The sequence below is a fragment of the Diadema antillarum genome, unplaced genomic scaffold (genome assembly GCF_040938485.1).
Source record: "Diadema antillarum isolate AM-2024a unplaced genomic scaffold, OU_Dant_1.0 seq00000654_RagTag, whole genome shotgun sequence".
Lineage (NCBI taxonomy): Eukaryota > Metazoa > Echinodermata > Echinoidea > Diadematoida > Diadematidae > Diadema > Diadema antillarum.
In genome coordinates this window covers 3,368-75,456 of record NW_027271567.1, presented here as the reverse complement: position 1 = coordinate 75,456, position 72,089 = coordinate 3,368, and the positions used below count along the sequence as shown (strand labels likewise).

At 38.5% G+C, this 72,089-nt stretch overlaps 1 protein-coding gene across 1 annotated transcript; it reads left to right on the top strand.

The window, feature by feature from the left end:
- The first annotated feature begins 31,525 nt into the window (after positions 1-31,525).
- LOC139736568 (uncharacterized) lies at positions 31,526-65,304 on the top strand. Its single transcript, XM_071647315.1, has 20 exons — positions 31,526-31,641; positions 32,589-32,747; positions 34,786-34,939; positions 35,827-36,012; positions 36,512-36,669; positions 37,400-37,479; positions 41,271-41,483; positions 44,978-45,224; positions 45,565-45,752; positions 46,531-46,649; positions 48,209-48,518; positions 49,755-49,835; positions 50,415-50,504; positions 53,089-53,196; positions 53,699-53,851; positions 54,917-55,042; positions 55,426-55,606; positions 56,031-56,159; positions 62,384-62,492; positions 65,157-65,304. Exons 1-20 carry the CDS (start codon positions 31,593-31,595, stop codon positions 65,302-65,304), a joined length of 2,988 nt encoding a protein of 995 aa, XP_071503416.1. The 5' UTR covers positions 31,526-31,592.
- Positions 65,305-72,089: the final 6,785 nt, after the last annotated feature.

The following is a 72,089-nucleotide window of genomic DNA, read 5'->3' as shown; positions in this document are numbered from 1 at the left end:
AATTTTCATGACAGCGGATCATACTTCATTCGCGGCTCAACCTAATGAGGTATATGGCGTTGCACTTCCTATAGGCTGCTTGCGTGGCGGTGCCCCTTGGCTTTGCTTTGTATAAATATTGCTTCTCCGATATACGCATGTTTCAGAGTATTATTCAGGCGGCGAACGAGAATGGTTTGATAACAACAAAAGTGCTCGAATTTCGAATCTCGCCGGTTTCGTTGATGACAGTCTGTGCCTTTGCCAGAGGCAAAGACGCAACAAAAACAAACACAAAATCCGATAATTTCGAGCATGACGCCCTTGACTTTCCTTGTTCTATTTCGATCGTTGTAATAAAGCTGTGACACATCTGAGTTATCACTCAGTCACTTACAAAAATCCCATATGCTCTGTCGACATGCCGGAAAGATGACTTTTGTGACGTCAGCACATCGCAGGCGCAAAAAGGAAGACAAAATTTCAGACATGATACGGAAAAAAAAACCAAGACAGAACTGGGTGACGAGTACGAATTTACGAAATGTCACGATTCCCGGCAGTCACGCTAATATGTCATGAAAATTGTTGGTCATGCAGACGAGAAAGCTGCTTCTAAAATGCAGTTATGTGCATTCTGAAGAAAATAACGTAAGTTTGGCGTTTATTTCAGGTAGAATAAGACTACGACATCTAATTTGTCAACATAGCAATAGGCAAGGGCTCCTTCTGCTCAGGCGAAAGCTCGAAAAAAAAAAGACTGAAAATCGATAGACTGCGCTTGTGAAATACTGCACAAAATTAGAGTTGTGCATCCTCGGTTGAATCATTACTTCTTACTTTCGTACAGAGACATGTTGGATCAATGCAATTTTCATAATTGATCTAGTTTGCGGCCGAGTTCTCTACACATTGCATGTACATCACCCGTTTCTGGAATGGAAGGACCCCAGTTTCCCTTAACCTCAGTTTCCCCCCACTCCTCTGTTTTTTCTTGTTACCGTTATTTCTGAATGTTTCCGATAAGATGTCTCTGTGATGTTGCGCTTGATTTCCTGTTTCGCGCCATGACGAACACTGAACGCAGTATAATGGCATTACTTGGTCACTGAGTTTGAAGCACGCCATCACTGCATCACATGATTTAAAACGTTCTGTAAATTATTGAGAGTGACAATTAACCCTTTATGCGCTTTGAGTACCGATTGGCACACACACACACACGCGCGCGCGCACACACACACACACACACACACACACACACACACGCAAACATCACCTACCCATAGCGTTTGTCCACACAGTCCAAATTCCCTTGGAACAAGGGTTGATGAGTGTAGTATTGAATGTGCTCGATTGTTATACTCACGAAAATTGCAAAGTTGTTCCTGATAATTTACCCAGTCATAATAGTTTAAACAAAAACTTGATTATTTCCATCTCTAGCGTTCACCATGGCGATAATGATCAAAGAAATGCTAAGAATCATATGGAGTGTATCTCCTCTTTTTTTAGCCCATCGTTTTCATGATTAGGACAGTGTCATTTCTGACACTGAAGAAGTACATGAGTGAAGAAAGAAAAGATAACGACTAACAAAATAAATACTAGGAACACCAATAAATACGACAAAAATTGGATATTGCACATTCAACTTCATTATTTCGCACAATATCAGCTGAACTTGTGTAAGGTAAGTACACTAATGGTCTTGGATTATATCGCTGTATTGGCCCATTAAACGGCAACCTTTCGTATCATATTGTGCAGTGTCAATAAGGACGGGTTAAACAGAAAGTAGTAAAAGGTTATAAAGCTTACGTCGTTTCACCTGGTAATTGCAGACAACAACCACGCATTTTTGCAAAAGCTACGGAACTTTGAGATGACATTCCTGGAAGGGACAATCGTCGCATTTTACCGCACTGAAAAAATTGACAACTGGGAAAATCCATCAAACTTTCATAAAATTAAAAGGGATTGACAGCATAACGCGCACAACGAAAGGATGCATGCAATTAGCTCGACACCCACGAGTCATACATCCCACGAATTATACAACTCAAGAGTCATAGACACTAAGTGAAGAAGGCCCACGACCTCAACATTAACGAAGATAGACCCACGAGCTATACAGTTCACGAACTAGACACCAGGCAAATAAGGCCCACGAGCTGGACACTAGGCCAAAAAAGGCCTATAAGCTCGACTTTAATGTACATCTCATGGACTTTTTTTTTTGCCTAGTGTCGAGCTCGTGGTCCTTTCTTGCCTAGTGTCGAACTCATTGGCCTTATCTCTGCGCCTATTGTCTAATTCATGGGCCTGTTTCACGGGCCTGTTTTACTTGATGTTTAGCTCATATGTCGAGCTGGGCTGTATGACTCGTGGGTGCATGACTCATAGACCTTTTTTTCCAATGTCTACTTCGTGAGCCGTATTACTCGTGGGTGTCGAGCTCGTGTGATGACCCCGAACGAACGCTCTGACATAAAGATAAAAAACAAAATGTGAGGAAGAACAAAGTTTTATAATAAAGAGTGGTTGGTCAGACTGAAAAAAAAAAACTTAAATGTTATCTCACCTGAAGGCTGATTGACAATATCGACAAATTTCGCGGGAAATATAGGCCAAGGCTGACCCGCTTTTTGCCTTGTTACGGCAAACGGAAATGTTTGAAGCAATTATTTTGAAGAAGGAAAAAAATCACGTCGTGACGTCATAATGCGCTGTTCCAGTCTTTCGTCCAGTCGCATCTGTGGGTATTCCTCGACAATTCCAATGACATTGAAAGACATTAATCAGATTGATCAGACGAGATCAGACAAGTGATTCAGTGCATTAAAATACGAAAGATGTATAACATCGCGTGATTTAAGACACTGCTGAAGTATTAACAGTGTGGTGGCTGAATATCCGAATTTTTCGAACTACATCGACTAAGATTTATGATGATGTTTGTATGCATGAAAGTTAACAAAATGCAAAACTTCAGAAAGTTATTATAGAATAGCTAAAAGATCTATGAACAAATATCAGCATGCTAATAAACAATTCACAGAATCATGCATTCTAACGCAATAATTATAGTGATTAGTCACTCACAGATATTCGCTTTTTTGAAGAATCTACTTTCAACCCTACTTTTTGAAAGCTCCATAGGATTACTCATTTCATATAATCTGTAAGACTCTGGTGGAAATATGTACAGGACCTTGGAACAGCAAACGTCGTCAAACACATTCCCTAATCATAAACTAGATAAAGTTTGGATGTCTTATAGGTATTAGAGGGGAAATACGGGACAAATTAAAGTTTGTCTATAAAGAAAGAGTCAAAATCTTACAAGCTCATCAGTGAAAGTTCGATCCAAATTGGATCAAAATTATTGAAAATGTGAAGTTTCGTTAAATTTCACGAAAAAGTTCTTGAACGGTCAATATGAATGTGCAAATAGTGAATTGATGATGCCATCCTCTCACAATTCGCAATACAGTACAGTATTATGGAACATCGTGAAATTTCCAGTTTTTTATTAAACACAATTATGCCCCAGTCCCATATCCTGATATTTCTGACTGATAATCATTTTCATTCATTCATTCATTCATTCATTCATTCATTCATTCATTCATTCATTCATTCATTCATTCATTCATTCATTCATTCATTCATTCATTCATTCATTCATTCATTCATTCATTCATTCATTCATTTTATTTTGTCACGGTACCGGACTCAGCCGGAGGCTGTTTTTCAGTCAGTCCGCGAAAATACACGAGACACAATGAATTGTACAATACAGAAGTTACATAACTGAAAATGAGTAGAAAAACAAATCAAAACAAAACAATACAATACAAAAGACCATAACAAACGTACAAAACTTAAGACCTACAAATATGTACAGAATAAAATCATCAGAAATTATACAAAATTCAAGATAATTGTCATAGTATAAGGTACACAAATGAAATCAGCTAATTGCAGACTGATCCCTCCCCCCCCCCCCCCCCCCCACTTATTTATACTAATCTCCGGTGTTAACTAAACTCAAATGTTTGACGTTATAAAATTATTCACCTGTCTCCTGAAGTCTTGAAATTTTGAAGTTATTTAAACAGGAATAACATAACAGCTTATACTTTTCGAACGAAAAATTGAATTTTTGCCATATTTTGGTACACGATCAATAAAAAAAATTCTGAGGTGATGACATCATCAGTTCACTCATGTACATAATTATTCATATCAACTGTTCAAGAACTTGTGCAAAAAAAAAGTGAATTATTGACATTTCATAACTTTCATAACTTTCATAACTCATTGGTTTTGATAAATATGATTGTTTTTTCACTCTTGTCCTTGTCATATTTTACTCTTTCTTTTCAGACAACTTTCAATTCGTCTAGAATTCTCTTTTAACGAATTAAAAAAACGAAATCGAACACACAACGATCATCTGTGTTTAAACAACAACAAGAAGAAAGATTCTAGCGAGAAATGCGCAAAACTCACAGAATGCTTGCTGCCTAAGTCCCGGTAGGACATGAGCATCAACTAGTTCTTAGTCTCTCATTCTTGATTTTCCAAAAGTTGAACAGATATGGGATGAGGATATAACACTAAAAGAAGGGAATTCCGTCCCATTTAACAAGCCTTTCACAAAAGCCTAATCAGAGGAATACATACCAAATGAACATTAAGTCCGGAATATGTCGCAGATTGTCATCTTCTTCTATAGATGTATGATATGTTGTGAATATGCATTCTTATGCTAGTTCAATTATTCATGAATTATATTGAGAAGAAACTCACGTGGATAGAAAGTTTCTGGAAAGAGAAGAAATAATGCACATGTGTGGCGCTCGAGAAATAATTCTTCGACTCCTCAAAATGTTCCGAGGTGATGTATAGTTCTATGACTGTCCTTGAGGTAATAACAGTGTATACTCTTTCCAAATCTTCCTCTTCCCCTACCCATCCCCCCTCCCCCACCACCATCACCGTCGGTAAGGACTAAAGAGTATGAATTTCCTGCAGAATCACGTTACTACATAACAAATGCTTAATGCATGGAAATAAAACTGTTGCAACTCTAGGGTGCATTTGCATGATATGTCTTTAAAAGTTTCATCACTGGGTGTGACAGCTACAGCTGACCGGAATCAATAAAATTGCCTATGAATAACATCACGAAAGCAGAGAAAGGGCCTTGCAGGAGGAATGTTGCAGGCTGTCAGTCCCCAATAATTGTTCGGCTGAATATTTGTTAATATATTCAAATCATATGCCTCTTCGCTGACTGTAAAGGCTCCCAAAGGCGGAAGATGGGCTCGCCTCAGGCCAGTCCGACTAATGTTTGCAAGATGAGTTCTGGCTACTCTGGAAGAAACGACCGCTTGGGGGAGAGCGCGTGCCACGATTAACATGAAACACGAATGAGTAGAATTCATCGCATCACCATTTTTGTTTTCCTTCAAGGATTAACAGAAGTGTGATATGGGCGATGGTCTGAGCACGTTTTGCTTTTCTTTTAACCCTGGGGATAAAGAATGATTATGCCTAGTTACTCCTTGCGGTATTTGAAGTTCTTCATACGGATCACTTCGAGACTCAAATCATCAGCGATTTGATGGATTTCAGGTACAAAAGTTATATACAGGAATATCCTTTTCATCACACTCTCACAACTCTAAACATAATTGTTTGAATTATTCCATAAAGGTAGCAGGTGATTTAGAAGGCGTTATGAAATGGGCTTTAGAATCTGCAATCTGACTGGTCAATCATCATGCATTGATTTTTACTGATCCACACAGAGCCATGGGTCCGGTAAAATCCGAACACATGGCCAAGCGTCCGGTAAAATCCGAACAAAATATGATGGGGGAAAATGTTGAATGTCATTTATTTATGGGCCCATTGTATAAAACGAATGATGCACAGACCTGTTTCGTGGATCAGTGAGAATTGAATGCTCTCTTTTAACTTTGGAAATTGTCTAAAACCCACTCGCCGCGCTCGTGGGTTTAAACAATTCCTTTCGCGCATCCAATTCTCACCGATCCACTCTGTCCTGTGCTTCATTTGTATTTTATAAAAAGGATTATTTTGACCACTTCGAAGTCAGTAGTCAATTTTTGTTGTCGATGGCGCCAGTGACCACACATTTATGTCTGATTGCCAGCCAAGAAAATGGCCGACATCTGGGGATGTTCCCTAAATCTACGGGTCTTGCGTCAGCATTTAATCAGCATAAATCCATTCGGAAGGGCAGTGACATGAAAACACATCAATGTTCGATCCGCTTGGTGTTTCTAAGTCCACTGATTTGTTAAGCGTTACCAAACCCGAAAGCCTTCGAAAGACTAAAAAGCAAAAACCACCACCAAAGAAAAAATGTTACCGAAGCCCCTGTGGCGGGTGTCGAGATTTCATTTCTCGCTTGTTCCAGGGCCGAGTTTGGCTGCTTGATTAAGATCGATGCTCCTCCACTCATCTCAGTCCCATCGATGAAGTCTCCGCCTTGTCGTGTGGAACCTTGAGAAAGTGATTTAAAACCAAATATCTCTCCCGCGACACCTCGCGATCACCTCTCGATAAGACGTGTCAATCAAGGCAGCCGCGAGGTGTCTCGCTCGGGCGGCTCATGTGCTGATAATCAATAGGTGTTCCCCTGGTCTGCTTCTCTCTTCTTGCGTTTTCTGTTGCATGTTTGCTGTGTTAGCTTTGTCATTGGTCGATTATTTCTCTTTTGTTAAAGTTTTGGGATTTGTCGTTGTTGTTGGCTTTTTTTCCAGCGGTATTCTAATTCAAGCGGTCAATGCCATAGCTATTATGTCAAACTACAGCAAGATACAACATTGGTATCTTTCAAGTCACGATGACACGAGATTGCTTTGCGCCATAACTGCAGAAAGAACAATTATAAAGTGCTGCTTATTGAATCTTACAACACACTGTGTGAGTGTGTATGTGTGTCTGAATGAAATCAATAGAGATAAAAGAGAACAAAAAAGTGTGTGTGATATTATTGCATTCTAATTCTGCTGATTATTGTGTGGGAAATGAAATCGTATTGTGATTCAACCATGGTGCAAATTCATTTGTATGATAATTATATTTTATCTATATATACCTAAATCAAATAGAATGGCGGTTAATAGTAGAAGAATCCTCCCCAAATCCCCCGTCTCCGTCCTTTTTTTTAATCAGAATGTGCGATAATGCGCTATGAGTCAATATATGCTGTGAAATGCAAAATGTAAATTCAGCTGTTTCTCTCTTCCTCTTTATAGTAAGAGTTATAAGTAACATAATAACTGGCAAAGGATGAAGCCTGGACTATTAACACAAAACCTCTCCGTATAGCCATGAGGTAGAGGAGCGTGTAAATTGCAGTCGCAGTCGCAGTGTTCATAATCATGACTCATGCGACTATAATCACTCCTAGCATTTAGTTGATCTGGAGAAAGAAACTACAATTGGAGGTGGGTATAAAAAAAATGTATAATACTCCACTTGTACTTTCTTGCAACACCCTCGCTTCCCATTTTGCGTCTCCAGTTTGTCTAAAATGTCCTCGAATATTCGAAAAAGAGCAACGATTCACCGATATTACATTGCAATTACAGTCCATGGGGGACAAATCGGCACCAAAGTAAATAAAAACACAAAACAGGCCGAGTCGACTCAACTAATCGAGAGGAATACGGCGAGTGTATATGGTTCGCCTCGTTTTTCGGTTGAAAGGCGTTTCCTTCTACACAGGAGGAGCGGTCGATGGAGACCCTGTCTTCATCATCGCATTCTTTTATTATCGGCCACTTTGAGTAATCCGCTCTCATTCTGTCAAATTGCTAATAATCGCCTCAATAGCACGCCCCCCTTCATTGTATTTCACGGCGAATTCTTTCAGGCATGAAGGGCGCCAGAAAAGTCGACGGCACCTGATGAGTTCCAGCGAGAGAATAATTGTGTGTGTGTGTGTGTGTGTGTGTGTGTGTGTGTGTGTGTGTGTGTGTGTGTGTGTGTGTGTGTGTGAGAGAGAGAGAGAGAGAGAGAGAGAGAGTCCCCCTTCCCATCATTCCACCATTCAAGCACCAGCAGAGCTAAGAACGTGACAAGAGACCGGAAGGAGGCCGGCGTCCCATTGACATAAAGGCACGTCCTTAATAGTTCAGCCGACAGTCAACGGCATCAATTATGAGCTTTGTGGTGGTAAAAGATGCACCCTTATAACTGGACCAATACCAACGACCATGATTTGACAGTGAGTCAGTGCAAGACAGCACTTGCTTGAAAACAAAGATGAGAGGGGGAAAAATGTATTAAATGTGAGAAACTAGTCCTTCTGATATGTATTACGAAGCATTGAACACGTAATGCTTGACATTTCGCCAAAAAGGGACTGAATCACACCTAAACACTCATGTTACTCTGTCAGGTTACTTGAAAGGCTATCTAAATACATACGATGATCAAAGAAAGCTAGTGCATCTTTTTTATATTTTTATGCCTCCGCCACGAAGTGGTGCCGGAGGCATTATGTTTTCGGGTTGTCCGTCCGTCCGTCCGTCCGTCCGTCCGTCCGTCCGTCCGTCCGTCCGTCCTTCCGTCCGTCCGTAATGAATTTTGTGGACAGGGTAACTATCAAAACCTTTTGAGGTATCCTAATGAAACTTGGCATGTATGTGAATTAGGGGGTGAAGTTGTGCCTATCAACTTTTGGATGCACATGCTCAAGGTCAAAGGTCAAAGGGTCAAGGTCAAATACATAACATTTCACTATTTCCACCATATATATGCAATGCCTGAAGATATTTTTTGAAACTTAGTGTATACATGTATTACCAAATTAAGATTCTCTGGTGAAAATTTGGGTCATGAGGTCAAAGGTCAAAGGTCAAAAGGTCAAGTAAAAATATCAAAACTTCACCTTTTTTCTCTGTACCTTGGAAATTGTTCAAGGTATCTTCATGGAACATAGTATATATACAGTACTGACTGGCAGTGATTATCTAGAGAATTTAGGGTTCATGGGGTCAAAGGTCAGGGGTCAAAGGTCAAGGGCAACACTTCAAAATTTTACTATTTCCCTCATGTTTATGCAAAGCCAGCAGGATTTTTTTTAACATTTGGTGTATGCATGTATAACCGAATAGAGATTCTCTGGAAAGTCTTTTTCTTTTGTTTTTGCCTCAAAGGTCAAAAGGTCAAAGCTCAAGTGAAAGTGCTGAACTAGTTTTTTCCTCCATATCTCGGAAGTGGCTCAAGTTATCTTGAAACGTACTACATATTTATGTATGTTCTGCCTGACAGTGATTATCTTATGGATTTTAGGGTCAAAGGCCAGATGAAAATCGTAACAATTTACTATTCAATACAGAAATTGCACTTTTTCTCCATACCTTGAAAATTACTCCATGCATAAATGTATGAATGGGTCAAAGTCAAGTTAAAATCCTTAATTCCCAAATACATGCTCTATTCATCCAATTAAACCTAGGTCAAGGAAGGTAAACATTCAACACATTTGTGACAAACTTGTCATTTTAATATGTTTCCAATTTTGTGAAAATGTAATCACACGTTGTCCACATGTACTATCTAGACCTATTAGGAGAATCATGCATTTTGGCGGAGGCATACCAGTCGCCATAGCGACATTTCTAGTTTAAATCTGCATCGACTATAAATACGAATTGAAGCAGATGAATCATTAATCTAGTTGACTCAGTCGGTAGCCTTTCAATCGAATGGCTAGGGTTCGGGCGCGGGTTCGAATCAATGTGAGTTACAGAGTAATGTTGTGTCCTATCATGTTGTTCCCTCAAGGAGAGACAAAGATCATCCTGTCCCTCGGATAGGACTTAAAATGGAGGTCTCGTGTGCCAGAGAGTTACAACCCACTCACGTAAAAGATCCCGCTTTATTCATTCATCTCAAAGAGTAGGGCGCATAACCCGGCGAAGTTGTCCGCCCGAAGTACATTACATCTGAACCCCATGGAAGATCAACTAGCGCAGCTTTAATATGGCTACTACAAGTATTGGGCTATCCAGCCATTTATCAGAAGGAAAATGAGAACAAGCAAACAAACAGACAGGCAGGAAAAACCCTGTACACATTGTCTTTGAGAACTAAAGTAGTTTGGCTAGTGCTCATGTACGTTTGCATTCTCTCACGACTCTAGTGACTATACTGGAGCGACACTAATTAAGAAACACAATTCGATGCAGCATACATTACCAAAGGACGGCCATGTATGAGATATAAGTATTTTCAATTACGTACATATACGCAGCCCCATACACATAATATGCAAGCACATCTGCAGAATACAGCAGCTATCAGTGATTGAAGTCAAACTGAGCCTTTTAGCCTTTTAGCCTTTTAGCCAATGGCTTGTCGAAATTGCTGACAAGATGACGGGCTTCTTAGGAAATGTGGTGTCGACTTATTTTCTTGTCGACCAATTTATCCATCTTTCATTTCTCAGAGGGCATACACTTTATTCCAGCTATTTGCATTTCAGTTGGTTCCTCCCACAAAAAAAAACCCTGACATTTTCCTTCTCCCCTCCCCATTATGCATTTTATACTCTGATGCTCTGACCGACATTATTATACTTTCGTACTGTATATCGACAATATCAATTATTCATTCAATTCAATTCATTTTATTTTCATCCCTTTTTCCAACAAAATAACACATATTTGTTCACTTTACAACAGATATTCTCCACTTATATCTCTTTTACTTGATTGCAACTATATCTCCATGTATTATTCACTAATTGATTGTAATATGCAAAGCTTACACGTGTTCAGTTTATGCCATGTTATAATCATGCGAAAGACTGAGATACATAGTCGAACTGAATTTTGCATTATTGTCATTTCATCCATTTACTAATGAACTAGAAAGATCTGTCTGCACAATTAATGTCCGTGATGCAATTTCTCCTGATGGTTCGTTCGCACTCGACGTGCGCATGAGTAGACTTTCTAATTTGGAAAAGGGTTAAAACTGTCGTATTGTGTTTGCTTTGTCTTTTTATTGTTATTATTTTTATTTGTTTCTCTTTCTTTGATCAGTATTCAACGGCCTACTGCATATCAGCTTCCAAGACCGGAGAGCTGAGCAGTGTTGATCAGCCAATCTTTGTTTCTTGGTTGCCCATTATTACTCGTGTATGACGAAGTTTGCTATTCATGAACGTATTCTGCGTGGTAATCGAATTATTTAAGTCTGTCTGAAAAGTCGTCAACTATTTTGTTCCTGTGTGCATGCTCATTCTATTACGCAGTATTGCATCCCCACTGTTTTCATTCTTTAAAAGGTCTGCTAAAAACATCTTTAGGAAATAATATTCTAGAGCTCTAAGTGCAACCTACCCTCCCAGTTTCTTCATTGCATATCCTTACATTTCAAACGTTTTATTTGAATTCGTATTCTTATCACTCTCATTATCAGTCGGGCAAAGCAGTTTTTATGTGCCTCTTGTTCATACCTTTTCTTGCGTAATGATACACTAATGTAAAGAAATCTCATCGATGCAGAATTGATTTATTCATTTATTTGTTTATTTATTTATTCACTTCTAATCTTTTGTCAGGGTAGCCCATTCACCAATAAATAGTGGTCTTCCATGGAGCCCTGAATAATATTGATGAACATATGTACATTAAATAGCAAAACGTTATACTGAAGATAACATATAGATACATACCAGCATACTGTACATTGCAAAGTAACATAAAAAGATGCTGCCACAGCAAGAGTTCACCTGAATGCCGAAATAACAATTAAAACGCTGATATACAGGAATGATTAGCTAGCCCAGAATAAATTTGGTGTGTTACTTACAAATAACAACTTTGCTTAAGTAATCTCTTAAATGAATATATGGAAGAAGCTGATCTAATTGAATAATCCAGCCTGTTCCATTCAAGTAGAGAATATACGATTGGGCTGCACCTGTGACAATCAGACCGAAATCTTGGCACACGTAGACTTCCACTGTCTATTAGCCTTGTGTGATGTTCATGTACATCACCAGGTTTAACTAAGTGTACCTGAAGGTATGAAGGTGCTAAGTTATGGACGCATTTATATATCATCATAACGCGACTGAACTCAAAACGTTTGTCTAGTGTCATCCATTTAAGACTCGTGAATGAATCAGCCGACGGTGTGTCATATGTTTTGTTCAATATTATTCGTGCTGCCCTCTTTTGAATTTTTTCTAGCTTAGTTGTATGGAATTAATTGATAATTGATCCTTGCCTCATGTGAAGTCACATTAGAACATCAGAAGTGTTCGTTGCACAAGACAAGGAGAAACATCATGTTACTCTTTCTCTTTTTAAATGCCCAAGTTGTCGTACATCACCGTGAATCATCATTATCACCAGTACATGATGCCACATAATAAGAGCACACCATCCCTGCATATTATGTGAAGACAAATTGACAGAGTACTACGGAAGCAGGTCGAAATTTGGGCCGCCAGTGACGGTCTGTGCTTGCAATATTCTCCTGTCCTCCACACGTGTCGGATTTATCGCGAAAAAAAAAGTATGAGCGCTCCTCAAAAAGTGCGCTCTCTCAACAAGCTGTTCTTTATTAAATGAGTGAGTGCATTGTACATGACTTTGCTCAAAGAGCTTCAAACAAGAATTTCCTTGGTTTACTGGTGTCAACACAAGTGTATAGGGTACCCCTGTTATAGGGAATGAGGACAGTATGCAGGGTGGAATAAGATCACAATCCGTTAGTCTGTATAGTCGTTCATCAAAGTTGTTGTCATGGGAAACAGTGATGCACCAGTTACTCGCCTACATCGGAAAGTCCCTCATAGGATACTTAATCTGGCTATTGTTCTCGACTCTACTACAAAAGTACACAGAAAGGGAAATGAGTCTAGCTGTAGTGGGGCCAGGCCAGATCCTTAAAAACATTGTTAACATCCCGAATCATGACCAAATGGGAAATTCTGTACACCCTGCCTCCACTGACTATAGTGAAATGTGAGAATACACAGGGAATATTGATATCGCCATGTGGAAGACTGGCCGGCACCTACAACGAGATCATGATGTCGGGCAAGATCTTGAAGCTTTAGATACATTACGTATATAAAGTGCCATCTGATGATCAAGATACAAAAAGGCCATCTCCTCTGATTTGAATTCGAGTAGAGTTCTTCCTGCTTCCTCGATCGTCTGTTTATTTGAATTCTGTCTTGCTTACTTGTTTGTTGCTTCCATGTTGTGCCTCTGTTCGTTCTGTTTTGTTTTTGGGGGCGAAGAAATCGATTCCAATCGACCACAGAAGGGCTGGGATAGCATTGCACTCCAGGCGTCAGTATGGAAACATTCGTTCTGTTTCCAAGAATTTTTTTTTTTCGTCACTGAAATGTCCTGGTACCACTAAGGATGACGGGGGGGGGGGGGGGAGTGAATGGCTATTGCTGATACTGAGAATGGACAGTTCTGGTGTGAACATTAAGTACGTACACACATTATGATACAGAACCTTCAACTCAAAACAAATCAGGCTGTCTAGTAGCATTTTATAATGACAAAGGGGTAATATGACATGCTGTTGAATGCTTTGAGAACTACGACGCTTACTGCAATTAGACACACTTCACTTTTCATCTTTTATTCGTGTTTGTAGAGTCTTTTGAAAGTTGATTGCATAATTATACTACATTTGAATTCAATTGATAGGTTTTTTTCTCTCTCTTTTCATAGCTGTTAGAACTTGAGAGCATTTACCATAGACGGAAACAAACAAACAAATATATACCACCTGTACCAGGAATAGTTGTAAAAGAATTTGTAAAATCGATTCTTCAAATTGTAAGGCATATGTGATTTCGAGGCTTTTCGAAGATAAAACAACCCACTCGACCCAGGTGTATAAATTTTTACCTAGCAATGCTAGGGTAATGATAGTGGCAGAAGGCCATGGAATGATAATGGCACTTAAGAGGCTACCCTATGGATCATAGCATAATTCTCATTATCATTTATTGCGCGCGTGTGTAAACTTATCCAGGAATAATCATGTAATATGATTATGTTGGTTCCAAATATTTTCTCGTGCAAAATAAAAAAGTCTAGATTATCTCAGCCTCGTCTTTTCTTGTCTTTTGTCTTTTGTCTCTTGGCTTTTCCGTTTTGGTTCTTCTTATTTTCTTTCTCTTTTCCTTCTTTCTTCCTTCCTTGTCTTTTCCTTTCACTCCTCCCTTTCTACGTACACTGATATATGTGTTTAATTTTTTTTTCCAGAAAAAAAAATCGAATAAAAACCTACGTAATATGACCATCATCCCTGCTGTCCACGTGTGCACGCTTTTACCTATAGTGTACCTTCTGCTCTGAGTAAGATGTCTGTATAATCATTTCAACGTTTCTTGAAAGTATTTTTATGTTCACAAAATGCTTTTCGGACGGTTGTCAATTTCATATCTTGTGTAAAAGAAAAAGCAAACAAACAAACAAACAAACAAACCTAATACAAATATCAAAAAACAGAAATGGGGAATGTCATACATCACAGGCTCAGATGATTGTCTCAACTGAGACTCACGCGAGGCTTCATATGTAATAAAATCTAAATTGAAATTCAATTTGAATGAGCACGACCTGCTTATCGGTAGAAAGAAAGAAATAATGCGAGAGCATCCTTTCTGAATCGTGACCAATAATATATATTTTTTCCTACACATTATTTCTTTGCTTATTCATCATCTAGCATAAGTATTTCTCATTCTTTTACCCAACGTATCTTTAGTACGGGATGAAAAAGACACTTGGAAAGTAGAAATTCATGCAATACGACACAGGTTCTTTCTAACATTGGTGATGTGTTTGGACACAAACAACCTCCTCACACCCCCCCCCCCCCCACTACCCCCGGAAGTCTTCAATAGGCACACATCTCCATTGTACCTTACGAGGGACAGGAGTTCAACATTCCTTCACAAGATCCTTAAAGTGCAGTGAACGATGTGTTTGCCCATATTGCCGCGATGCGCCAACTCATATTGATTTCTGGCACATCAATAAAAGTACGGCACCAACATAATCCAATCTTGCACATAATCGTGCGTTCCCTTTTTCTCGTTCCTGCGACCGCATTGGACCGTTCTGGTGATCTGCAAAGAACGAAACTTTTCCCGATTGATCTATCGACAAACTTAATACCCGCGCCGTGCCTACAAAGTGCTCATGTGTGTGCATGAAGTAAAGTTCATTCATCAATAAGTAAAAGCAGGGTATGAGAATTACTCGCTGTACAGATAATGTACTAGTCTCGTAAGATAATTGTACGACTTACGCCAATTACTGCTGTAGCTATAATGGTATAGGGATTCCAGCGTGCATTACACGAAGCCTTATACGCATCCATTGTTTGTGGCAAGACAATGATTGTGAATACCGTTCATTATCCTTGTCAATTCCTGTTACTAAAGGGACCAAGCCGTGCAAATGCATGTTGACTTGTATCGATTCATATAACCGTAATCATCACTTTTGGGGCCAAAAGAATATCTAAATGTGTGCAATATATTTCATAATATTATGTTTTACCATCTTTCTTAAGATTATTTGGATTCGCCGCTCCCCCCCCCCCCAAGAAAAAACCAACAACTTCCAAACCAATATTCTACCAATGACATCATCTGCCAATCACTGATGTAAAGCACCACGATTATCAAAAGACGATGGAATGCATCTTTTCCCAGACTCAGCGTAACTGTAATGTTTTCCTGTAATATCTTATGTTAATCATTATCTATTAGCAACATGGAAACATGCAAGTTAAGCTCAGTCTAAGGAAAGGTGCATTCTATTTCCTTTGGTTACTCATATCGTCAGTGATCAGTACTTTAGCAATGACAGGCAGATGATGTCATTGACAGAATCTTGGTTTGAAAGTTGTTGTTTTTTGTTGGCGTAGCCAAGGTAATCTGAAAAAAAGAATGAAATGCATTGCACGTATTTAGATATTCATTTTTTGCCACCTAAGTGACGTTGAGGGTATCATGAATCAACACAAGTCAACACGAATTTGCATTCCTTAGTCCTTTAAACCACTGTTAGGCCTATCCATAAACGCACAGACACCTACACACATGCACTCACATGTATAAGAAGTATACATGCATACCTAGGACGCACCTACCCACATACATGCCTGCGTACGTGCATAATATTGTACATGTACATAGTATAAATGTACATATCAAATATGCAATTAACATGTTTCGCAGCAATGTGGAAAACATGATTGATATTATGTTCGACATAAGACAAAGATTGATACAACGAAATGAAGCAACTTACCGTTGCACAGAAGACGACAGGTATTCGCACCGTTAAACCATACTCCATTGACACCTGTTGATTGGTGTATACCGATCTCACACTAACTGGTATATCATAAACTGGTGAATTCTCGCGCCACAAGTCGTATTTCCATCAATCCACTGATTGCATTGGCCTTTAAAATACTCTTCCAATAGATTAGCTTGGAGTCACTCTTTAGGCTCTTGGTTGATACTCTTTCTTTTAACTATGCCAATATTTTGTTTTATCATTATCCATGAATTCAGTTTGTCATGAATTAGATTATGTCATGTGGAAATCCCTGCAGCAGAAGACATCTTTCAATTGGCGTCAAACAATGTTGGCAAAGTCAACTGAATAAGCCGTGATCGATACTCAACGATTATCTTTCCATGAAGAAAACACCATGCTAATCTCTAGAAGATTGTTTTCTTGACACTGAACATCGATTTTCCTTATCTACATCTGTCACCTTTCTTCTTTCCACCTTCGGCACAAACATGGAAGAGTCAATCATTCATTTCTATACTACAAGAAGTTCGGCAAAACTCAGAGCAGAGTCTGATGAAACTGAAGGATATGATCTCATTTACATAGCATCGATTTTCCCTTGTGAGAGTACATACTCTCTCCTCTCTCTTCCTTCACTCTCTCTCCGGGTCTCCCTCCCTTTCTTCCTCTCTCCCTCTCTCTTTCAGACGGAGCAGCAGTCCAGTGGCGTTGCGCCGGGGGCAGACGACAGGATTACGGGAATCCAACCAGAGCGATTTCGCAACGCTTGGACGGCTCTCTTTAACCACCTCCTTCAGACCAGGACACTGTCGACTGCTTCTCTACTTGAGCATCACCCTGGAATATTCCAACCGTGTCGGCGATTGCAACATGAAGGGCAAGTTGAGATCATCATGAGACAGCAACAACAAAAACAACAACAAACACTGCTCAAAATAACGAAGGCAGCAGAACTAAACGTTAAAAAACAAAGGCAACAATGGCAACATCAACGTCAACGTGGGACACTTTATGTCACTTATGAATGCGCGTGATGTTCGGTGGATATAGGGGCTTAGGAAAGAGGCTCAAATGACCCCCATTACAGAGTGCGATTAACTCAATCGGAAACCTGCCTTCTTCTTCTCGCTCGTCACTCCCTGGAGTTTGTTTCTTTGCAAGATGAGACGGAAGAAGCTGAGACCTTATCGTCATGTTTTAACCTCTCTGCCCTCTCAACCACTCCTCAGTTACACGATGCCAATGTTTTCTTTGAATTGTTCATCATGAGATTAGACCAGGGGTGTAAAATGAACACTTGATGACATCAAAGCAAAAAGAAGCGGCTTTTTAGATGTCAAGTTGTATAATATTTTTTTAATCTACATGGCAACCTCTGAGATACCAACACTCTTCCAGAAGGTCCGATATTAGTTACCCCAGCAGGTATAACCATATATAAATCTGGGTTAAGAACATCCGAAACTCTCGTTCAGAGTCATATCTATGGTAAAGTTTAAATGCATAAGCTACGATTAATGTTTGAAACCAAAACATTGCAGGGAAATTAGGAAGGCACAGTTTGAAAAGGGTGACCTCTTGAGGGTGGTTATTCAGGGACAAGTTGTGGGACACTCTATTCGTATAGATATTTTCTATAAATTTCATTACACTTTAATCTACTTCGAATTCACTTGTTTATAGTAATCAGTATGGTCAATTTTCATGATGATAGGTCTGTCAATAATAAATGAACATTGCACATTTAAGCATGCCATAATTATTATTCTGATTATATTAATGAAATCATCGTATCACAAGAAGAGTAGAAAAATATATATCCTGTTCAAAACACCAGGCTGATTTCTTATCAAATTTTAACTGCTATCCTCCAGTCATTTCTTTTGAGGGGGAGCTGTACTCTCCGTTTCCCTGCCAGATTTGGTCTGATTCCTGCTAAATTCATTCAAATTCTAGCGCGTTACAGTGAAAATAGCTTGAGGCAAGGGTTTCAGTTTCATATAAGAGTCTTGAACCCCGTCCACACGGCGTACCATGACCCTTAAAAGTAGACCTCTAGTAGAGAAATAAAGTGCTGCACGAGGTTTTTCCCCACAGGATATCGGCTTTAAAAAACCGATACTATCGATTCGTGATACATTTATGTCTATGTTGTTGGGTGTTCTTTTTTTGGGGGGGTGCTTTTTTTTCTTTCGAACGTTTGAGCCTCGCGTAAAGAAAAATACATTTGGACACATGGTGTTTCTGATATGCAGGTGATGATAATATGTGAGGTATCCGAACAGATTTATGCTGGCACTTTCAAGTTCCTGGATTGAAAGCTTCAAAACCAAAACAGTAATCATAATTTTCTCTGTTCGAGTGATTGGTTTATTTGCGTATTTCACTTTAATTTATTACGAACATGTAAAAATTTGTACTAAAGATCTATTTACCATGGACAAACAAGAAAACAAGCACCACCATTACACGAAAATGGAAGAGGCATGTTAGCTTTCAGCGGAATAATGATTTTTAAAATCGTTGCATGAACATACAAGAGATACGAAGGTAACAAAATATGTAGGAATCTACAAGAGATATGAGTGCGGCTTTCTAATCAGTAGAGAATGCATTTAGACTTTGTAGAAATGAACCCGAGTAAAATCTGTCGTAAATGCTGCTACCCCTTATATTTCAATACGCCTCTTTCTTGTTATATTGTCACATTGCGAGCTCTTTCGATGGTACGCGCTATCCACATTTTCTTAGCAGTGGGTTTATTCCTTGTGTCTATCCCTAAGGATTAGCTCATAAATATGGCTTCCAACCCTGAAAAGGTACCCATGGCTACATGTGGGTGAAAGGAATTAGCAGTACTAATTGTAGTAGGGCAAGAGCTCAAGTCCTCTTCAGTCCATATAGGTTTACGATAATAAAAGCTTGAAAACTATTTCCGTGATTATTGAGTTTAAGCATTATCTTTTGGAATCAAGTCACCTTTTCACGCGCAGAACGAGGTCACAGTGCAGCAATCGATTTCCGGATCACAGCGCACGCCAATAGTTATATTGGAAAAGTTTATCCGCATTCAGAGTCCTCTATAACCACAATGTAGGTGGTAGTAAATACACGTGTTTGCTCAAACTAAGCACTCCGGTGTTCATGTCATGTGCATCCATAATGATCAAAATATCTCTCGTCATACAAACAAACTGTTGAGATGAGTCCTCCTTACAACTCGACATTGTATTCAACAGCAACGATGAAGCAGCAAATGTCGTGCATTATGTACAATTGACATCTGTTTGATTAAGTTCCTTATTGCAATTCACGGAGTTTTTTTTCTTTTGTTATTTTCCAACTGGTGTTAGAAGTATTTATTAAAAACACCATTTATGGCATTGTAAACTTGGTATCAAAACACAATACGCCATTTAAGGTATATGACAACCCCGGTGACGCTATTTCGGAAATGTTTTACAGGTGTGACGCCATTAAGGGGTACAAATTTGATGTAGGATCTATTCATGAGGCGTTTGGACGCGGGTGGGCTAGCACATTACATTTGAGTGAGAGCGACTCCCCTCTCCTCCCCCTCCCTCCCCCCTCCCGAATCTTGTCAGATGGTAATCAGAAAAATCTCATGTAGGTCGAGGCGCTCATGAAAATAAGGAGCCGTCAGGAGTTATACGTTGTACCTCTTTCTATCTCCCCTCTCACGTTCTCTTTGATTGTGTATAGGGAAAGCTGTCCAGATTGCATGAGAAGTAATCGTGCTTTGTGATTTGGGAAAGCAGGAAACCGTTGATAGACTATGTACTGATCGTCCTTCTTTGTTCCCCCGACATACTGAGACAAAAAAAAAGAAAAAGAAAGGAGGGAAAGAGATAGAGAGACAGAAAACGAAAGAAAGAAAGGAAATGTGCAGCCTTGTGGGAGATGAGAAGCACTGTGAATGTAATCCCTCGTAAACGTGCACAGGCTGGTCGCATAGCCAGATTATAATGCAGTATAAGGCACACGGGCAAAAATATTCGGGTTTTTTTCCATCATAAACAGTGAGGAGTAAAGGATAAGCATATTGCCGTGCAACTTGTAATGTTGTAAAGTCTTGCAGCTTGTAAAGCACTCACCTCACTCACCTCATTCTCTGTACATATATATTGTCTATACAATTTTTGTTGTCGCAATGTGATGCCAGAATGACTCTGGGTTTTGTTTTGTTTTTCTTTTCTTTCATTTCTTTTGTTTTCGATAAGTATACATGATGTATGTTTTGCCCAATTTCTTTTTTGCTCTCTTTTAAGGCTGTCGTATCTTCCAGCTATATGCTTATTTGACGACAGTCTTCCGCATTCACACTCCCAATACATGCGCAATAATTCAGTCAGATCATTTGATTCACTATATTCCGAGTGGTTCCCAATTGACGTACTCTCTCTTATTCTTTTCTTCAATCTGTACACGTATATCTCAATTATGTTCGGACGTACACACTGTATGTTTTATTGTCTGGAAAATAAAAAGAAATGACTGTATTTCAATTGTAGTATATATTCAAAGCAGAAAATTCTGAATAAATTCATCTGAATTGGATTGAATTGAATCAAGAACAACAGACAAAAGCCAAGAGCACCCACAAACAGCTTTATCATTATCATTTACGCATGCTCACTCACAACACAAACGGGCACAAACACACACACAAACACACAAGCGTGCTTTCCGGCAATGCCTTTTCTCACATAGGAGAACAAAAAGACACTCACCGCCCACACTCAAACACCCATCATCGTTACCCTCACTCTGACTATCACCATTTCTATGTCTGATGTAATTAACTGACTTGATGTCACAATTTCGCGCCGCCACTGCGGTGTACATGCTCACGTGCTCGCAATTCTATCCCGTCATCGACACTTGAACAGATTTAATCAGTATAGATCACTCCAAGACACGATATCTGCCCTTTCATCAACAGTCGATCAGCAGGAAGCAACAAAGCGTCATTGCAATGTTGTCAACGATTTAGCTTTTTTCATGAAACTGGGTAGATATCGATCTATTTATTATACTTGAGTATTCATAGTGTGAAGAAATTGTTGTTGTGATCAATGAAGTATTTGTAATGCCTAATATGCCTAACAACAAGGAAATAAAGCTCTTTTTAGATAATGGCTGAAAACAAAATACACTTGGGGACAGTGTACCCCTCTTCCTTCAATTATTCTTTTAGCATTTCGCCAACTCCTTTCATCATTATCATATCATAATGACAAACACGCAGACTCGAACGCATTCATGCACACTCGTGAACGCATTTAAACACAAACACACATTTTCGGCATTTTCTTTTGTTTCCATTTCATTCAACAATATACAGTTCACTTCACGTAATATACACTGTAAATGTTCAAAACAAATGTACAAAACATAACTCAATAATACAACAATCAAAATGAGAATGAAATCTTTTATCAAAATATATAAAACTACCCTCCCACGCCGAAATTTACAAAATCCTATAAGTCATAGCCTTCTTTATTTTTTATTTTTGCAATCAAAAGGATTACTATTTGATTTCCTTGATAGTTATAAGCACATGAACAAAGTGTTCATTTTTCAATAATTATTAGCAGGAAACAGATTGAACAATCCAAGTATAAATAATGATAACAAAATCCTTCCTTTCCCTTCTGTAGCTCTAATTCCTCTCTCAACTCGTTTGTATAGGTCATTCTCCCTCACCTTCCTTCCCTTTCTTCTACAGGGGCGGATCCAGGAATTCTGTAAAGGGGGGGGGGAACTAATATTTCTGGTGCCACTTCCGGGTTTCATTTCATTTTTTTCTTTTTATTTCTTTTATTTTTAACGAACAATAAAGGGAGGGGGCGTGCGCCGGTTGCACCCCTCTGGTTCCGCCACTGTTCTACACCTCCCCCCCCCCCCCTTACCTTCCTACTCTGTGCATTGTACTGGTCTAATCCTATCCTCTTTCTCTAACCCATGCACAAACCGACACCCCTGGAGCATGCATCCCTCAGAAAGCATGCAATATGATTACCCATGAGCCTACGGAAATTGAATACAGCCGAAAAGAACAAAATCATAACCTACAAGCCAAATGAATGCATTTAATGCAATAACAGCGCCCTCCCACTTTACTGTCTAACATGTCTTCTCATACATCCCCTTTGTGTTTTCCTTATCCTGATGTTCTCTTATCTTGTACGCAATACCCCTATATGGGTATAATTATACACTTAATGGCGCTCTCGGTTCTTGACCTGTAAACAATGAATTTTATCAGATAACCCACACAAACACGTATAAATTATTATACACACCATCAATATATAATCCAAAGCGATTCTCCTTTCTATACACACATTAAAATACATTACCTTCCATAATTTGGATACGATCAATCCGCAGGGCCACTCCAATAAATCTGAAGATAGAAAAGGGGGATAAAAAGAAGAAAAAAAGAAGACGATGAAGATGAAAAGACTTTATCTCAGGTGTCATTGTACACAGTGTGAGAGACCGACTTCCACAAGGTTACCTCCTTTCATGCATGCCTAATTTCCGCTCCTCTCTCTTATAGATTATCGATTCCCCCCCCCCCCCCCTCGTCTGAGAGACGCTCTGTGCCAGTTGAAAAAGCTATTAGGAATCGATATGCTGGGGGTAGAAGAATGAATAGCTGGGAGAAGGTGGCAGACGTCCCATTACCCCTGCGTGGAATCTAACTGCACCATATGCACCTGATTGCATTCACGCTTTTGTTTTTGTTTTTGGGTGTGTGTGTGTGTTTTTTATGGGGAAGGGGTTATTTTGGGGTTTTTATTTTATTTTGTTTAACATCTGATTTTTACTTTGTATTTAGAACTAGTTAAAGTTATGTCATAGGTTTCACATTCTAGCAAGTGGTGTCGAAAAAAAAATCGTTCCTGATTTGAGATGTGTTCGCTGGGATTAATAGGTTCTAGTCGTATAGCAGTCGTGCACGTGTTCTTCTCTCTCTCCCTCTTATGAACACCATACAATCCTCCTGCTTAGATGTGATTATTATTTTTTGAAGAAAGAGGAAATCATCAACAGTTTAAGGCCACATTTCAACTGCAAGAGGCAACAGCTACTTTCTTTGTCAGTCAATTTTTGAGGCTGCAAATTAAATTCTATGATGGGGGGGGGGGTAATTTCTATAACTGTGCAAGGATTTACGAATAGAGACAGTACCATGAGAACATCATTTTTTTTTATGTGCACTGACTTCATTTCAAGAAGCACCATTATCCCACAAGATAATCAATAATTATAAGAGAGATAAACTCTTGTGCTTTCTGTGGATTAAATGTTATTGATTTCACTTTCACTGTATAGGTTGAACTTATTTCATTCATTGCATTCCTGTCTCCCAAGCAGAGTGAAAATTATAACCCGAGTACGAGTTATTTCATAGCTCGTTTCATTCATCCCTCGTAAACGATTAGGATAATGTTATATTCTATACTTGCACAAGCATTGCAAAAGTAGCTAGGTGGACTTGACCACGTCCCTGGTTTATGTAATGCCAAAAGTGAGTTCAAATCTGGATGAATAGTCAAGGAGAAGAAATGAAAATAAAAAAATAAAGAAAATTTTCAAAAATTGTCGATGATCTGTAGAAACAGATCCAGTACATCACTGGAAGAAACCAAATTTAAAGCCTTTTTGAACTTGTGATAAGTTGAAAATTAATCATGTCATAAAACAATGCAGTCACGACAGTAAGAACATATCATTTCATCTAAATTCTATGATGTGGACCCATAGTCACTTTATTGCTGCAATGCGACTGTGCATCATTCCCTCTCGCAGCACGTCAACGACGGTCCTACAAGTCGAATTTCTTATTTTTTTTCTTTTCTCAATTCACTATTTCTGATTATTTTGTGTGCTTTTCTCTGTCGTTCTTTCATTCACTCTTTCTTTCTAGATATCTATATTCTTTCTCTCCTTCTATTTTTCTTTCCTTCGCTCTCCAACCTAAAATCTTTATATTTGCTACAAATCACGTGTCCCTATGTTCCATCGACTCAAGATGTCGTCTGCCTATGAGAGGAAGACCGCCTGCGGAGTATGAATGCAGATGTACTCGAGGAGCGTGCGTCTTCATTATCTACATATTTGCCAAGGGAAATGAGATCGCTCTATATAGTGGTATATGGCATTCTCCATAGCACCGAGACCATCTGAAAAGTCATTTTCCCTTATTTCCCAAGCCGCACTCTAAAAGGAGTACGTAAATACAGGTCCAGAAAGTTGTGCGCGTACATGTCTGTCTATTTGTTTGTTTGTTTGTTTGTTTTGTGAATCATTATTTTAATTCTCCCCCGAATGTTTCCAATAAATGTGTTGAGTGTTCATGAATATTGTGCATTCATAATTTTGTCTCTGTAAAATTATTTGGGCAAGTGCGTCGTGGATGTCTTTAACCCTTTCTGTTCCAGGGACTTTTTGACAGTGTGTTCTATCCTGTGGGGTTTTCTCCGTAAAACGAGATTCAAAGTACACGAAGGGTTAATGTGCATGCTATCGTATTCATGAATATAACTTATCGATGTTATGACATGAATAATTGTTATTCATGAACGTTCTCAGTAGCCGGTTATGATACGTACGATTAGTATGCATGGCTGAGATGAGATAGAAGGTGAAGAGTTACAAATATTACAAATAATATTATGTTCTGCTTATACACTGTATATAATTTCTATGTTTATTTGATGGGAACGAAAATAAATTTGAATCTTTGAATCTTGAGTGTAGAAGGTGCAGAGGTTGTAGTTGTAGAAAAGAAGAGGAGGAATGAAAGAGATGGAGTAGGAGCATTTTTGTCTGATTTCAAAGTTATTTTTTTTAACGGTAACGTGTGATGTAACATTGATTTTACAAAAACACACATAATGATACACCTAATACTATCATGTCCATCCACTGCAGTCGTTAATTTATTTACATTTAGAACATTTATACGTATATGTATATAATATAATACAAATAAAATTATTGACACAGAAAGAGAGAGAAGACAAATAGGCAAAAATCTTCAAGATGATATGTACTTTTGACTATAATAATACATACAATTTCTATAGCGCCGTTCTCCACTTTGATTAAATGCTCAAGGCACTTTACAATAGTACATGAAAGCAAACAGACTGAAGATACAAGTACATCACCGTAATAGAAGAAGATGAAGAAGCAGAAAAAAAAAAGACATGAAAGTCTGTCTTCAAAAGACACTGGTCTTCAAAATGCACTGCTAAGCAAATAGGATTTTAAATTACTCCTGAAAGATGTTATAGAGCTTGAGTCTTTCAGCTCACGAGGAAGTGAATTCCACAGTGTTGGTCCAGCGTGAGCGAAAGCTCGTCCCCCCCCCCCCCCCAAGATTTCCTAGAAAACGGAATATGTAAGAGACCTGAAGTTGAGGATCGAAGAGTTCGTGAAGGTTGGTATTGACGAAACAAACAAACATTGTAATCAGGAGCTGTTCCCTCAATAACGTGATAAACCAAAAGAAGACAATTTTGCCTGAATGCAAGAATGCTGATGATAATAACTATTGTAAATGTGGTAATGATACAGTCTTTGTACCAGTAATGATAACAATACATTACATTGCATTCCTTGATATAATGATATAATAGCTACTTTTTAATTAACATTTCTGTGTACTATTGCTATTGTTGTTATTATTGTCATCATCATTATTGTTATTGTCAGGCCTACTATTATTACTACCATTAAACATCTGTCAATTTATACAAGTAGATGATGATTGGCGGGGGAGGGACACATACCGAATGTTCCACCCGAAGGGTTTGAAATGCTATTGAGGAAGGTCATAAGTCCAGGGGCGAAGTCGAGGGACTTATAGCCTCCCGAAATAGCATTTCAAACCCTGAGGGTGGAACGTTTGGTACATGTTCCCGACAACAAAAGTTATCATCTGTTATATTACATGGATTAGTCAAATCTGCTTTTTCACATTGTATGGAATAGGCAAATTTATTCTACCGATTGCGTGAAAAATATGATCGTCCAATCCTTTGGTAGGCCCTATCGTTTGTCATTTGTTACAAAATAACCAATAATAACCAATGTGCCTCCATCACGTGACTGTGTTTAGCCTATCACTATCCGGTATTTGACTAACCCATTTAATATTAGTATATAATGTACGTATCCGGGCACTTACCCCCTGGGCAACTACCCTCCGGATAACTACCACCCGGATAATTACCCCCCAGGTCTATTCCCCCTTAGGGCAACTACCCCCCGGACAACTACCCTCCCAGGGCAATCACCCTCCAGGGCCATTACCCCCTAGGAAAACTACCACCCGGTCATCTACCCTCCTAGGGCAACTACCCCCAAGGGCAATTACCCCTAGGACATCTACCCCCCGGATAACTACCCCCTGGGTAACTACCCCCTGGATGACTACCCCCCGGATAACTACCCCCCAGATAACTACCACCCGGATAACTACCCCCTGGGTAACTACCCCCCGGAGAACTACCCCCCGGATAACTACCCCCCGGATAACTACCCCCCGGATAACTACCCCCCGGATAACTACCCCCCGGATAACTACCCCCAGGATAACTACCACCCGGATAATTACTCCCCGGATAACTACCCCCAGGATAACTACCACCCGGATTACTACCCCCCCCCCGCCCCCTCCTGATACTTACCTACTGGACAACCCTCCCTCCCCGCCCCCCGAAAGTTACCACCCGTCGTATATTTTCCATAAGTTCATAACACCATATCAGAAGATGCACCTTTCTCTTACACTGTCATCACTCTTTTGGCTTGTCATTTATTTTCTGCCGTTATAACACATGATAGACGATAAACATAAGAAAAGGAGAGTTGATTTCACAGCAATTCATATTCCCTTAACATTAGCGAGGGACTCTTCGATATAAAGCCATAATTTCTGATAGGATCCGGGCACGGTTTTATGAAAGTTATCAGTCCTGACAAGCTGTCAGTTCCACACAATTACCAATCGTTGTAGGTCGATCAAAGCAGGTCCATGGTAACAAGTCAGTGACTCGAGCTTATCAATCAAGCAGAACCCATGGTTTTATTGAAATTATTAGATACTAACAAGATGTCATAACTGGCAACTTTTATCAAAAGGTGCCCTAATCTGTCATGAGAGTAAAATTACAGCTTGTTTTACATACAAGTAGAATTGTGCTAGTTTTCAAATTAAATGTTCTCGACACTTTAAGAGGAAATCCAGTTCAAATATAAGTTAGTCTCATTAGAAAGAGTAAAATATTACGAGTTTAACGGTATTTTTTTTTTTTTTTACAAAACACCCCTAGTTGTTAACGAAGTCTTTTGTCCTGCACCCTCTTTTTGAATAGATCTAGGGAGAGTTGTAGTTGACAGAATCCTTTTTACATTATAGGGCTGCTCTGTTTTATCCCGGCCATTTCAAGAGTATTTTTTTTCTCAAAAAAATGAATCCTTCTTGGAATAACATGTTCTTTAATATTTCGTAAGGGGTTTCTAATCATCTCACCCAAAAGATGTTTAAAACCTGAAGGTAGGTCTCGACCAAAACCAGACGATATGAAAAAATGTTGGGGTTTTTTTCAATTCAAATAGCTAATGTGTTCGAAAATAACAATGAGAGACGTAATTTTCTGGGGGAGAGTTATTGTAAGAGGGGTGATTGTTTGGAGCCTAATTTTAATAAGGAGTAATTGTCAAGGGAGGTAATGCTCTGCAGTGATCATACCAAGGAGGTGACAATCTCTTCCCACATCCTTGATATACTAGTTGTTAATATGCCCAATAATGCAGTAGGGCAATTCTGAAATGAGCGTTAACGGTATAACAGTAAAATAGTTACAAAATTGATGAAACAATGCAAAGAAAGCAAATTAAGACAGAGACGAAGTACACAAATAAAGATACAGTGCACTCCCGTTACAACGAACACGGTTATAACGAAATTTCGTTATAACGAAGCAAAACTTCTGGTCCCAAAATTATCGCCATTAAAGTCTATGGTACAAAATTCGCTTATAACGAAGACGGTTATAACAAAATTTTCGTTATCACGAAGTCTTTTCTGAGCGCCACTGACAAAGAAAAACAAAAGAAATGCGCTCCGTTATAACGATATGCGGATCGCATTCGAAAATGCGTAGCGGAACAAGCATTATTAAAGCGTCTCTGCATGAGCGAACGCATCATTAAATGTTCACTCCGTGTATCACGCACAGTTTCCGAGGGGAACTTGCGTTGTTGTAATAAAATAATTTGAATTCAGATAAGGTTTGTTTCATTGTTCCGAAGTCCTTTAATACAAAACACACAGATTCTGATACAACTAAATGTCCGTTAGTTCGGAAATGAAAGAGGGTTTGTTATTAAGCACATTTTGGCGTTATTCCAAAGGTTCGTTAATTCGATAATAAAATATGGTCCTTATTCTTATTCTTATACGGTTCGTTAGTCCGAAAATGATAGGAATTCAAAACGTTCGTTAATCGGAACATTACAGAAAGTATCGTTAATCCATGGTGGAAAAAGGAGAGTACACTAACAAAACTTTAGAATTGCAATCTTTATAATCGTCTTAAGATAAATAAATCTTCGAAATAACTAACCTTTCTCATATTTTTTTTCATTAACAAAATTTCTTCGGAATAACGAACCTTATTTCATTTTCGGATGAAAAAGCCTTCGGAACAACGGACTTTCTGACTAGTGAACCTTTTTCCTTTTTTTTTTTTTGATTTATAAACCTTCAGAATGACGAACCTCATTTCATTTTCAGATCAACGAACCTTCGGAAAATGAACAATATATTATTTTGATCTAGATTATGAACTTTCGGAATGATGATTCTGCGGAAATGCGAACCTTCACATAAACAAACCATCGGAATCCCGGGAATGGCGAAACTTCGGAATAAGGAGTCTTCGGAGTAACGTACTTTAGTAAGAAAAGAACCTTTGGAATAGCGAACTGTAACCAAATCCTACACCGTCATTTTCTACACATGTGTGACAACACAAACAACTTTATGCTCTTTTTAAAATGTAATATTTAAACAAAATTAAAAAGGTATTCTCCCATTTCACATAGCTTTCCAGCGTATGATGAGGATTCAACAAACAAATTTTTTTTATGCGTGGTTTCCTTCTTTTCGTTATACATTGCATATTATATTTGTTCGGTTACAACGAAATTTCGTTAAAACGAAAAAAAAAAAAAACTGCCGGTCCTGAGCATTTCGTTTTAACGGGAGTGCACTGCACATGAACACACACGAGATAAATCCCTTGTAATGAGAGAAAGAGGAAAGGTGAGTTATGAATGACAGGAATAGACTACCTTCACAGTGGACAGAGAAAAGCGAGAGGGAAGAGGAAGATGATGGGTCGAAACCAGGGCACGTGAGGCATGAGATATAAGCTCCTCAAAATAAAGAAGTGTTACATGGAGTTGTGGTAAACGATAGACAATTGTGGTTAAAAAATATTGCAAAAAGTTTAACTCATTCTGAAGTGTAACATTTCTTCAAAATGTCTTTAGTTCAATGGTAAAGGCATTCAAACTTAAAACTTCTTTTGTACTATACTATCAAGAGAAATCCGAAATTTCGGAACAGTAAAAGAAAATACAGATTTAGCGAAAATAGTTTGGTTAAAGGCATTGACATTTACTGGATTACCGGGTAGGATATGAAGGGACAGCTTCGTTTTTTATGAACATAGAGTCAAAATACAGAGGGAGAAATTAAGCTTTTACATAAATTGTCCTAAGTGCAAACGATACAAATCGTAAATCTTTAAGATGTTGTTTTCATAAATGATGTATCAGTATGGCATCTCCGTGATTCCTGGCAAATAATACAAAGAACTTCGTTTCCTGTAGTAATGATATTCTTTTTATTAAAGGTAAGATGGGGGGGGGGGGCAATGACCCGGGAGGTAGTTACCCAGGGGGTAATTGGCGTGGTGCACTGTCCTGGGGTAATTTTCGTCTTGATAGTTATAGGGGAGGGGGAGTTGTAGGCTTGCTTATCCGGGGTAATCATCCTCGGGAAGTTATCGGAGGGTGTAGTTATCGGGTGGAAGTTATCTGGGGTCTAGTTATCGGAGGAGGGGGTAATTAACCTGGGGATAATTATCCTGGTGGTAATTATCGGGGGGGGGGGGTAGTTATCCGGAGGGTAATTATCCGGGGGGGTGATTATCCGGGGGGTAATTATCCGGGGGGTAATTATTCGAGGGGTAATTATCCGGGGGGTAGTTATCCGGGGGGTAGTTATCCGGGGGGTAGTTATCCTGGGGGTAGTTACCCAGGGGGTAGTTCTCCGGGGGGGTAGTTACCCAGGGGGTAGTTCTCCGGGGGGTAGTTATCCAGGGGGTAGTTCTCCGGGGGGTAGTTACCCAGGGGGTAGTTCTCCGGGGGGTAGTTATCCAGGGGGTAGTTCTCCGGGTGGTAGTTATCCAGGGGGTAGTTATCCGAGGGGGTAGTTATCCAGGGGTAGTTATCCGAGGGGTAGTTATCCAGGGGGTAGTTTTCCTAAGGGGGAATTGCCCTGGGGGGTGATTGCCCTTGGAGGGTAGTTGTCCGGGGGGTAGTTGTCCTAGGGGGTAATTACCCTGGAGGGTAATTGCCCTTGGAGGGTAGTTGTCCGGGGGGTAGTTGCCCTAGGGGGGAATTGTCCTGGGGGGTAATTATCCGGGTGGTAGTTATCCGGAGGGTGGTTTTCCAGGGGGTACTGTTCCTAGAACCTATAATGTATAGTTATTATGATCATAATTGTCAGTAGTAATGTCCGAGCTGTATAGTGTAGAATCATCATCATTATTATCATCATTATTGCTTTTATCGTTATCGTCATTGTTACCAATATTCTTGACACCATTATTATCATTAGTGTATATATCTCTAATTGTTACTTTTACTAATTTCTGTAAACAAGAGAAGATACCAATAAAAAGAAAAAAATGTACTGTAGTAGAAATACAAATCGTACATACCATACCATACACACCATGCGGCGTTCCATACTTGACGGCATGATCGGCTAGCAACGTCAAGCGAAAGGGGCCGTTGTTATGGTCGGTGTTTATCCCTTTGCAGCTAATAAACGTCATGTTTTGTGCTATCAGTATTAAGATTTCAATGATTCAGTGAAGTCTCGCCATCATGGAGGGGAAAGAAAGGCAAATCAGTGTGCTGGAAACCTATTCTCCGGGTGAGCCTTTTTGTTAATTTACAGACTTTACCACGTAGTCCCATCTGCTTGTAAACGATGTTTGTTTCTCTCAGCAGAGACCAGCAGCTAGCACTAGCAGAGGGTCTATGTACACATTGTATATCGTAGGCCTATTATGGAAAGATACTCGGATCTAGTAGTAGACCCCTCTCTAGATCTAGATTTAGACCTCTATAGGTCTAAATCTAGAGGTCTAAATCTTCACTTCTTTTACTAGAAGTGAATTAAATTTCGGATCACCTCTCCACCTGAAACATCACACAGTTACATTGTAATTGTATTTGTAGAACATAGAAGCAAACTTTATTTCAATTCGGCACCCACACCTACAAACGCCGACGGTTAGTGTAGAAGTAGTGACCTACTCCATGATCAGTGTAGGCCTCGTAACAGAGTAGGCAGTCACCCGTAGACTTTGTCCGACTTTGTTTGTATTTTTGTTTGTTTTTAATGCATTAGACCGTCGACCAATTGAGTCTGTTGAATATTGCGATTGGATTTGCTGTACGACTGAATTTATATGATCTAGATGTAGGGCCTAGAGTCTAGACCTCTAAATGTATTTGAAATTAGGGATGTCTATAAAAGAAATAATAGACTTTCGTCTCACTACACTCTACTGTACATCAGGCTCAGTACAGGCACTGCATAGATGCCAAAATCAGAAATCATAATGCCCAAATACGTGCACATGTGCATGCGCAGCTAATCACAATGTTCAGATGTAAACTAGGGAATACAGAGCTACACATTCATAAACATGCCTAAGAATAAGATAAGTAGAGTTCTAGCTCACCACCACTGAGTGTGAAATGAGTCTTTCTGTCTGCAACATTTTGACTTCTGTAATTTCCAATGCCATGTCTGCATTTAGCTGAATGCGTAATTGGTTTAACATCATTATTACTCTGCTTCTTGTTGAACAGCTACCACATTTGAGGTACGACTGAATGAGATCAGGCAGCAGAACATCAAAAACCCTTCTTCTGATAGAGCCTTTGCCATATTTGAAGTGTTCGATGAAGTCCTGCCACAGTTAGGGATTTTTCGAAAAGTTCTCAAGATGGTGCGGGACGAGACATTTGGTAAGTTGATGCACAATATATACATGCAATGCTTGCCAAAATCTTTTGTGTCCAGGTAATTCAAACCTCTATCATAAATTAGACACTCTGGAAACTGTTTTTGGTGTTGTTGTTGTGTGTGTGTTCGTGTGTGGGGGAGTAATTCTAAGTATAGCTTTTTTGAGACTGTGAGCAAGTTACAACACTTGTTGAGTTTTATTTGCTTCTCAAGTCCTGTATTACCTCCGCCAAGGGAGGAGGTTATGTTTTCGTTACCGTTGGTTTGTTCATTAGTTCGTTAGTTCGTTAGTTTGTTTGTCCGTGTGCAAAATAACTCAAAAAGTAGTGAACGGATTTGGATGAAACTTGCAGGAAAGGTTAAGAACGACACAAGTACCAAAGGATTAACTTTTGGCAGTGATCCGAGAATTTTGGGGGAATTTATGAAGGATTTTTGACATTTTGGCAGGTAGGGTCAATGAACTTGGGAGTTCAGGCTGTGCGTATTTGAGGTTTGCCTGCGTGCACTAAAGTGCGTGTTCCAGTTTCTGCTGGGGTGCAGCTGAGGGTTTTCCTGACGTAACAAAGGCTTCTATATTGAGAAATCTGGCAACTTTCAGCACACAATGCAGTACGTAGGTGGAAATCACTGATATCTCTACGGATGAACAAGATCGGTGGTGAAAATGATTTGCATGCTTGGCGGAGGTCTGCGCTCTCAGAGTGCTTCTCTAGTTATGTAATGTGACATGCATTTTAAGTCACTTTCATTTTCTTTTAACACCTTTATGGAGTTTCGGATCAGTGAAGAAGTTTAAGATGTAAACTGTGTATTAAAGAGTAGGATGAATTTTATGGCATTTTTAATTCTTACGAATTCAAGACATTGCATACCGGTATGTACAAAGTGTTTAACAAGCAAAAAATATTCTTGTACTTTTATTTTTGTACTAGTTTCTGGTCACGCAAAATGCTAAAGATTTCACTTCTACAGTACTTAGTATTAAAGTTGCATTCTATGCTGCTGCTGGAGTGAATATGAAACACTTTCAAAAACTTTCTATTTCTAAAGCACTGATATAATTATACTTGATATCTATAGAACAAATTGCTAATTAAAATATTTAATTTAAGTGTTAAAGATGTGACAATGTTCATTACTAAACATGAAGGGAAGTGTACTGTTTAAGTTGTCATATGTGTGATGATTATGATGAATAATGCCTTCTGTATTTTTGATGCAGCCTTCATAGAGTGGTGGTGAAACTAGTAAACAAGCGTACAATGCACTGAGGTGCTCTAGATGATATTATGGATTCCAAGCTGGCAGGAATACTGTAAAAGTGGAAATTTTCGCGGTGTTGAAATTTTTGCGGATTTCGCGCAACCAGAAGCTAGCGCGAAAATAAAAGCACGCGAATATTTTTGCGTGCCATATGTTCCAGTAGCTGATGTCTTGATTTCACGAAATTAAAAACACGCGAAACTCTTCTTACCTGGCCAAGCGCGAAAAATTAGTCACGCGAAAATATCCACTTTTACAGTAACGCCTAGTTTTCTTAGGAGTACAGTCCCAAAGAAAACAGTGTCTTTTCTGTCACCGGGGAATCCATAATTTCACTGTTGGCTTGAAACAGCGCATAACATCATAATGTGTCTTTCTGTATCCCTCCAATAAATCGTTATTAAATTGTTCAAGCAAAGAACATTTTTACATTTTCCAATGCAGAGGATCAGTGTACCACAGTGGATGCAATTCACACAGTGGTCCTTGAGGCTGACACTGAAAAACCAACTTGGGCATAGTGCACTATACCATGAACGATGTCACGGTATATCACATTTTTCTCCATCAAAATTTTGTTTTTAAAATCATCGACATCATAGCAGTGTTGTGTTTGGTTACGTTCAGTATTTAAACACTATGCAGACCAATCACTAAAGAGGATTTTTATGAATGAAGGATAGACTATGGGACCTTTTATTTCACTGCAAGTGAGACAGATATACATATCTGATAAAATCTGAGTGTGAGATTGGACTGTGTTGTGGGTTGCAGAGGCTGTCTACAGCCACCAGTACACAGGATCTCAGGAGGAGCACACAGACTACAACCCAGCCACCAATGTGGTGACAGACAGAGGGGTTGACAGCAAGGTCTTCATCCAGAGAATCCCATACTTCTCCCTTGTCCAGCGGGTCTACGATTCAAGGTGAGCAGATCCTATCCCACTCACCGCCTGCCTGGTCACGAGTTGACATTGTGATCAGGAGTGTCACCAGGTGGACTGAAGGAAAAAAAACTATAAAGAGAATACTTCAAGATGTCAATTTTATGAAAAGTACACATTTTTTTCACTTGTTGTTGGCATAATCATGTTAAGAGTAATATTATTCCCCTTGCCTTGTGAAATAAGGCTTTGATTCAAAAGCTTACTCTTACTATGAGGTGCTCTGTGCAACAAATGGAGGAAAATAGGATGCAAATACCAAAACAACCACCATGGAAGGATTATCAAATTAAGCTGAAATTCTGCACACTCGGCAAAATCATTCTCTCCATGACTGTGGTTAACTTTCAAAGTAGTAGCATCATCTTTTGAAAAGTTGTTAAAGTTGAAAGTAAAGTGTGTGTAATGGAAAAGAAATGAAAAGGAAATGGAAAAAAATGAAAAAGAAGTGAAAATGGCCTCTAAAAACATACCTACAATGTAATCACACTATTAAAAAAAAAAAATTTTTTAAGAGTTTGAGAAAAACTGCAAAGAACACAATTTCCTATTCACTTTATAATCCCAAACTTAGAATTCTATAGAAGAATAATTGCTCTTTCTGAAAATAGAGAAAATCAAAATTAACTGAGTTGACCCATTTCACTTATTTGTAGTGTTCGTGTATATTCTGAGGTTGCCACTTTTTGTTGGTTTTTGTGATTTATGGTCGCAATATTCACATACCGGTAGTAGTAAAATGGAGAAACAGGGAAAGAGGTTTGTCAATAGTGCAAGAACATCAAGGGAAAAACTTGCAACACATAATGCAAAAAAAAAAGAAAGTATAGGTTTAGGGCATCATGTCTTGCTGCTCTAATTTTCGGCAGGCATGAAGAGGCAGAGCAACTTCGAGAGGAGATCAGAGTCTTAGAGAAGAGGATTTCTGACAAGACGATGCAGTTCAACGAAGCTGTCACGCTAATCGGCTCCCTCAGAGAGGAGATTTCTGAGCTCCAGGCGACGGTGGAAGACAGGGATGACACGATCATCGACCGAGATGAAACCATTGCCAGGTTTGTGGAGATAGAAAATGTTGCAAGATGAACCAACAGATACAAAGAAAAGTGACCCCCCCCCCCCAAAAAAAAAAAAAAAAAAAAAAATGAAATATAGTGACACTAGACAAAATGTCTGTAAGAGAATATCATGCCAGTATGTTATAATCGTCTCTTATGGCTGAGTAACCATCATGAAATGATCATTATGTAGAGTTTTATCTCACTTAAAACACACGAGAGCATTGTTTATCATCATAGTCATTGCTTTGTTGTGGCATTACTTCAGCATATAAGTCAATTACAAGATTCAAAGCAAACAATGAATCTGAATTCAGGCAGCTATCTGTATGATAGATGAATGTATGGAGAAACTTTAGTTTTGAAAATATAATTTTATTTTGTATGTGGTACAATGTAAATGTATGAAACCAGTGTCAATCAAAACGACAGGGTCCCCCCAAAATTTTAAAGTAAAGTTATCTTTACACTATCCCACCCCCCCCCCCCCCTTCAGCAAAGAGGAGGAGATATCAACCTTGAAGGAAGAGTTTTTCACAGAGAAGACAAATCTCGAGTTCCAGAAGAAGGAGCTCAGTGAAGAGGTGAAGAAGTTGAAGAGCGAGGTGGAGTACCTGAGCCACTACAAGAAGGGCTATGATGCCCTGGAGGAAGGTAGGGACATCATGGCGGCCTCCGCTCAATTGGCTCTCGGGATGAGAAACTGGGCCTTTAAGCCTTACAATTGGGCCTGTGCCACATTGATGCTTAGCTTCTCAGTGTTGACTGCTTGATGTACCTTTAAGAGAATTTTAAAAGAAAGCTCTAGGGAAATAAGTGCAGTATGTTAATGAAGTTTAAGCCAGAATCATTTAGAATGAGTCAAGACGGGGCATCATACAAGGAAGGCATGTTATGAACCATTTTATCATCTCCAGATATCCATCTTTGATATGACTCTGCTACGATCAGCATAATGATTGGTTTAGGTTCTTACACAACATCAAAGATAGCAGAAGTCACTTCTTGCATACCACAATAGGAGGAGTCTTTCCTGTGGTTGCAGTTTATGTTGTTTCTGGTAAAAAGAAATGGAGGAATATGTTGCAGGTAAATTTAGGAGGAGGAGGAGAAGGACAAAGAAGATAGGAAAGAAGAGAATGAAAAGAAGAAATAAGAGAAGGAATGTAACTTTAAGTTGAGGAGAGGAAGAGGAAGAAGGTTGGGAGAGAAACAAGAAGGAGAAAAAATCAGTACTGAAGATGCACCAACCTCCAGAGCTTATAAGTGTTGGCACTATATCATGGTTCTTGAGTTACCCACCTTAAACTTAGAATGATATTTCAGCGGTTTGCATGCAAAGTCAAGTACATTGTACCATCTTTATTTTCTTTTTCCTCTACAGCTTTCATCTTCAGGCCTGGTGAAGACAAGTTCACTCATGCTCCTAAAAAATCTAAGAAGTCTGCACTGGCTACCAGAAAGGTGAAATACATGATTATTATCTTTATCATCTCTCAGTACTTTAGGGGAATTCCAGACCACTTAAGAGTGAGTGTAATCAAAAAGAGAAAATTTCTATAAAGCACAATTCACAATGAAAATTTGATCAAAATCAGAGAAAAATTTGGGAAGTTATATGGTCGTGAAATTTTGCTAACTTTTGCAAAACAGTTCTCAAATAGTTGATAAGAATGTGCAAGCTATGAACTATGGATGTCACACCTCACAATTTTCCATTGATCATGTACAAAAACTGATTTTTCCGCTATGAAAGTGTAAAACATCATCTTGTACCTGGCTGAATAACATCTAACAACTAATGATCAGACAAGTATATTGGGATTTGAGATGGGGGGATAATTGTCTTTGAACAAAAAAAGAAAAGAAAAAAAGATGAAATTTGAAGATTTGTACAAAATACATGGCAATTTGTAAGGTAATGACATCAACTCACTCATTTGAATATTCATATTGAGTGTTGGGAACTGTTTTGTGAAAATTAGGGAAACTTCACATTTTCATAACTTCCTTAATTTTTGTGCAGTTTTCTATTGCGCTTGTTAAATTTCACTCTTTCTTAACAGATTAACTTTTAATTGGTCATGAATTCCCCTTTAAGCCTGGATCCCAGCTTTAAAGAAATAAGCTGTTCTAATTGCTTTTCATCTGTTTTATGTCAAACATTATTCATCCCACATCATCCATAGACAGTCGACATTTTATCATCTCCTTATAACTCATAGTTTTTGGTTCTTTTTTTTTCATGAGCAAGCTTGGCAAGTGTCAGTATTTGGTGCAGGAGATACAAATTTGCTCGAACAAAACACGTTGCATCTTTTGGGCCCAGGAGTTATGCCAATATTAGGGCCAAAACTTTGACAATTTCAAGTATCTTTTCCAGATTCAGAAGTAATGTAACAGTATTTTGCCATGCTGTATTTCGATATTTTGTTTTCAGAGAGAGAGAGAGAGAGGACTGTGTTTTGTGACTGAGCCAGGAAATGACTCAATGGGCACATAATGGTGTGGTATATTGGCATGGAATCTTGTCATCTCAGTCATTATTTTCATCTCTTATTAAACAGTTTTAGCTATCAGATTTTACCCAAACCTTGCATGATGCATTGTTAGGTGAATGGGATGTGAAGCTGCTCCAATAGAGGTTGTGGCGGTGAGTTGGCTCAGTCGGTAGCGCGTCTGCCTCACGATCACGCGGCCCGGGTTCGAACCCGAGTCTGGACTGAACAATGTTGTGTGTAAGCAGTGGCGTATCTAGGGGGGGGGGGGGAAGGGGGGCACGTGCCCTGGGCGCCACTCCTTGGGGGTGCAAAAAAACGGAAAAAAAAAACGAAGAAGAAGAAAAAAAAGGAAAAAAACGAAGAAGAAGAAAAAAAAAAAGAAGAAGAAGAAGGAAAAAAAAAACCTCGCCCGGAAAGGGGGGGGGGGGGGGGGGGGGGGGAGAGGGAGAATGGTGGGGGGGGGGGGGGCAGAAAACCAAATCAAACAAGATAAAAACAAAACATGATGATGACGCGGACAAAATGACAATGTTTATTGTGTTCACACAAAAATTCCATGTTCTGTGAGCTGAAATACAAAAATTTTCGGCTCGCTTGCTGCGCTCGCTCGCCAAAATTCATATAAAGAAGAAGGTAAGAACAAAACGTGATGATGACAAAATGACAGTGTGTTCACACATGCCATTTTATATTTAGCAGGCAAAATGTTACACGGAACAGCGGCTGCAATTTCTTTCGTTCTGAAGCGATCGCCAATGGGATCAAAAGAAGGCGCCAACGGTTTCGAACATACGGGGGGTGTGCAAAAAAACCCGAATCAAACAAGATAATAACAAAACGTAATGATGACGCGGAAATATACAAATTTCGGCTCACTCGCTCGTACTAATTTAGAGTATTTTTTCAAGTCCTCAGTTTGTTGGTATAAATCGTTATCTATAAGGTCGTCACTATATCTTGATTAGAATTGTGAGATTTGATACGCAAAAAATTACAAGAGTTTCATGATTTGTAAGCTGAAATACAAAAGTTTTCAGCTTGCTCGCTGCGCTCGCTCGCCAAAATTTGTATTAAAAAAAGAGAAGAAGATAAGAACAAAACGTGATGATGACGCGGAGAAAATGAAAATGTCTATTGTGTTCACTCATGTAATTTCATATTTAGCAGGAAAAATGTTACACGGAGCAGCGACTGCAATTTCATTCGTTCTGAAGCGATCGCCGATTGGATAAAAAGAGGACGCCAACGGTTTCGGATATACGGGGGAGGGGGCGCAAAAAAAATCAAAAAAGATAAGAAGAAAAACGTAATGATGATGCAGAAATATACAAATTTCGGCTCACTCGCTCGTACTAATTTAGAGTATTTTTTCAAGTCCTTAGTTTGTTGGTATAAATCGTTATCTATAAGGTCGTCACTATAATTGTGAGATTTAATAAGCAAAAAATGACAAGAATTCTATGTTTTGTAAGCCGAAATACAAAAATTTTTGGCTCGCTCGCTGCGCTCGCTCGCCAAAATTTATATCAAAAAAGATAAGAACAATATGTGATGATGACGAGGACAATATATATACAAATTTCAGCTCACTTGCGCGCACTAATTTAGAGTATTCTTTAAAGTCCTCAGTTTTTTGGTATAAATCGTTATCTATAAGGCCATCACTATATCTTGATTAGAATTGTAAGATTTGGTTAGCAAAAAATGGTAAGAATTCCATGTTTTGTAAGCTGAAATACAAAAACTTTCGACTCGCTCGCTGTGCTCACTCGCCAAAATCTATCAAAATTCGTTACATTTATATCACCCTCAAAAGATCCCTTTTACGTGCCTAAAAAAGCATCATGTGGACTTTGTTTAAAGTCCCTACCGGGATGGGGTTGGGGTTGAACACTTTTTCAGAAATTAGGGGCGCAATTTTCGTGCTTGCCCCGGGCGCCGTTTTCCCTAGATATGCCACTGTGTGTAAGCATACCGTCCCCTCTAGCAAGAGGCAAAACACTCTGTCCCTCGGATAGGACATGAAATGGAGGTCCCGTGTATGAGAGAGTAACAACTCATGCACATGAAAGATCCCGCTTCATTCAGTCATCGTAAAGAGCAGGGTGTTTAACCCCTTGAAGTGGTCCCACCTCAAATCCAACTGGACCCCATGGAAGACCAGCTTAACGTAGCTGAATATGGGCTATCCAGCCATCTTCTCAGATGGAAAATGCACAAACAAACAAACATGAACAAGTGAAGACGCAAGGTTGCAATAAACACAACTCTATGCCAAAATTCATTGATTCAAATTGATATCCAGTACCCGCTGCTATAAGGGATACGAATTAGCACTCCTATTAGACTTGAACGAACAACCTCCCAATTGCAGGACAGGCGTCATATCCACTAGACTAACCGACCTCTACCCAATAGATAGTGATTCTTCTAGTCCCCTGTAGCAGCGTGTACTGGATATTTATTCAAGTTTATGATTCTTGCATCAAGTCCTCTTTTTATAGTAAGTGATTGACAAATTGCCCATCATCGACGTAAATAGGTACCAATTATTCAGTGTTTTCGTGGTACCCATGATAAAGATCATGGGCAAACTTACTGTGGTTAGACTCGAACCAGCAATGAAGAAATTTGAACCTTTCCATGCTGTGTGTGTGTGTGTTTGTTTGTTTTTCTTTTTTTAATGGTGAGTTGTTGTGCTCCACTCTGAGTATTGAAAATTTCACTGAGTTATGTTTTGTGTTGCTATAATAGAACCACCTGCTGACGGACTACGAGGCAGCCAAGAAGATTGAAAAGCAGCTCCTCCTAGTGAGGAACCAGACCATCGAGGAGTTTGATGCCTTCGTGGAGGGTCACATGTCCGAATTGAAGGGCCGGGTGTTTGTGGAGAAGTTGGAGGACGATCTCATACCCAATGAGGCTTACGACAGGGATGAGCTGGTGATAGAGAGACTCGACATTAATGTGAGTGTAATGAGGCATTGTTGCTTTGGACCATTAGTTTCTTTTTTCCCCTTTTCCACTTCGAAAGTACAAGTAGTGACCTGGCCAGCCCAGAAATATCTGTTTAAGATGCCACCTATTCTATATACTATATTATTGCCCTGCTTTGGCAAAAGTGAGCAAGTAGCAAGCACAGTATTTCTCATAATTGACCAAACAGTGTAGACATCAGTCCATTGTTATGACATCTTACTAGAATTTATCACTCATTGCATGAGAGTTTGTGCACAAAACTTAGCATTAAAGGACATATGTTAATTGCCTCCAATCTAAAAACATTGGTGGCTGAGCTTTTGGTTCTTTGTCATTTGCTCCGGCCCTTATGCCAGTGACAGTAATTCTGCAACATGTGTCAAAATTCATTTTTCCAAGCCCCTCCTTGAAGTCCAGTATGTCACATGCTATCAATTTCCTAGACTAATAAGTGAGGCTAATTTAACATATCTAATTTCCAGTATTCATGCAATACACATTGATATACATATACATATCTACATTATATTCATTCACATGAATACATAAACATAAACATACAATACATCTACATATCCATATTTGTATACATACCCATTGACATAACCAGCTATAGTGCATGTGTGTCTGCACCAAAAAGGCAGGGGCAAAATCCACGAAGATTGAGGATGCTTATCGTTACAGTAGTAGAAAAGCTGACATGTACCTTTAAGGAGCACTTAACGGGTTTGTGAGCAGGTCACAACATGCTCCCTAAAGTGTTTGAACCCTGGCTGCCGCCCCCATGTTTTAAAGAGGTGTCAAACACGGCGATGCGTTCACTCTGTCACATGGATGCTTCACCGTGGGAGGGGGAATCTCCTTCCCGGGATCATTATCCTAAAATGTGTATGTGCTAAAAACATGTGGTCTTCTGCGTGATGTGCATGCTAACAAGAGATTCAGGATGAACAGTTACGCATTTAGTGACCTCCGACAATGACAGAGGAGAGGAAAACATGCGCCCATACGCAGACATACAATACCAGCCACTTAACTCTTTCATCACCATCAGCCTCCGACTGGTGTATAATGACAATCACATTTACATATAGTGGTTGTAAGAGGCTTGATTCGACCTAGCCAGGACAATTTCCCCCCCCCCCCCCCCCCCCCCACATAGGGATTGTAGGAATTAACGTCAGGCAGGATACGTGGAGGCAGAGGTCAATTAAAAATGCACTACTATCCAAGAAAAGAGAATCTGCTTATTTTTATGGATAGGGAACATTCCTTAATATTCCAAGAATGACCTTGTGTTTGATGAGAGTGCAGACACTACTTTTGAAAATAGATTCTGCTTTTATCATGGTTACGTGGCTGTCGGTAATATTCGAGAATTGACATCTTTGTTCAAGTACAATGTTCACAGACAGTAAATAAGTTCACCTTGTTTGCTTGTTTCGTAATGGTGATCTTTGGCTTGGCATTGATCTGATTTACATTGTATGGTCAACATATTTTGTATCTGATCATATTTTTTTATCCAGGGGGTGTTTCATAAAGCTGTTCTTAAAGTTATGAATGACTTAAGAATGACTTGTGATCAGTTCTTGTGCTGAATTATGAATTTTCTGATAAGTGTAGCACATCAGAACTGATTACCAGTTATTCAAATTAATGAAATTCTTCCGTCGAGATGTTTTCATTGCAACTGATTGACAAATTGCCCTACATCGACGTAAATAAGCACTGAATTGATCAGTATGTGTTTTAGTAGTAGCCATGATAAAAAATCATGGGCGTACATACTTGAGCAGGATTCGAACCTACGACCTCCTGATCACCAGATAGGCGTCAGCTCTTCTAGAGTATGTATGCCCAAGATTTTTTATCGTGGCTACTACTAAACACTGATGTAGGGCAATTTGTCAACCAGATACAATGATTGCCAGTTTTTCTTTGCAAATCGTTCTTAACTTTAAGAACAGCTTTATGAAAGACTCTTTGGTTTTTTTTTCCTCTTCTGTAATTTGTCTTGGTTTCATATAAGGTCAACATATTTTGTTGATAGTCACGTTTCTTGCCATTCTTTTTCTTCTTTTTGTTTTTTTCCAATAAGAGTCTTTCTGAGCCTTATGGATGAGAGCAAGGATAATGACATAACATTTTATGTTATGTTGTGTAAATTACGTACTGTATAAGAGGTTATTTTTGTAAGGATTTAACTTTCGCAGATTTTGCGAAGTACAGTTGGATTGGGAATTTAAGAGCATGCAGAAATGTCACCATGCACTAGGATAACAATGCATGTACGATAGCATTGTTATATATTCATGAAAATAGTATCTTGCAAAAATGGCTGTGACCTCCTAATTGGCGAAAATATCTGTATGCAAAAATAACAGCCTGCACAGTAATGTTCGCATGTATGAACAAATAGCATTCACAGACAAAGGGAACTCCAAATGAATTAAACCAGAGAGTTCTTTTTCCCAATGTGAGCAGATTTAAATTAGTATTTCAACTATTGTCATGAAATAATAACATTGTAAAAGTTTGTAAATGCTCAATTCTTAATTTCACTTTGGAGGGAGCAGCCAAGGCAAGTTGTTGGCTGTTTGTGATTTAGTTCAGTGCTTATTTACGTCAATGTAGGGCAATTTGTCAACCAGATACAATGATTACCAGTTTTTCTTTGCAAATCGTTCTTAACTTTAAGAACAGCTTTATGAAAGACTCTTTGTTTTGTTTTTTCCTCTTCTGTAATTTGTCTTGGTTTCATATAAGGTCAACATGTTTTGTTGATAGTCACGTTTCTTGCCATTCTTTTTCTTCTTTTTGTTTTTTTCCAATAAGAGTCTTTCTGAGCCTTATGGATGAGAGCAAGGATAATGACATAACATTTTATGTTATGTTGTGTAAATTACGTACTGTATAAGAGGTTATTTTTGTAAGGGTTTGATTTTCGCAGATTTTGCGAAGCACAGTTGGATTGGGAATTTAACAGCACGCAAAAATGTCACCGTGCACTGGGACAACAATGCATGTAAGATAGCATTGTTGTATTCATGAAAATAGTATCTTGCAAAAATGGCTGTGACCTCCTAATTCGCAAAAATATCTGTATGCAAAAATAACAGCCTGCACAGTAATGTTTGCATGTATGAACAAATAGCATTCACAGACAACAGGAACTCCAAATGAATTAAACCAGAGAGTTCTTTTTTCCAATGTAAGCTGATTTAAATTGGTATTTCAACTATTGTCATGAAATAATAACGTTGTAAAAGTTTGTAAATGCTCAATTCTTAATTTCACTTGGAGGGAGCAGCCAAGGCAAGTTGTTGGCTGTTTGTGATTTAGAGGAAGAAGATGAAGAAGAAGAAGAAGAAGAAAAAAAAAAGAGAGAGTGCAGTGACATTTTTATCCTTTGTAGCCTTGTTTCAATGAAACTACTTGAACCCCTCATGCCTCATGTATCCTACGTGCACATTTCACAGCTGGCGGGGATGCAGGAACGATTCCAGCAGACCATTGAGGCCCTGAACAATGAGCTGGAAATGATCCGGCTTCACAAGGACTATGTGGAGACCCAGCTTGATGAGATGGATAAGGCAGCCCGCGGTGCCCCCAAGCCCCCCAGCCGGGTTATGTTCAGGTCGACGGGAACCAATGTGCACAGTGCCGGGGGCAGCAGCAACCACTCGGCGGGCCAGCATGGCAAGCACTCCAGGATGAGTGGCAAAGGTAGGAGTGATGCTCTGTGTTTTGCAGCTCTCTGCAAACATATGAAACACTCTGCATGGGACTGAGATTTTGTCATTTTTTTCTTTGTTTTGGGGGGTTTAAAGATGATCACTCCATGCATGGTATTGTTGTCAGTATAGCTGGTACAAAATAGGAAGAAAAGATTTGCCTTTCATTGTTACTAGAAGCATCAATTACCCTCTCTTGACAGCCTACTCTGATCTGATATGTGTCAATGTGCACACTATTGCTGAGTTGAAATCAATCAGTCAAAAAATTAATTTATTCGCTCCATTCACATCATGCCCACCTCCTGTCCATCACTATCGCAATGCTACAGAGTCCACCATGTCTGTGCCTGGGGACAGCTTTGAGAACATGGACCTGCTGGCCAGCGAGATGGACCCCTTCATCCCACAGGAATCCATTCTCAGCAAGTACTCCATCATGGTCTACACCTCCACCAACCAGAAGAAGACCTTCCATGAGCTTAAGGATGCAAAGTTCTGTGCCAGCTGTGGTGAAAAGGTAAGAGCTGAAGGTGCTGATTTGGTCCCAAGGAGAAGTAGGTGTATTTATAGACAATAGATCAATAGATATATAGATAGGTGGATGAATGGATTGATATGTACAGTTGATGAATTATAGATTAATATATAGATGGATAGATGAATAGGTAGATAGATTAGCAGATAGATAGACAGACAGACAGAGAGCTAGAGTGTATGGGTGTCACCTGCTAATTATATGCAATGTCAATCAACTTCAACTCTTTGGAATTGAAATTGCATAGCTGTGGGCTAGTTACTGCAAGCAAAGAAATAAGAAAAATTTGCATACGTAGATATGCATGCATGTATACATACACACACACACACATAAACACATACATACAAACATGCAACCATAAAAATGAAGAGACAGACAGAGGGATGTGTATGCATTATGATACATATAAATATAGACAGATAGATAGATAGATAGATAGATAGATAGATAGATAGATAGATAGATAGATGGGTAATTAGATAGGTAGATAGGTAGATAGATACAGATGTAATCAAGTCATGTACACCACCCACTAAAGATAACACAAATATGTGGTCATTATAGATAGGCGGTTGGTGGTATATCTGATGCTGTATCCATTATTGGTTGGCTTATGATGGCATAAATGAATGTGGTATGAAAAGGGTTAAGAATGGATTATATTCCTCCCCCACCCCCCCCCCCCCCCACCCCATTGACATTAGATTCTTGTAGATCTTCTTCTTCTTCATCGTCTTTTTTCTTTGTCCTTTGCCAGACGGTCATTTGTCCTCACAAAGTGAGCAGTGAGAAGATCATCATCCTGCCTCACCACTGCACCCACATCAAGCTTTCCCGCCCCAGGGTACGGATCCAGGCTGAACGGAAGGAAAAGGAGTAAGTGGTGTCCACCTTACCAAATGTCCACACAAAACTAGTTGTTGCGCTCAGGAATATTTGACATAGGGTAACCTCAAATGAGACTCAACAACAGTAACAACAACAATAAAAAAGGACTGAATACTTTTATGAGTCATAGCTAGCCCAAATGTGATCAAGCAATGTTTTATAAAGTATCTTAACTCCCAATGTCATATTGCTTGGTTGTAGGAATGACATTCCATAAAAGACATCAATTATTTTAATAGATTGCTCTTGCTGTCATAGTAATTCTTAAGTTGCTTTAAAACAAAAAGCAAAGATAATTCAGTGAACAGACCTTTGCTACTATTTCATTTTCAAGCACTGTGAAATTTTATGATTTGAGGGTGAGTGTGTATATCAATTTTCTCTTAAGTTTGGAATCTTTTTGTCAATAAAACAATCTTTTCCAACCAAGCTAGGATATGAAAATATGGACTTTAAATTCAGAGGAAATTCTGCTCACATCAATGATATTTACATTGCAGACACATTCCTCATTTTACATATCAAAGTGAGGTCTTCAGCTGGCTTTAACTGAAAAGATTCTAGCTGTTTTTAACTCTCTGAGGACCGCTGTCTCAAAACTCCCTTGCTATTGTGTGGATGATTTTGCCTCTCTGGGTATGAGAGGATTAAAGAAGTTATTTACCTGAGGCAGTGACAGGAGAGGGATGTGATCATTCATAAGCAGGTGCCCAAATCCAAGTGGCTGGACAGCACACTTCTCTGTACTCTCTCTCTCTTTCTTTCTCTCTCTCTCTCTCTCTCTCTCTCTCTGTATATATATATATATATATATATATATATATATATATATATATATATATATATATATATATATATATATATATATCAGCATTGATGCTATGAGATTGAGAAAAAAGGAAAAAATGTATGTATTTGCATGTGTGTGTGTGTGTGTATAGATTAAGTAATGTGTGGATTTTGAGATGAACGTTATTAAATGACAAGGGTCTGCTTCGTCATTTAATAAACCAAATAATACACCTCATTCTGTTTTGCATCGGGCACACTCAGTACCTTTCAAACAATTGAAACACCTTCAACTCTCGCCTCAGGCATTTTAGACTGATCCAGAGATATCATGCGTGGGTAGTGCTTACTAATGCTCTCACTAATGTGTGTTACATGTATATCAGCAATGTTAAGTCAACTTCAACAGAGAAATATTGATTTGGGCTGGCTTTTAACCTGTTGCATGAACACCAGTCCTGAGTCCTATATGCTTGGGCTGGTGTCTTTGGAGAATGTAATGTGTGTTGTAGCAAAATCAGCTCATCCTCAGCAGGTTAAAGGAGAAGAATGGGAGCCCACTCACCTCTACATTGTACGTCTGAACACTTTTTATGGTGTAATGCTGAATGCTTCATTTTCAAACTTTTGGTGATTTTCTTGGCATCTGGACAGCTAGGGCATACTGTTTTGTCATGAGTTCATTAAGAGCATATGAGGACTAAATTTCTTTGTACCTATAACAGTGCACCTTTTTTCCTTCTTCATCTCCTTCTCAGGTACCGCAAGCCCCACCCTCCAAAGGGGGCTAAGAAGGGTGCGGCACCATCTGATGTGGGAGATTCTAGGGAGGTGAGTGGCGCCAGGAAGTCCAGACGAAGACCGAGCCAGGGACCGGAGGAGAGCGTGGCCACGACTGAGGCTGACGAGCGCCCAGGGAGACCCGAAGTGTCGATGGCAGAGAAGACTGCAGCAGAAGAAGAGAAACAGACCGAGAAGCAGGAGGCTGAAGGGGATGATGAACGGGAGGAGGAGGAAGATGAGGAGGAGGAGGAGGAGAAAAAGGAAGCATGTGCTCATGAACATCAGGTTTGCAGATACTTAGATGTGACCTTTTGTGCCCATTAGTAATCAAGAAATAGATTGACTGAGCGGGTCTTAATTCATCAAAGTACATAACTTCATTGTGTTTTTCATGTTGATATACAATTGAGTAAGTATTTGTATTAAGCACAATTGAGAAGATGATACTGATATTCATATCATTTAGATGAAATATAATATTTCAGTATGGTGAATGCATGGTGGAAAAAATCTTCATACACAGCTAGGATGCTGACTATCTCAAAGCATCATGACGGTTTACTCTATACAGTAGTCTCCACACAAATGGGATACCATTTGACTGTATTAATATTATTATCAACCACTGCAAACTAGTTTGCACACAGACCCATTCCACTGTAGGCTGATATAGATTTTTGCTGTAAAACCATGTGGCACAGTATCGTCCTGTACTATTTAGAGATGGAAGGGGATAAATGACTAGAGAGTATACTATTCTCTCCACTTGTACCCATCATCTTTTGTCTCTATACATTTCTTTTTAAAGAAATATACTACAGGGTGCATAGTGTTTCTATCCCTTTGATCTCTGTACAGCTCTTTGAACCCGTTGAAGACTAGTCCCGAGTATACTCGGGCAGGTATCCATGGGAAATGCGTATCATGGCAAAATTAGCCCGTCCTCAACAGATTATGAACTGTACTGCATGGTGTCACCATAAATGTCTAACCATTATATCGTCGCTGGGGTGACAAGACCTCGTATCTCAAAAATGACAAATGTTCAGGAGAGCAAAAAAACATGGCGGCCAAAGCACTATAGTGCTCATCTTGCCATAGGACGTATCCGAAGAACTGAGAGATGATGGACAGGACCCGTCTCTGTTGATTGATTGACAGTCAACAAGGTGGGCACGGTGTTAACAAGGAGAAAAAGTTATTTTTATTGTCTACCACCAAAGACAAATCCAAATAGCCTTTCCTTTGACATGTCATGGTGGCTTCATTTTTGGAGTAAGACAGTTGGGATTTGGCCAAGACATCACTTGACTCATTATTTGACCATTAAGCCAAAAAAAAAAAATTTTTGACATTTTTGAGATACGAGGTCTTGTCACCCCATCGACGATATGCTAACTAAATGCTCAACATAGGGAATATTTTGCTAATACAATGCTGTAGCCATTTTTTGAGCTGCCAAAATGGAAAACTTACATGACTTCTTCAAACAATGAGTGCACTATATTTCTGCCCTGGCAGGAGAAGCCATTCACGATGCTCTGGGACGACTTCAAGGAGAGGACGCAGCAGACACGGCACATCCCAAGACCCCTGGAGAAGGTGGGTAGATAATAATCATCACGAGGGCGGGCTTCAAGCTTACAGTACGGTCAACCACCAAAGACAAATCCATTTTCTGAAAGGAAATAAGTAACTTGTTTGCCTGTCATACTACATACTTTACCATGCCACCGCCAAATAAACTGTAGCAGCTGTGTAATTTATTTTCTTCCTTTTCTTTTTTGTCGCATTTGTCGTGAAACCTTACAATACTTCTGCACATATATTATGTTTGTATGAATATATAATTTATGTGCGAGCTAGGGTTTTTCAATGGGGGTGAAAATTTATTCATTTTCATGCCATAATGCCATTTTGCAATTGCAGATTTTTTCCATTTTTAATAATATGCATGATTATGAATGACTTCCAAATAAATGAATTCCAGTGTCGAGTTGGTACGAATCCAGCCTGAGTATGAACATGCCCATGATTTTTTGTATCATCATGGCTGTTACTCTAACACTGATTGATCGGTGCTAATTTACGTTGATGTAGGGCAATCCGTCAAACAATAAAAATAACTTTTTCTCCTTGTTAACACCGTGCCCACCTTGTTGACTGTCAATCAATCAACAGAGACGGGTCCTGTCCATCATCTCTCAGTTCTTCGGATACGTCCTATGGCAAGATGAGACGGTACCACCCGCCCCAATGGTCTCTATCCTGGTAAGATGCAATATCACTTCACTTGTAACTTGGGTATCATGTTTGTGTAAGGTCCTTCTTCCTCCCAAATGTACATGTATTCTTTGTCACCTGCCTAGCAAAAGGGCCTTAGCGTGGAATTTCACCACAACATCATATTTTTATGCCTCCGCCACAAAGTGGTGCCGGAGTCATTATGTTTTCGTGTCCTTCCGTCCTTCCGTCCGTAATGAATTTTGTGGACAGCGTAACTAAAAAACCTTTTGAGGTATCCTAATGAAACTTGGCACGTATGTGTATGAGGGGGTGAAGTTGTGCCTATCAACATTTTGATACACATGCTCAAGGTCAAAGGTCAAAAGGTCAAGGTCAAATACATAAAATTTCACTATTTCCACCATATCTATGCAATGCCTGAAGATATTTTCTTGAAACTTAGTGTATACTTGTATTACCCAATTTAGATTCTCTGGTGAAAGTTTGGGGTCATGAGGTCAAAGGTCAAAAGGTCAAGTAAAAAATATTAAAACTTCACTTTTTTCTATATACGTACCTTGGAAATTGTTCAAGGTATCTTCATGGAACATAGTATATATACATGTACTGACTGGCAGTGATCATCTAGAGAATTTAGGGTTCATGGGGTCAAAGGTCAGGGGTCAAAGGTCAAGGGCAACACTTCAAAATTTTACTATTTCCCTCATGTTTATTCAATGCCATGTTTATGCAATGCCAGCAGGATTATTTTTTTTTAAACACTTGGTGTATGCATGTTTAACCTAATAGAGATTCTCTGGAAAGTTTTTTTTTTTTTTTTTTTTTTTTGCCTCAAAGGTCAAAAGGTCAAAGATCAAGTGAAAGTGCTGAACTAACTTTTTCCTCCATATCTTGGAAGTGGCTCAAGTTATCTTGAAATTTACTGCATGTTTATGCATGTTCTGCCTGACAGTGATTATCTTATGAATTTTATGGTCAAAGGCCAGATGAAAAGGGTAACAATTTACTATTCAATACAGAAATTGCACTTTTTCTCCATACCTTGAAAATTACTCGATGCATAAACGTATGAATGGGTCAAAGTCAAGTTAAAGTCCTTAAATCCCCAAATACATGCTCTCCTATTCACCCAATTAAACCTAGGTCAAGGAAGTTGAACATTCGACACATTTGTGACAAACTTGTCATTTTAATATTTTGCCAATTTTGTGAAAATGTAATCACACATTGTCCACATGTACTATCTAGACCTATTAGGAGAATCATGCATTATGGCAGAGGCATACCAGTTGCCATAGCGACATTTCTAGTTGTTCATGACATAATTTGACAGAGTTTTTAAAGCTCTTTCATATGATGTAATCATCCATTTTTTTTGTGATTTTTGAGCCCACAAGCCTTTGGGCCCTTCTGCCTGGCAAATGGTACTTTGTAAGGAAGTGAAGTAATGCACTCTGATCTATCTTTGAGGTACACGTAATTTTTCGTAAGTCGTGCTTTGGTACTATGATGATATTCCATCACTTTCAGTGTTTAAATGTGTCCATTTTGTCACATCCGCGAAAGTGAAAATGAAAGTGGTACAAAGTGATGGTGTGGTCAATCACTTTCACCTACTTTCACTTTATGAGTACAATATATCTTATGTGCTATTTTGAGATCGTGGATGACATCCTCTGTATCAATTCACCACTTAATGCAGGTCTCTTTTTCTCTTCTTCCTCCCCTCACCCCCTCGCCCCTTCCTCTAAACTTTATAGACATTTGTATCTCTACATTTCTCTATCTCTCTATTTCTGTCTGTCTATCTATCTATCTATCTATCTATATATATATATATATATATATATATATATATATATATATATCTGTCTGTCTGCCTATCAATTTATCTCTATATGTCTGTCTCTCTCATTCTATGCACTTATTAGTCTATCTGTTCATCAGTTAATCAGTCTGTCTACTGTATAACAAGAAATATTCACAGCATAAAGCTTTCATGAATTTGAGCCGACTGCATTTTTTGGTGGCACTAAACTTTCGTGAATGCCACTGGCATTCAAAAGCATTGTGTAGACAAACACTTTTGCTTGCATGTTACTTTTGCAAATCTTTGCTCCTCGCAAAGTTAGTGAAAGTTCCATGCACATGAACATTTCTGGTTTTACAGTATCTATTTACATATTCATCCATCTATCTCTATGTTTGTCTATCCATCTATCTATTAATCTATCTATCTATCTACCTATCTCTCTATCTATCTATCTACCTATCTATCTATCTATCTATCTATCCATTTATCCATCTATCTAAATATCAATCTATCTGTCTATTTATCTATCTATCTTCTTTTCTGTCTTTCTATCTCCATCTCTTTCTTTATCTTTGTCTTTTCATGTATCTACATTTTGCATTTTTAAAGGAAATGTGATCCTAAAAGCAAAGAACTTATGAAAGGCAAGAGAATCAAGACTTGGTTTGGCGACACCATGCCAATTCCCTTATTATGAAGAAGAATGTCACCAAAGGTTCAAATTTCATGTCTTTACAATGTCCAGGATCTGAGACAGTCAATACATATGATAATTTGTTGGCACTTTCTTTGCAGGACGCCCTCTATGCCCACTTTGAGGAGCGCTACCTGATCAGGCAGGTGTCTTATCTGTGCATGCATGACTTCGTTCAGGGCGTCATTGAGTATGCACCTGGTCACAAGGTAATGACAGCTGTGGGCACAGGCACTGCCATCTATTTGCAAGATGTTGCACAGCTTTCAAATTCCAAATAAATGTGTGATCTGTGTTATCAGTACATGGACTATAAAGGTTACTTGGCTCACATAAATAAAAAAAACACTGTTGGTTCCTTTTTGTAGTACCTTGTAATAGCCAGTGGTAGTGATAAATTAATGTGCAGATAATACCTGTATCCTTTTGTCAATCATATTTCTTTTGTAACAATGATATGAGGTTGATTTCATTATCAAGAGTCATGTCTGTATCATCAGCACTTTGTTGTTTGTTTGTTTGTTTGTTTGTTTGTGTGTTTTGCACTTTTATACTTTTTTGTAATGCTTTGGTACCCACATGTTACATTTGACTCACTTCAGATAACCCTCAGAATTCTGATTTACAGCAGTAAACATGCTTCTGTTAATCATGTGAAGACTGCAAGCCAGATCGTGATATTGTTATCTGTTTACTCTCAAAATTATACAGCTCATCCAGATCTTTGCGCATTGCCTTGTGGGTAATCTGGATGCCACAGTCTTCCGATACCTCCTCATCATCACCGACCTCATCGACCGGGTGGAATGGAGGATGGTGGAGGACTTCAAGTATTTCGTCATCGCTGTTTACCCTTTCCTCAATGTAAGTTATCCTTGGAATAAATTCATCATGATGATATTTTTTCCTTTTTTTTACCCTAACTGTATGTTGATACTGTCATTCCCCTGTGATTATCCATTATTGACTTCGTTGACTAAATAGATTTGTTCTAATTGTCTTCTAAATTGATGATATCTCACACTCAATTGTAAGATAGATATGCTCTGCAGTGATGCCAGTCAGCAGAAGTGATAGTGTACTTAGTCTAAAACACTCAATTTCACTTTCTTTTTTGAAGGGAGGCAGGTCTTCATAGCTCAATGTCAGTACACAAAGCATCTCTCTTCTTTTCCCCTTTATTTCTTATGTGCTTGTGAGAAGTGACTTGTACTCATATTATGTCAAAAGCCAATTTATTTTACTATAGACTTGCATATGACAGTTGCTGTACAACATCATATTAAATTTTCTGTGGTATTTGCATGAGTGGATGCGATTAGTGTCTCATATTTACTCCTTGATATGCTCATGTTGGGCTTGGTCAAAAAGCTGTAACTTGGGTAAGTGCCCAGAAGGCTCTGCAGTATTATCATGGGGAAAATGATGAATGCAAAATGAATGTACTGTATGAGAAGCAACTGAAAGAGGAATGTTAAAGGAAATTGGTAACTGATGCAAAAACTTGGGACCATTCAGTATTTTCAGATTTTCATTGTTGTGTATTATAAGAAAAAAAAAAGGTGATCTGTAGCATGACTACCAAAGTCATAAGAGGAAGAGCATGAGGTTATTGCTTGGAGCATGTTTCTACTGAACAATAACTATCCTGGTGATTACAAGGTGATGTTCAGTGATGTGTGGTGACGCTTCAAATTTTCCTCGGCACATTATTCAGTGGATCATACGGCGCTGTGCACATTATCTTCTCTATGACCTTTTAATACCTGATTTGCCTATATCACCCATATATTTTATTGCTCAGTAGAAACAATTTGTGTAGTAGTAATATGCCAGATGATGCAGGTTACAAAAATTTGCCATGATGCGAGGCAATGCGAGGCATCCAGTAGAAACATGTTTTTTTTTGTTAACCTTGACATTGGGCAGGAGGATGAGGTGGACCAGCTACATCTTGGTTACACATCGTTCAGCGAGAACAAGGTTTCCAAGGCGCTTGTCTTCGAATACTTCATGTACATCATCCTCAAGTACAGGGAGCCTAGGTTCCAGGATGTGAGTTACCTTCTGTGTTATGATCCTGAATATCCCAACTCCAACTTTGTAAAGTCCATTTTCCCAAATCGCTACCAAAATGTAATCATCTGTTCCTTGTGTCATTCTCGACCTTTCCTGTAAGTTTCATTCAAATCTGATCACGACTTTTTGAGTTATTTTGCACACAGACAAACAAACAAACAAGCCAACAAACAAACCAACGCCGCAGAAAACATAACCTCCTCCATTGGTGGAGGTAATAATCTGCCCTTTGTGTGTTAGGGTAACTCTGTATACAAGTAATCTCCTTCCCCACCCTTTACCCATGAAATGAAACATAGATTCCTGCAATTGCATACCTTGTTCCATTTTCTTCACCATCATGCGATCACTGATTCCAGGTGGAGATGAAACTGTCGCAGCGCCCAACCCGCGAGTTCGGTTTCATGAGCGAGAGGGAGTACAACGAGGCGGTGGACGCCCTGGCCCCATTGGCCAATGAGGGCCTCCGACACCGGATGTTCACAGAGGCCCTGGAGCACTTCAGTGGGGATGGCCGCGTGGCCATCAGCAGACTGGCCCGTATCCTTTTGTAGAAAATGATAGTTTGCTGACCAGTCAATCTGATGCTGATAGGGTAATAATGACTACAGGTGTTTCTGATGGAATACAATTGGAGTGGTATATCAATATCAATATGGACTATTATTGAAGTTATGGTGTCCCATATTTTCTTATCATTTTCTTCGTTTTTTAGCAGCTTTGATCACAAATATATCAAGGTGACATTAACATGTTTTGTGATAAAACTCGTCATATGAAATTGATATATTGACCTGTGGCGAAAAAATGGAATGATGTGTTTATGCCAGTTTGTACATTGGTATCATCTTCTCCTCGTGTTTCTTCTTTTTTGATAAGAAAGGGGTCTGTAGGTGTCAGAGTGTCACGGCAACATGGACAATTTCTCTCTCTGTCCATTATCCTTGACCACCTGACTGACCAGATGTCATCAGCTACCTGCTGCTCCACCAGGTGACCCCGCATCTAATGGTCAACATCACAGAGACCATGCAGGAGAGCCGTGTGAGGGCAGAGTCACAGTCCCGGGGCACCACCCTTACTCACTCCAGAGGTATGATTTTTTTTTTTAAATACCTGTGTTTTCTCGAATGAAACCAAGCCCTGTGTATTCTGTAAATGAAGCACTGCCTGTGTTAGTGTGTATACTCGAAAGGATCCACAGCCTGGTGTTTGCTCAAAGGGAAACGCTGCCTGTGAATTTCTAAAGAGAAAAACTGGCTGTGTATTCTTAAAGGGAAAAACTGCCTGCATATTCTGAAAGGAAAATACTGCCTTTGTATTGTTTTAGGGAATCACTGGTAGTCTTAAATGGACACACTTCCTGTGTAGTCTTTTCATGAGAGAAACATTGCCTATGTGTTCATATAGGGAAACATCGCATTTACATTGTTTAGGTAAAACACTGCCAGTGTAGTTTTAAAAGGAAACATTGCCCATATGTGACTGTGCATCACAAAACAAACAAAAAGTCGCACCCCTTGATTTTACATGAGGACTCAAGAAAGGTGAAATGGGTCAACCAAGTCAATTTTGAGTTATCAATATTTTCTGAAAGAGCTATTCTTCTTCTACATTATTCTCAAGTTTAGGATCATGAATTGAATGGGAAAGTGGGTTTTCAGCAGTTTGTCTACATCCCCTTTTTTGATACAGTAATGTGATCAGGTTTTTCTTAGAAGCCCCTTTTCATTTCTTAAAAAGCCTTTGCACACTCTTCACTTTCAAGTCTATTAACTCTTGAAAGAATAATGCTACTGCTTTGAAAGCTGGCATTCATCATGGACAGAATGTGTTAATAGAGCATGCTCAATTTCAGCTTAATTTTGATAATCCCTTCATTGTTGTTGCTACAGTGGTTTACATCATGTTTTTTGTCCCATTCATGGCACAGGTAGCACAGCTTAGTAAAGATAAAGCACTTGAATAGACGCTGTACTTCAGAGCCTCTTATCTCAGTTCAAACTTTTCCAGAGTGTGTGCTTTCTTTCAGTATTTAGATAGGTTAGGGTAGTCCATTTGCATTTAGTTATACATCATTTCAAAGTTTAGAGTCTGCTCTTTCAGAATATGCCCTTAACTAAAAATTCATGTCTGGCGACTTTTTGTTGGTTTTGTAGTGCAGGGTCACATATAGTCTTTAAGTGAAACACTGCCTGTGTATTCTTAAAGGGAAGCAGTCCTGTGTATCCTTTAAGAAAAACACCGCTTGACTTTTAAAGCATGTTTTACAATCTGAATGATAGGTTAAGGAGTGGAATATATAGCCAATACAAATATTCACTTTTACTTAATATATACAATTAAAAAAAAATCAAAATAATGCATTCAATTACAGCATTTCTCTTATACTTCTTTTAAAGGGAGTCAAGAGGTTTGTCTGTTTGAGGGAATTCGGTCATAAATTCCATATGTCAGCTCCATGATGTTTGAGGGCTTTATGTGCTAATAATATCCTAGGATTCTTTAAGTGGACGCTCTTTCATGTATAAGTGTTGGGTATAAATGCAAGATGCGATTGTATGAAAAGAAATTGAAGAAAAATGAGGAAGAATTCTATAATATGATAGTTGAATGTAAAAACAGCTTTTTATTGAGTATTCATATCATGTATCTTGAAAGTTTTCAAACAGTTAGATGGAGGATCCCTGTGTGACACTTTTGTGCAAATCCTACCTGCGTTCTTTTGTATTACAAGTATATGATCTACTTTGGCCTTATAGCAGTCCTCCCATATAATGTTGCAATGATTAATACAATATTATAGTAGAATCAATGCAGTGTATATCACAAGAAGAGAATGCTCTGGCATAAATCTTTCAATTTATACAATGTTCCAGATCCTGCAGCTATTGAAGAAGACACATTCTTTATGTGTTAGCCTCATGACAAAGGCCTGTCTGTTGTAATACCAGAAAACTTTACAGATTCTTTTTTTATCAGAACAGAGACTGTTAATGATAATATTTTGCATTGAATTCAAATTTCTACGAGTAGTTATGAAATGCATAACTTAAGTTCTTATTTATGTGGGAAGATGATTTATTACATTTGAACCTGTTAATAAAACATTTGTTAGTTTTAGATTCATAGCATTGATCAATTCCTTTTAAGTTCTTGTGAGATAGAAAAATGCTGCTGTCATCGGTGAATAAAATGAATGACAAAATGGGAGAGAGTTAACAATGTCATTAAGGTATATTAAAAACAGTAATGGTCCCAAAACGGAACCCTGTGGAATTCTGCAATTGATAAGGGACAGTGGAGATTTTACATCATCAATAGAAACATGTTGTTGCTGACTTGAGAGGTAACTTCTATCACCAAGTTAAGGCATGAAGTTTATTTCTACTGGAAAAATCAGGATTTTTGTTTTGTACTTAGTCACTTGTTTGTAAGACTGGTTGCAATATGTCTGTTAACTGTGCAGTTGATTGCTCATCACACTCGGGTAAAAAAAAAGAAAAAAAGTTTATATAACGCCATTGCATCCTTCTTTTTTTTAAACCCATGGATTCCTAGACAATTTTATGCTGAAATCACCCTTTGTCCATCATTTAATGGGCAATTCTGGAAATCACTACATATTATTATAATGGTAATTGGAGACAAATCATATGCAATGCAAGGTGAATTCATTACTATGTAAAATCAGAAGTAGATGCATAGAACTTGCCTATCTGTGAGAGAAACATTATTTTTAGTCTGCTAACACGTGTTGGCAATTGTTATGGTATGTTGTAGATTACTAGTATGTTGTAGATTTAGCAATCAATGGGCTTTTTGAATTACTGCATATGAAACAAAAAAACACATCTGAATAACAAACGGCTCTAGTGAAGGAGAATTTATGTAGTCTTTTATATAAAGCACTAAAAATGATGCGATAGGTTTACCTAACTTCATTAATGACAGAGTTATGTTTCATTCAATCAGAGGACTTGCATTCGCTTTAAAGAGTCACAATGTATCGTGTAATTCTATATAAAACGAGGTCATGGAAATATACATGTTACGTATTCTCAGTGTAATTATGATCACATTTAGGACTGGTTTTGAGCAACATCAATTTGAGCACAATACATATACCAGGTGTTTCAAAAAACATTTCCCACGTTTGATCATTAATATTTCAAAAACTATTCATCCGATAAAACTGTCATTAATATGAGTAATAGCTGAATAATGTACAATTTTGTTGGAGGTGATTTGAATGTGAAAGCATAAATCAATTTCATTAAATCTAAGATTGATTTTGAAGTAAGGTTTCAGATTTTGGTCAAATTTTAACCCTCTGTACAAAGATTGAACTTTGCACAGGAACCAATGATGTGTATGTGAGTGTGTGCTGACAATGGCCCTAACAATGGACATGCCTGAACCACCTGTTAACTAGGCGTCAGTCTCGTGCTCCCAGGGACATGAATGCTTAATCAATAATTCATGTGGATTGCCCTGGGCACTGCTAGTCTGAATTCATGCACGGTAAAGGGTAAAATGCATGCACATGGAAAAAGTAAGCACATGTTTCCATGTGCTTGCAAACACCACATTTCATTCCAGCTGGCAATCATTTTCAAATTTTGCTTCACATATCACTAAATTTGGGATATAAATAAGGATAAATGTTCTAAAGTTCTTCATTTTAATACAACTGTCTACTAATAGTCTGACAAATTTGTCGCTTTTTCGATAAAAAGAGATCATTTTTGGTAAAGAGTTCAGCAGCATTTTTCATTGGGGCGATTTGTTTCACAGTAGGTTTATTTAAGGCTCCATATACACAAGTGTATACTCTAATTGATTTTCTTTGCTTCCTGTCACCATGTTTACGACAGAACAGAAGGTATTCATTGTATTTTCGTTTTTCAGAAGTAGGGAGAGCACTGTCGCGACTCAACGACAGTATCGGCAGGCGTTTGACTTTACACAGATACTGCCAGAGGCTGAATAAAGACTAGTTGTGATAGTGGAATTTCCCATGAATAAATAATGAAGCATTCAAACCCTGGCCATTGTTCAGGACCATTGTCAGGGTGTTAACCACACACTCCCATACACACCCATTGACCCCTGTGCAAAGTGAAAGTTTTGTACAGAGGGTTGAAAATAGAGCAAAATCTGGAACCTAACTGTGAAATTAATCATGGATTTCATGAAACTGATTTATGCTTTCATATCTAAACCACCTCCAACAAAATTGTACACTATTCAGCTATCACTCATATCAATGACAGTGTTATCTGATATATAGTTTTTGAATTATTAAGAATCAAAAGTGGGAAATGTTTTTTGAAACACCTAGTACTTTAAACCGTTGTGTATGGGTAAGTGCACTATGTAGTTCTATTTTGATTTCTGAATCGAGTAATAGAGGCTTCAGAAATCTGTGTTATAGTCCAAACAGCAGCTCTTGCATAGTTCCAGTGGAGAAGGGAGAATGAAAGTTGACTGTGAGGATTAGAAGCTCTCTACTGATTTATGACTACAACGGAACTGAAATAATGGAAATTTGACGTTTATTTAAAATGGCAACGTCTGAGAACTGTTTAAATTTCTACAGCGAAAAGCACAACTGCATAATTATCTTACCATCGTTTTGTATTAAACGAATGCCATGATTCATTAATTCACCTCGACATTAAATACGCGAATTTCAACCCCATGGCATTCCCATCGCTGATTATCCCTTCCATGTCAGCATGAACGAACTCTATCCAACAAAATCATGTGGCTTTAGAAATTGCCAAAAATACACAGGTCCACTTTTTTTCTCTTTTTTTTTTAGCCACTCGTATTTTTTTAATGGTGTGTTTGGGTTTTTTTTTAAATGCCTCTCGATCATATCTTGGCTGCTTTTTTTCTTCCCTCATAATGAAATAATTGACATCCATGGCTTTAGCACGTGCTTGTCAATCATGTTGTAACCTACTATCAAGCAATTTGAATAAATGTCAAATAGAGTGACAACATTTTGTGACAAGATCTATAAGTATGTCAGTCCTCCCAATAAAGAAGTGATTGGAGTGTGGACTCGTAAAGCTGTCGGTTCGATTAGTCAAAAACGAAAGTTATCAACGGCCTGCAATTGAAGGGAGGTATATATAGCGTGTTTCCTTGTTCAGTTGTCATTTATTTCATACTTCTTGAGTGAAGAAAGATCAGAATAACGAATGCCGTACAGCTGAATACTGTGATGTTGGAAATAATGGTGATGTAAAGTTTATAAACACGGCAATATCTGATAACAGAGCAGTTTTCTGCAGCGAAAAGTACAACTGTAAATCGTGTCGTCTGTGTATTTTATGATATAATACAAATGTCATGATCCATTAACCCTAACTTACCTGGGCTATTTTGTGAGCTTAAAGTCCTGGGGGGCATGATGGCCCCCCTTATGATCTCAGCCGCGATTCGTGCGTTCATTACAAAAATTGGCACACACGTCACTCATGACGCAATCTATAGGGCTGTGTTGTTCAATTTCAATAAATCGCTTCATTTTATTTTATATGAATTAATTATGTTAATTTATGCATCAAATTAGAATTTGGCTGGAAATCATTAAATAAAGCCCCCAAACTTCAAATTTTTTTGCTTGAGGACTCTTTGGTGAATTCTGATTTAATTTAGGTCAAAAAAAAATTGGTATCAATTTTAATTTCTTATGTATTTTATTGTTTTAATAATCTCTTATGTATTTCTCTGGTTTTTTTTTTTTTTTTTTTTGCTTTTTGTATTTTATTGTTTTTTGAATGGGAATCATTGGCATCACTATTTCAATCATAAGAAACATAAAATTAATTGTTTTTAATCACTAAAAGTAAAAATAATGATACAATTACGAATTTCAGATAGAAACCTGATTTGCATTGGTTTTGTACACAAAATCACGTTTTTGAGTAATTTTCAGTCTGACATGCACTTACATAATGTTGTGTAACTTCAAAACCGCGTACCCGGACATCGCAAATTTGGTCTTAAAAGTTGCGCAAGGCTTCAAGGTAAATTGTCATGAATCGCCATGTGGATGCATTCTTGCGTTGCGGAGATGTCGCGCAAAGTGTCGAGAGGGGGCCATTATGCCCCCCAGGTAAGTTAGGGTTAATTCATCTTGACATTGAATGCACGAATTTCATCCCCATGGCATTTTCATCACTCGACTCCCCCATCCGCTTCCTTCTCTCCCCTCCCCCTTCTCTCTCTCCCCCTCCCTCTTCTCTCTTTTTCCTTTCTCTCTTTTTCCTTTCTCTTTATGCTCTCTTTACCTCATAACAGGACAACCTGAGCGGCCCATCATGACAGCGCCCTCTGTAGAGACAGATAAAAACGAGGAGAAGATTGTGACGTTGACGCAGCTGAAGAATATGGCCAAGAATGTTGACAGGTCGGCATAGACGAGATTCAATTCAGTGCAATTCAATTCAGTTCAATTCAATTCAATTCAATTCAATTCAATTCAATTCAATTCATTTCAATTCAATTCAATTCAATATAATCAAATCTTAATTCCAATAGAATCCTATTGATCCAAAATTTGCTACAGATAATGCAGATGATCTCAGAAGATTACACTCAGTATTTTCCTCCTCAGCTCGAGAAAAATGATCAAACAAAGTTTATTCTTGAGATGGAGATCGGCTAAATGTTATAATCAGAATTAGTTCTACTGTACTGTGTTCAAACATCCTGCGTATAGATTTGTTTTTCCTGTCACAGAAAAAGAAAAATCATTGAAAGAAGTTTGACCCGTATACATTTCATCTATTTGATCTTATATTACAGTAGTTATATCTTTGTAAGCGTTTCTGTCATGACCTGTTCTTTTCAGAATAAAGATTGTTTATGATATGTGTGGTTATACATCAAACGACCTGATGCGTTTATGTTCATTTCTCATTATTTACAACCAAGCTTAAATGCTATTTTTCAAAATATGGTTTGAAAATGTGATTCTCGTTGGAATTTCATTCATTCTTCAAGGAAGTAGAAATGACCACCATGATTACGATCTTAACGTGATGGTGTCAATAGGTAGAATAATTTTAGGATTGTGCTAAAAGTTGTTAGAAATTAAAATGTGTGTTCAAAATTGTGTTCTTGTGAATTAGAACATAACTGATGCAAACCCCTTTCATAAATCGCATCGATTTTATTTTTAAAAGTCTTCTTGTTCTGTCATGGATTCACACAAAGCATACACCTGCTTGTTAATGCCGTTCTAACGTTTGACATTTTGGTAATTGCATGTGTGATAGATTTGTAACAGCTGACCTAGTCCACTCTGATTAACTCTGTACTGTCAATACCCTCTCTGGTTCTAAACGAATGAGTCGAAACCATCATAACCTCAATTGTCGAAAGTACACTAGTTCGCAGAAACTGTCAGCGCTTTTGTAATTTATGCTCAGGGGTATATGAAAGAAACTTGTAGAGTATAGCAAGCTTTACTATGTGAAAGCACTAAATCATTAGCTATTCATTACCATTAACATTTATTCAGTGACAGTTGGTCAACAATACCATGTCACAATATTCTTGCATTTCCTTGTCCATGCAACCTCATTCGGTTCAAGCACAACATTCGATTTTATGATAGCGCGTTGCGTTCTGGGAGATGGGTGGGTAATACGCAAGCGTGTTGTTTTTATACGTGAAATTCTTAAGGCTTAATAATAATCCAATATTTATTTAATTTGGTCAACTTTTATTCAGCGAAATATATGCACTCGCTGCGTCTGCCATCTTGGAAACAGCTGACGTTGATATAATGTAACAGAAGTCCAGTAGTAGTGTATGCTAGTAACCTCTGTACTGCAGACCAACACGTGAGGAAAATATGCCCCTCGCGGTATGAACGTTGCTGGCGCATGTTGTGAATCAGTTGTTTGGACATGGTGCTTCCGTAACTCATCCTGTCATGATCCGAGTATAAGCTGAAGCCGAGTCCAGTAGCATTATTCTTTTAAAAGTTATTAGAGTTTGAAAGTGAAGAGTGTGCTAAGCTTTTTCAAGAAATGATAAGGACCTCCAAGACACAACTGATCTGACTACTTTACACAAAAAGGGTTGTAGAAAAACTGCTTAAAACTCACTTTCCCATTCGTTTTCCGATCCAAAACTTAGGAATAATGTAGAAGAATGGGTCTTTCAGAAAATATTAAGATATCAAGATTAAGTTGGATTACTCGTTTCACCCTTTTTTGAGTCCTCATATAAAACCAAGGGGTGCGACTTTTTGTTTGTTTTGTGATGCACGGTCACATATTGATATTTAATTTTTGATTATATAGGGCTAAATAGATTGATGAGTGGAGAGATAGCTCGATAGCTAGATAATATTTGAAATTGAACTAAGGGATTATTTGATAAATAACTACCAGTGTAGTGCACGATTTTGAAGGTATTATATCAGATCTATAAGCAAGACAAAACCGTATGCAAGCCCAAGTACATCATGTGGCTGAGGTGAAAAAATACCCCCAAAACTGTTCAGCATTTAGATCGCATAATAGTTCTGAAAATATATATCAATCATATGACAATAGCATATACCATATGTTGCAGCTGAATCGTATTCCTGGCATTGATTCCCAAGGCGCAAATCTTTAGTTATATTGCACGACCATGCACTATAACGAAAAGCATTGAATATCACGTGGTGCTAAGTAAAACAAAACACAAATAATTAATGAATAAATTACCTACATTTTCTCTTCACAAATATTTTCTTATTTTGCTTGAGAGCTGGTAGTTTCAGAGTAATTCAATATGTACTCCCTTTTTCCTAGAAGTGACCCACTTCAATTAGCTTTTAAATTGTGTTGTTTCACATTCCCAAAGGGACGCTGTTATCATTATGAATATGCAATGTGTGTTTCAAACGAATTTGGTATTAAATGAATGAAAGAAGCCCAATATGACACGATACAATACAATACAATGCAATTCAACATCATGAACAATTTTCACACAAATACAATACACACAATACGGATGTATTACAATGCAGCGCAGGTGTAGTACAATTATATTCTTTTTCGATTTGCAGACGATGTCATAATCGCAACATGAGGCGGATCGAGGGCAACCTGCGGATGGACATCGATGACATGGCGGGCGATGGCGATGCCTTCGACGAACTGCTGGAATTCGACAGTGCCGCCCACACCGTGACTGGCGCAGATAGCATGGAGTGAGCCAATCTCTATGTGATGGCCTTGAAACAAGTTCGTGAATGTCACTGACAGGGGTGGATCCAGGAATTCCGTAAAGGGGGGCGGGGTGCAAAAAAATACTGGTGTGCCACTTCTGACTAGCAAAAAAAAAAAAATCAAAATCAAACAAAACAAAACAAAAACGATTCAGCATGCAATCTTTCCGATTCTTGTGCCACTCCAGAATTCATTGGCTGACAAAGCAAAAAAAAAAAAAAAAAACACGCCTAGAGCGCCCCCCCTCCCCCCATTCGTCACTGACTGAGGTTTACCAACAAATTAAAGCCAAAGGAGCTCAAAAATCATCTTCCACCATTGCGAATTTGCTTGCACTACATCAAGAGGATCTACCACGAAACTAGTCCCAGCTGATGCTATTTGCCAGGAAAATAACTTGTTTTGGAGAATTTTTAGATCAAAAGTGTAAAATAATTTAGACCGACTGCATAAAACTTTTCTTCCTGAAACACCGTTCCCATTCAGTATCGGATAGGTAGAACGTTACGTGATGATCAATACATGTACAGGTGTATGTGTTTGTATATGTGTGTATAAATGAATAACTATATACATACAATGTAGTGTATATATATATGTATATATTTACATGAATTATGAATAGTTCTGGAGCATGCATCCCAAATATGATGAAGTTACAATATATGAATTCACGTAATTATTTTGGCAATAGTGCGTATGTAATTTTCTTCTGGTAATCAAAGGTGTGGTAAATGGTGTATTATGAGCACGGTTTGCAGAGTGCGTTTGATGTTTCTGTCAGTTCTTCTTCTTTCTTTTTTTAAATTCAAATATGCAAGAGTAAATCGCAACACTGCTTGTAAGTTATGACGACTCTTTGTTTATTTTTACCACCCACATTTATGACAAATAAGTGCTCACTTTGATAACAGATACAGATACTGACCAGGATTTAACATCAATGGATCATCGTGATACTTAGATGATGGCCAAAAAGAGAAATATTTGCAAAGACCTTTAGAACAAAAAGCATAATGATGCATTTATTTGTTCGCTTTCAAAGATGTACATTTCTTGCTTTCTAAGCAGAACATGGTTACAATATATCAACTACTCCTCTAATATTGCCTGTCGTAATCTCACACCCCTCTTCAGTACAGTACATCCATGCTTTGTTTTCAGTTTTGCTGAGATTTTAAATTTGTCGGTACCACGGGCAACTATTTTGCACAAATTGCCATTATTATCTTAATGAAGGAGTTTTGAAAGGGGCAATGATTAAACTGTTGCCGTAGCTAATGTCTTTCTTTACGCCTTTGTATCAACGTACATAGTGATCAGCAGTGGAAAACTCGACCCAAAGAATCGTGTGGCCTTTTCAAAATTGCCAGAAATAAATTGCTGTACTTTTTCTATGTGAATAATTCGTAATCTATGGTGTGTTTTCGTATGCCTCTTGCTTCTGTCATCATTGCGCCCTTACACTCATAATGAAGTTATTATGACATAGCTTGCTTTTGGCATGTGTGTATTATGCGCTGATTTACCGACAAGCACTCTGAATTTATGGTAAGTAGAGTAAAAGCATTTTATGACAACATACGGGTCATGATATCATGATTTGGTTTGCGAATATCACGAATATCAGTCATCCGCAAACAAATAACTAGAATCCGGACTCCTGGGGGGCGTTTCATCAACGAGTTCGTCGGAGGTTTTCACCGACAAATTTGCTATCAGCCAATCAGACGCAAGGATTTCAGTAGCTTTTAACAGTTGTCAGTGTAAATCACTGACAAAAAGTTTCATGAAACACCCCCCAGAAGCCTTCGGTCCGATCAGTGTACCTTGGTAAACGGAAGTTATCAACGGCTTGCAATAGAGGGTAGATAGCGCCCATCCAGAAAATTGATGATTTTTTTTTTTTTTATTCAATTTCACTTTCATTTGCCAAATATTTCATTCTTCTCAAGTGAATATGCATCAAAACAACAAATACGATACATCTTGATACTCTAACTAAAGCTTAGATACAGTAGATAAAATAATTTATGAAGCGGTAATGTTGGGATATCAAAGGAGTGTAAAGAAATGTGATTGGGGCTACATTAAAGTTGTAGACTGCAGGTCTTATTTGAATACAAGTCCCATTAAACCGTCTCGTAACTAGGATTTTATGGGGGGGGGGATCAAAATGGGAAGTAGTGGATGTTTCTGAGGGCGGGGATGTTTGGGGCGCAAGTGTTACTTCTTAGCTTTCCTCCGTTCAGCATTTTACATACTTGCATACCTACCTTTCCGTATCATGCATGTCATGCGCATATTTCACATATTTACTTTTATTGTACAGTCCAATGTTGATATATTCACTTTTCTGTAAATCGTCATATTTGTATATTTCTGTCAGGGAAGGAAAATGAATGAATGAATGAATGAATGAATGAATGAATGAATGAATGAATGAATGAATGAATGAATGAATGAATGAATGAATGAATGAATGAATGAATGAATGAATGAATGAATGAATGAATGAATGGATGGATGGATGAATGAATGAATGAATGAATGAATGAATGAATGAATGAATGAATGAATGAATGATAGATAAGGGATTGAGGCGATCGTGCGAGATAGAGTCTGGGAGGATTTTTTTTTTTTTTTTTTTTTTTTTGCTTCCCTTTCTTGACCGTAACAAGCTAGTCTCGAATAGGTTTTTGGTGTGTGAAATATTACAAACCCAAAGCCGCGAGGCCTAACTAAATGATACCCTGGCTGAGTAGCAGTGATATAATGCTGTGTGATATTCCAACAGAACCAGTTGATTGGAAACGCCCACCGGAGCGTATTTTGACACTGGACCGTCACAATATTTGCCACTCAAAGTTCAGGACGTTGGCCTATAACCCGAGAATGAAAGGACAAGACGACAGTATGAACGAAAGGGGGAGGGATGGCGTGAGGAAACAATTAACAAAAAGAAATGCAAGATAAAAGAGCGAGGGCGTGGGGGGGGGGGGGTGAGTTGGGAAACAATGAATACACAGAGAGAGGGGAGGAGAGAGATTGGAAACGAAGTAAATAATGATAGAGAAAATTTCTCCGAATCGATTTAAACAAGAAAGAGAGAGAAATAGATTCTGCTGAAATTGATGATAGGAAAAAGATTGACCAAGCGCCAGAGAAATTGATAAAGAATAATCAATATAGTGTAGAGAGAACGGTAGCGTGACTGTAGCTGAGGATCTTGGGATTGTTTCACTATCTGTTTTTCTTTCCGCTCTCTCTTTCCTTTCCTAAATACTGGTCGACATGGCAATGCAGCGCCGGATATTGATTATGGGTTATCTGCTTGGCATAACGAGTAAAAAAACAACAACTAGAAGACACAATATTTTGAGGATCTGCGCTCCGTTCCATGAGAGTTGTCCTTCTCTGGCAATTTCAGTAAAATCCTTGCTTTTAATTGGCCAAGAAACTCTGGTCACTGACTGTTACTATGGTGATTGTCAGAGACTGATAACTTGTCAGGGCTGACAACTTTCATGAAACAGTGCCCATGTCACATTCTGTTAAAATTCATGACAATATTATCATTGCGCTTAACTTTTCAACTGGTATCTGTCATTTCATTTTTATTTCACTTCCAACATTGCAAAATATTTATGTACATATCACATAATAACACAATATCAATACAATAATGGTAACGAAGAAAACTGCTGTGAAATTAACAATGCTATATGCATCACTTTCAGGTGATATTGAATTCGAATTAAAGTTGCAGGAAATTGAAATATCTATGACATGTACCACCAAAACTTGTCGATGCTGCGGTATTTTCACTTTTTAAACATGTACAATGTACATTCTTCTCGGCCCCAAAAATTGCACAACGAAATGTGAATACATTGAATAGATATCCTTAGATTGAAGCTTCCAGGTTGTACCCGCATTTTCGTAAGAGTATTTCAAATTTTATCCCTTTTATTTTAAACTTTATGACAAATGTAAAATGAAATAGAACCATTTTGTATACTGTGAAATGTCCCATTTTTATCAATGAAATTAGAAAAATAGAATTTGTTTGATTTATTCTCTCTACTTATATCTGTTTAAGTTTCAATTTGAACACACAATAGTTTCTTTACTGCAATATAGCTTCAGTGTATAATCGCTGAAGATTAGCAAATCAAATCATGAGAGTTGGTTGATTCATTGACAATACTGATTCCAAGAAAAAAAAAAGATTCTTCACCAACCCCCCCCCCCCCCCCCCCCTTCCTCGTGGCCCTTCACAAATTTGTCATTGTGTGGCCGCAGCAGCATAATTGTTTGTCTTTTGCGCGGGAAATGAACTCGATCAATAATGCACTCACGTTCGGTATATGCATTATACCAGTTTGCTTAGCGTATGTGCCAACATTGACATACATTAGCTTTTCGATGGAAAGGTGTACGTTACTATTACCCAGGATACTGATTTCGCATAACAAAATAAAACTAAATAAGAAAAAAAAATGAAATGATATTACAGATGTACGGCAATTTCTCCGTGGGTATTCTTCGAACTCCTCTCTCTTTTTCAGTATTATATGGATGGAGATCTATACCTATTTCTGCTCTTATATCTTTTTTTCTCACTCTCCCTCCCTTCTCCCAGTCTCTTTTGATGTGAATGTATGATATAATAAGAGTAATTACTGTATATTAGAATGAAATGATGAAGCACTCATACACGAAGAGAGAATTTATTAAAGAGACGTAGATCGAGACTCGGGGGAGACTAAACAGAGAAAGAACATATTAAGTGTTTGTGTGGGAAAGCAGAGGAGAGGTCGAGAGGGGGAGAAATGCATGGATTCAAGTCTGCAACATAATTTCGAATATTCATGAATGTTGCACCCAAGATTGTCACTGCATGCCGATGGCAAAGTGCGACCTTTGGAGCGATTGACGTCTCGCAGAAGTGTGAGTTAATATTTAATCCAGCACGGTGTTTATCTGTCTCTGTTTAAACTATGCGACCTCTGAGTCATGCGGCCACTGTTTAGCTCCCTGATAAGCCTTGTACCCTGTCTTTTTGAGAAAGATTGAACACTCTCAGAATCCAATTGACTATTGTTTGGCAGGGCGAGAGAATACTGGTAATACCACGGGATTTACGCCCAAACACAAAAGACCGGTTTTCAGTCCGTCCATTTATTGTAGCTGCGCGTGTGAGCGAAGCCCGGAAGCCGAAGCGTTACGCAGAAATCCATTAATTCACCGTCTTAACGTGAGTGAAGCAGACGATATGTTTGGAGCCGCGCGAAGCTTCCAATTATTCCTCTAGTGTAGCAAGACATACGGCTCCTGACAGTGAACTTCGCTGCATGAAATCCTCAACACGCTGCCAAGCTTTCCGCATCAGCCTACGTAATACGACGAGCGAGCGGCCGATGAGTCTGTGCTGAAAATCCTCGGAATCCGCATCGCTAAGATTGTGTGATGAGCCTATGCGTTCTCAAGATGCCGAGATGATGTCACGCTGCTAGAGACAATGCACCACTCCGCATCTTGTATATGGGTAAGTCAATACAATTGTATTTCCCACATGATGCACTGTTGAATCCATTATACGTGTAGGCTCCTATTTTGTCTTGACAAGCGTGCACTACAATCCAGTACATGTTTCGAATGGTCCACATTTTTATGTCAAACGCACGTCAACTGTAATATTCTCTCAATTCATCCATTACATCATACCCGTTCACATCCCTAGCTAATCTGATGTTCTGAATGTTTCTGTGCTGTATTGTGAAGGTCTCGTTCTCCAAATCTCAGCATTGCTCTTTATATAATCCGCAATGATGACAATTTTCCACTACGAGTATTCAACATAGAGCTACAATACGCGCAAAATATTATAGACTGTAGAGCCTATATATCACTCTTTTAGTAACAATATCACTGCGGGCTTTCTATCCTGTACGCCTATGTGGAATACTCCAACTCCATCATTAAAGTTATTTTGGGCTCTCCTGACATTATTGGCTAATATTTTGGAATATTGAATTGCGTCGAACTCTATCACATCCAATATTTTGTAAGTGGGTGCATCAGGGAGTATACCTGGTAATGACTATTGTGTATAATAAGCTTTCAACTACATGTATAGATTAATAGGACCAGGTTAAAATATCCTGTAAATATGGTATCTGGCAGGACGCTGAACGTTAATGTATCATGTGATTACCTTGAGGATGATGTGTGCACCATGGCTACTCCGTGGCATGTTCCCATTCTCCCCGTCCTCCAGAGAGGGGAGTACAGTACAAGACAAGTATGTATACTAGGTGATGCGGGGTATCTGATTCCAACGACGGGGGTTATATTTCGAGCACAACTGCATAATGCAAAGGCGCACTGACATAATTGGTATATATATATATATATATATATATATATATATATATATATATATATATATACACACGTATATGTATATATATTACACACGTATATGTATATATTATATATATATATATATATATATATATATATATATATATATATATATATATATATATATGTATGTATAGGGTTATGCAACCTACTCTGATAGAAGTAGTAATAGTAGTAGTAGTAGTATAAGTAGTAGTAGTAGTATAGGTAAAGCATGGGGGCACACGAATGGAGATGCACGTAGACCCAAAGCAGTTTTGGCTTATGATGGTAATGACTCTGAACTATGAAATGCATTTGCACAAAATATAGAAGATAACCCTTTCTTGCGCATACACAAG

Excerpts from the sequence above, each read along its gene's own strand:
- LOC139736568 (XM_071647315.1), top strand. The coding sequence starts at position 31,593 with ATGGAGGGGAAAGAAAGGCAAATCAGTGTGCTGGAAACCTATTCTCCG. Across the intron at positions 41,484-44,977 it reads TAGAGAGACTCGACATTAAT|CTGGCGGGGATGCAGGAACG; the intron begins GTGAGTGTAATG and ends CACATTTCACAG. Across the intron at positions 55,043-55,425 it reads GGGAGCCTAGGTTCCAGGAT|GTGGAGATGAAACTGTCGCA; the intron begins GTGAGTTACCTT and ends CACTGATTCCAG.